At 40.3% G+C, this 72,089-nt stretch overlaps 3 pseudogenes; 2 read left to right on the plus strand and 1 right to left on the minus strand.

Annotated features, from left to right (window-relative positions):
* Nucleotides 1-20,801: 20,801 nt before the first annotated feature.
* Nucleotides 20,802-25,479, plus strand: LOC139702410 (semaphorin-4C-like; annotated as a pseudogene).
* An 82-nt stretch (nucleotides 25,480-25,561) lies between these two features.
* On the plus strand, nucleotides 25,562-34,190 carry LOC139702411 (cdc42-interacting protein 4-like; annotated as a pseudogene).
* A 14,726-nt stretch (nucleotides 34,191-48,916) lies between these two features.
* On the minus strand, nucleotides 48,917-53,664 carry LOC114081944 (AT-rich interactive domain-containing protein 1A pseudogene; annotated as a pseudogene).
* Nucleotides 53,665-72,089: the final 18,425 nt, after the last annotated feature.

Genomic DNA, 72,089 nt, shown 5'->3' on the forward strand with positions numbered 1-72,089 from the left:
CCCATCTGCAGCAGATGGTTATGTCCTGCAGCAGAATGAGTAGATGTTCTTTACACCTTGGCTCATGCCACATTCTGGCCCCTCGTAGTGCACAGCCATCTGGGGACTTGGTCAAAACTTTTGGTAACCACAGTGCTTTTCTCTACGTTGCTTTTTTGGGTTGGCTTCTCAGCTTTCCAGCTAAAATCACTGTCACTGTGGCTCTTGCTAAAAACCCCTGTATGTAAGTAGTTCACTAAACTAGTCAGAGGACACTTTGGATTTGTTGAAGGCACATTCCTTCAGATTCCCAGATGACTAGTGCTATTACATCAAAAGAATTTTATAGCAACAAGATTAAGCTTACTGGGGACATGTGTATGAACCAGAAAATTTCTGGGTCTGACACATGGAAAGTTCCTTCTGCAACAAATAAGAGCAAACTCCATCCAACAGGAAACTACAAAATACACAAATCTTCAAGGATTATAACTTGGAGTCCAGTTAAAGACATTCCTTCTATAGAAAATGAAGGAGTACATTTAAGGTAGAGTGATTCTGTTAACTTATGGGCCTGAAATACCTTAAAATATACACCAAAACCACTTCCACTGGAATTAAAATTAGAAATGAGTATTCATAGGTTCCCTTCACTCAAATCATCAACCATCAGGAAGAGTTCCAGAGCTGAGTGTCTAAAAAGTATGCTCCTCTAGCATAGAGAAAATAATGGTGTATAAAAGACACTAGAACACTGTTCTCAACAATACAGAGGGTTGATGGTAAGCCATGCTTCATTCACAGGCACCCTTGCCTGTGCTGTGTGGTGGCTTTAATTTTCTGTAGAATTTTCCTGTTATAAGCTTGAGCCGTTCAACTCTCCCATTTGCCCCAAACTCATCTTGCTACTGCTTACTAAGGGTTGTTTCCACTTACTTTTGTGCAGACTAGTCAGAAGCATTCCCAGTGTTCCCATGAAGTCCTATTGTCTGCTTTGGGGGCTTGAAGCAGACATGCAGGCCACACAGACTATAAGTTTTCTGGAAGCCTTGTGCCAAGAGTACCTTGAGTCTTTGCTTTTATTGAATTTCCATCTATGACAGTTGAGCAGTGCTCTTATTTGGTGTTTTCTAGAAGGAACCAGCTGCTTCTTTTCCTTTTCTTATTTTTATAGCATTTAAAAAGCAATGATTACCAAACTTCCACCACACAAAAAAAAACAATTAATGAATAGTTATTTTTTAATATTTATTGTTGGTTGTTCAAAACATTACATAGTTCTAGACAAATCATATTTCACTCTTTGATTCAAGTGGGTTATGAACTCCCATTTTTACCCCGTATACAGATTGCAGCATCACATCGGTTACACATCCACTGTTTTACATATTGCTATACTAGAGTCTGTTGTATTCTGCTGCCTTTCCTATCCTCTACTATCCCCCATCACCTCCCCTCCCATCTTCTCTCTCTACCCCATCTACTGCAATTCATTTCTCCCCCTTGTTTTTTATCCCCTATCCCCTCACTTCCTCTTGTATGTAATTTTGTATAATCATGAGGGTCTCCTTCCATTTCCATGCAATTTCCCTTCTCTTTCCTTTCCCCCTCCCACCTCGCACCCCTTTTTAATGTTAATCTTCTTCTCATGCTCTTCCTCCCAACTCTGTACTTAGTTACTCTCCTTATATCAAAGAAAACATTTGGCATTTGTTTTTTAGGGATTGGCTAGCTTCACTTAGCATAATCTCTTCTAATGCCATCCATTTCCCTGCAAATTCTATGATTTTGTCATTTTTTAATGCAGAGTAATACTCCATTGTGTATAACTGCCACATTTTTTTTTTATCCATTCGTCTATTGAAGTGCTTCTAGGTTGGTTCCACAGTCTTGCTACTGTGAATTGTGCTGCTATGAACATCGATGTAGCAGTGTCCCTGTAGCATGCTCTTTATAGGTCTTTAGGGAATAGACCGAGAAGGGAAATACCTGGGTCAAATGGTGGTTCCATTCCCAGCTTTCCAAGAAATCTCCATACTGCTTTCCAAATTGGCAGCACCAATTTGCAGTCCCACCAGCAATGTACAAGTGTACCCTTTTCCCCACATCCTCGCCAGGACTTGTTGTTGTTTGACTTCATAATGGCTGCCAATCTAACTGGAGTGAGATGGTATCTTAGGGTGGTTTTGATTTGCATTTCTCTGACTTCTAGAGATGGTGAGCATTTTTTCATGTGCTTACTGATTGATTGTATGTCCTCCTCTGAGAAGTGTCTGTTCAGGTCCTTGGCCCATATGTTGAATGGGTTATTCGTTTTCTTATTGTTTAATTTTTTGAGTTTTTTGTATACTCTGGATATTAGGGTTCTATCTGAAGTGTGAGGAGTAAAGATTTGTTCCCAGGATGTAGGCTCCCTATTTACCTCTCTTATTGTTTCTTTCACTGAGAAAAAAACTTTTTAGTTTGAGTAAGTCCCATTTGTTGATTCTAGTTATTAACTCTTGTGCTATGGGTGTCCTATTGAGGAATTTGGAGCCCGACCCCACAGTATGTAGATCATAGCCAACTTTTTCTTGTATCAGACGCAGAGTCTCTGATTTGATATCAAACTCCTTGATCCATTTTGAGTTAACTTTTGTGCATGGCGAGAGAAAGGGATTCAGTTTCATTTTGTTGCATATGGATTTCCAGTTTTCCCAGCACCATTTGTTGAAGATGCTATCCTTCCTCCATTGCATGCTTTTAGCCCCTTTATCAAATATAAGATAGTTGTAGTTTTGTGGATTGGTTTCTGTGTCCTCTATTCTGTACCATTGGACCACCTGCCTGTTTTGGTACCAGTACCATGCTGTTTTTGTTACTATTGCTCTGTTGTATAGTTTGAGGTCTGGTATCGCTATGCCTCCTGATTCACACTTCCTGCTTAGAGTTGTTTTGCTATTCTGGGTCTTTTATTTTTCCATATGAATTTTATAATTGCTTTCTCTATTTCTACCAGAAATGCCGTTGGGATTTTGATTGGCATTGCATTAAACCTATAGAGAACTTTTGGTAATATCGCCATTTTGATGATGTTAGTTCTGCATATCCATGAACAGGATATATTTTTCCATCTTCTAAGATCTTCTTCTATTTCTCTCTTTAGGGTTCTGTAGTTTTCATTGTATAAGTCTTTCACCTCTTTTGTTAGGTTGATTTCCAATATTTTTTTTTTGAGGATATTTTGAATGGAGTGGTTGTCCTCATTTCCATTTCAGAGGATTTGTCGCTGATATACAGGAATGCCTTTGATTTATGTGTGTTGATTTTATATCCTGCCACTTTGCTGAATACATTTATTAGCTCTAATAGTTTCTTTGTAGACCCTTTTGGGTCTGCTAGGTATAGAATCATATCATCTGCAAATAGTGATAATTTAAGTTCTTCTTTTCCTATTTTGATGCCTTTGATTTCTTTCGTCTAATTGCTCTGGCCAGTGTTTCGAGAACTATGTTGAACAGAAGTGGTGAGAGAGGGCATCCCTGTCTTGTTCCAGATTTTAGAGGGAATGCCTTCAATTTTTCTCCATTCAGAATGATGCTAGCCTGAGGCTTAGCATAGATTGCTTTTACAATATTTAGGTATGTTCCTGTTATCCCTGCCGCAGTCTGGCTGGGCACAATCAGGAGCCACTTGTCAAAAGAAACTAACTTTATTTTTTGAACAAAACACGCCAAACAAACAGCCTCTCAGGAAAAACCCCTCAGAGCCTCAACTGCCACCACCGGCTTTCCACACGCCTGTCTCTCCCCCCACAAGCTTCTCTCCACCTCCCACAATCCTCCTGCTCTTGAGGCCGATTGGCTGGGTCACGTGGGCAGAGCCAAAAAGTCCCCCAATGAGCAGCTCCGTGGTCTGAAAGGGCAGGGAAACAGTCCAATGAGCATCACCGCAGAGGAGCCAATCAGCTAGATGTTGCTGGGGCCGAGGAGCCAATCAGCTAGATGTTGCTGGGGCCGCTGTGAGCCAATCATCAGCCGGCAGCTGGATTGCTGGCAGCTGGAAGTTTGCTGGGGCCCCTTCGGCTGTGGCTCTCAACATCTCCCCCTCTCTGTTTAAACAACAAGCATGTGGCTTAGGGACCGTGCCTGTTAGGCAGTCCAATTCAACATATGGTCCTTACCCGTCATCGGATGAACTGACCTCTAGGCGTCAGCCTCCTGTCTTAGGTTGGTACCACTGCAATTGGATCATACCCGTCACTGACTACCGGTCCAGCATACAGCTATACTTGTGGATAGGCCTTTGCACCAGTGGGGGGGTGAGGTTCTTTGCCTCACCTCTGTTGGCCCCCAAATTTTAGACCATCACTAGTAGAGGAGGATGCAAAATGCCATGACATTAAGCCAATTGAGGGCTCCTTTGAAAAATTGTACCACCGGTGACATCATCAGCAAAAATACCCCAACACTACCACAAGTCGCTGCACCAACAGATAGTTCAAAATGCATACAGGTGAGCTCACAATGTGTCCAGGCAAGTTCTGCAAGCAGTTCAGTGATGGCTATTGTAGAAGGTGTAGATTGGTTTTATCTTTGACTTCACCAGCACTGGGATGAAGATAGGAATTCTGGCAATAATGGCTAAAGAAAAAATTATGTAACATTACAGAAGGCACTAAAAGAAAACAATTTTCTTAACAATTTACATTGTCTTCACCGGCACTGGGATGAAGATAGGAATTCTGGCAATAATGGCTAAAGAAAAAATTATGTAACATTACAGAAGGCACTAAAAGAAAACAATTTTCTTAACAATTTACATTGTCTTTAAGAGAATTATTAAATATAATGAAAAGGAAAGGTGAAAGTAAACAAACAGATCTGTTAACCTTCTTTTTTGTTTACATATTAAAACAATCCTCAACAGTTGTTTACCCAATTTAAATTAAACCATATAAATCACGTGAAAAAAAAATATTTGGATCCATTTTATCATGAGCGCTCATCATATATGATATATGGACATTCAAACATATAACACAAAACACAAGTGTGCACACATAACATAATACATACAACACATAACATTATAGTAAAGGCCTTATAACTTTTTACAGGTGAAATCTCCATTGCAATGTTTAAAAACTCTATAGTCAAAAAATAGAACTGATCAGCAAAACATTAACCTAGGTCTGTATGAGCTCAAAAAACAAAATAGAACTTCATGATATGGCAAAGGGCAATAATAAAATAGATATTGAAAAAAGCATCCTGGTTCTGTTGCAGATGTAAGAATAGCCAAACTGGAGTTTTGGATATCAGTTGTTATGGATTTGAGCCAAATCATCTTCTTTTTGGTCTGTAGAAATCGCTTTAGTTAATCTTTCTGGAATCCAAATCGGCTGCTGTTCTCCCTGTGGAAACACATAAACAGACCCCCGACTCCAGACAATCACTGGGTCAGGACCTTGGTTAATCTCTCTGGAATCCAAATCGGCTGCTGTTCTCCCTGTGGAAACACACAAACAGACCCCCGACTCCAGACAATTACTGGGTCAGGACCTTTCCATTGTCCTGTTAGAATATCCTTCCAAAGTACCTTGGGCTTAAGTACATTTTTTGGACACATATGCCTTTCCGCAGCACTAAGTCCTGATGAATCCAAATTTAAAAAGTTTAGAGTAAAAAGGGTTATTTTAAGTTTATCTTTGGGGAATATATACCCCTTCCCAATTCCTTCTTTTTGCTTTAATAAGTACATTTTAATAGTTTGATGAGCTCTTTCAACTATGCCTTGTCCCTGTGGATTGTATGGGATTCCTGTTATATGAGTAATGCCAAATGTTGAGCAAAATTGTTTAAAAGAGGTAGAAGTATAACCAGGGGCATTATCTGTTTTTAACTGTTTTGGAACACCCACAGTGGCAAAATTTTGTAAGCAATGAGCTATAACATCTTTAGTTTTTTCTCCAGCATGAAGCGAGCCCATCAAAAATCCAGAAGAAGTATCAACTGTAACATGCAAATATTTTAATTTTCCAAATTCTGGCAAGTGTGTGACGTCCATCTGCCAAATATGGTTAGGTATCAATCCTCTAGGATTGACTCCAAGATTAACTTGTGGTAAAAAGGTCACACAATTTTGACATTGTTTTATTATTTGTCTAGCTTGTTCCTTAGTTATTTTAAAACGCTTTTGTAAAGTATTAGCATTGACATGGAACTTTTCATGAAAATTTATAGCTTCTTCTAGTGTAGAGAAAATATGTATGTCATGTGTAGTTTTATCTGCTAAATCATTGCCCAAACTAAGGGCTCCAGGCAATCCTGTATGTGCCCTGATATGTCCTATAAAGAATGGATCTTTTCTATCCCAGATTAGACTTTGTATAGTGGAAAGCAAAGAGAAAACAGTAGAAGAAGGGGAAATCCTACCAGCATCTTCAAGAGATACTATAGCATTAACTACATACTGACTATCAGAAAATAAATTAAATACAGAATCTTTAAACATCACAAAAGCTTGTAAAACTGCATTAAGCTCTACCTTTTGAGCTGATTGTTTGGGTACTAAAAATGTAAAAGTTTGATCAGGGGTAACTACTGCTGCTGTACCATTATTTGACCCATCAGTGAATATATTTGGAGCATTCATGATAGGTGTTTTTCTTGTCATTTTTGGAAAAATTACAGGATGCAATGACCAAAAAGACAATAAAGGATTAGATGGTAAGTGGTTATCAAATGAAACATTAGATTTGCACATGATTATTGCCCAAGTATTTAACTCATTAGCTAACTCATCAATTTGATTCATAGTATATGGAGTAATAATTTTATTGGGAGAAATTCCAAACACTCCCTTTGCTGCTTTTATTCCTTTGAGTATTAATTGTCCTACAGCCTCAGGATACCTAGTAAGAATAGTGTTAGGAGAATAAGATAAATGTATCCATAATAATGGACCTTCTTGCCAAAATACTCCTGTAGGAATATTTTTTGTTGGTAGTACAATAAATAATAAAGGCAAACTTATATCAATTCTATCCAAATGCATATTTTCCATATATGTTTCAATGATTTTTAATGCCTTTCTTGCTTCAGGCGTTAACATTCGGGGTGAATTTGGATCTGATGGACCTTTTAGGATATCAAATAAAGGTCCCAACTCTCCTGTTGGTATACCTAAATAAGGCCTTATCCAATTTATGTCTCCTAATAACTTTTGAAAGTCATTAAGTGATTTGAGTTGATCTACTCGTATTTGAATTTTTGGTGGACGGACCATGGTTGAGGATAATAGAACTCCTAAATAATTAATTGGAAAATTTAATTGTACTTTATCTATTGCTATCTCTAGATTATAATTTTTTAATAAGTTTGTAAGTGTGGCATAACATTCTAGCAATGTGTTTTTATCTTTGTGTGCTAATAATACATCATCCATATAGTGAAATATTTGTAGTTCAGAATTTTGATTTCTAAGTGGCTGGATTGCTTTGTTAACATAAATTTGACACATAGTTGGGCTGTTAGCCATCCCTTGAGGGAGTACTTTCCATTCATATCTCTGATCAGGACCTTCATGATTCAGTGCAGGGATAGTAAATGCAAAACGTGGACTATCCTCAGGATGAATTGGAATTGAAAAAAAACAATCTTTAATATCTATAACTAAAACATACCAGGTTTTTGGCAAAGCAGACAACTGAGGAATCCCTGATTGAGCAGGTCCCATAATAACCATCTCATTATTAATGGCTCTTAAATCTTGCAATAATCTCCATTTACCAGATTTCTTTTTGATGACAAAAATGGGAGTATTATGGGGAGATACAGAAGGTTGTATATGTCCTTCCGCTAATTGTTGTTTGACCACGTCATGGGCTGCTTGTATCTTTTCTTTAGTCAGGGGCCACTGAGGAACCCACACTGGTCTTTCTGATTTCCAAGTAATTTTTATTGTCTCAGTGGCCCTTTCTGAAAATCCAACCCATGTCTGTCTGTTCCTTGATCTATTTGTATTGGTGCTGCTATACCTTGTTCTTGTTTTTCTAATCTTTTTCCTTTCCTAAAACCTTGTCTAGTCATAATAGTGGGTGCATTTTGGTTGATGTTATTTGTTAATGTCAAACCTAATTGATCTAGGACATCTCGTCCCCATAAATTTACGGGAAGATGATCCAATACATATGGCTGTATAGTTCCATCACATCCTTCAGGATCCTTCCAATCTAATACCATTGCACTTCTATGGGGATTAGTCGCCACTCCTAGGCCTCGAAGCGTTTGAGTGGCTTGTTGTAATGGCCAATGTTTTGGCCATTCTTGACGAGAGATGATGCTAAGGTCTGCACCTGTATCCAGTAGCCCATTAAATTCATGTCCTTGAATATTTAGTTTTAGCATGGGGCGAGAATCTAAATTTAAAGAAAGCATAGCCCAATCTACACCTGTGGAACCTAATCCCTTGGAACCTCTTTCTACAGTACGACTGGAAAATTTATCATGTAGGCTGGGTATTATTAGTAACTGTGCTATTCTATCTCCTGGTGAAATTACTGATATACCCTTTGGAGAACTGGCTATAATTTTTATTTCACCTTCATAATCGGGATCAATTACCCCAGGACTTATCATAAGTCCTTTTAGAGTAGAAGAGCTGCGTCCCAATAATAAGCCTACTGTTCCTTTGGGAAGAGGTCCTTTCACCCCTGTGGGAATGATTTGAACTCCCATCTCTGGAGTTAGTACTGCTCTGGCGGAGGCGCAGATGTCCAACCCTGCGCTCCCTCTGGTTTGTCTGATGAGGGATCTGATGGACAATGTGTCCTGGGCACTACCCTGATGGGGTTGCTGGGTTCCTCCAGTGCTCCGTATATTTGTGGTTTTGGGCCCCGGAGCATTGGGCCCCCTTGTCCATTTTTTGGCAATGGAGCCTGATGCCTTTCTCCACGATATCGTGGATAAACACCTGGTCCTTGTTCATTTTTTGATAATGGAGTACCCTCTATGGTGGTTTGAGAACGGCATTCATTAGCCCAATGTCTCCCTCTACGGCATCATGGGCAAATACCTGGTATTCTACTCCTTGGATACCTAGTTTTGTTAAACCCTCCTCCAATGGGGCAATTCCTTTTAAAATGTCCCGTTTGTTCACAATTGTAGCATGTTCTTGGCCTGGCATCTAAAGCCTGTTTTACTGCAGCTGCCACAATTTGCCCTTGTTCATTAATGTCTCTGGCATCTAAAGCCTGTTTTACTGCAGCTGCCACGACTTGCTCTTGTTCATTAATGTCTCTACATAATTTAATATATGTGTTTAAATCTTCATGTTTCCATGGTCTAATGATATCTCTGCACCAACGATTCGCTTGCTCATAAGCCAGGTGTTTTAGTAATGGCATTGCTTGTTCTGTATTCCCAAAAACTCTGGTAGCTGTTTGAATAAGCCTATCTACAAATTCAGCATAAGGTTCATTAGCTCCTTGTATTACCTTAGATAATTGACCTTGTAAACCTCCATGTCCTTGTAAAGTCTTCCATGCCTTAATTGCATCTGCAGCAATTTGTGCGTATACGCCAGGATCATATGCAATTTGTTGCTGCTGATCCTCATAAGGTCCCTTTCCTAACAACATATCTAGATTTCTCTGAGGATAACCAGCTGCTGCATTTCGCCTAGCCGTCTCCTTGCAAAATTCCTCATTGGCAACCTTCCATAACAGGTATTGTCCTCCATTTAGCACAGCTTTACACATATTAGCCCAATCTGCTGGCGTCATGTTCAAGTTGTTAATGGATTCGACCAAGCTTACAGTGAAGGGTGCTTGAGGACCATAGGTTGTTACAGCCTCTTTTAGCTGCTTCACTGTTTTGAAATTTAAAACTTGGTAAAATCGCTGCCCTCCTGCCTCAAATACAGGGCATGTTAATATTTGAGATCTTGTCTCAGGATCCCAACTATCAACTGCGGGGGTTGGGGACCTCCCAGCATATGGAGGTGGCCTTGTTAGTTGGACACTTACGTCCTCTGGTGATAGAAAGGTGTTAGTAGCAGTCTCCTGTAGAGGTGGTGCTGTTGGTTGGACACTTACACCCTCTGGTGATAGAAAGGTGTTAGTAGCAATCTCCTGTTGTAACTTTCCCCCTGATGGCTTTTTCTGTTTTACACTTTCTTTCTCTGTCTGACTAACTTGAGAGGCCTTCTCTTTTACTTGAATCTTTTCCTCTGTCTGACTAACTTGAGAGACCTTCTTTTTTACTTGAATCTTTTCCTCTGTCTGACTAACTTGAGAGACCTTCTCTTTTACTTGAATCATTATGTCTTCTCCTTCCTCTACCATTGTCTGAACTGAAGGCTTTGGACTAAGCAAACAAGATACGAACGTCCACAATGGCAATGTGCCAACTGGCAGAGTCCCTGGGCTTTTCTTTTCTATTCTTTTTAAATCTTCACCATGATGGTTCCATTGTGATATATTTAACAACTCCTCCTTAAAAAGCCATGGGCTACATTTTTGTATTGTATCAACGTATGCCCTGACTGCTATTGATTTTACTGGGATGCCTCCTTCCTCTAACAATTTACTTAACACTCTTTCAGTTTGTTTTTTACTAATTTCTGATCCCGTATTTCTACTATAATACAACCCAACAAGATGACGCCAAACAAAACCGAGACAGAATGAAATAAAAAGGGAACAACAAAAAGTCATTATAGCCTTTCTATCCTCCTGACATGTGCATCCGTCCTTTCTCCCTATCTGTTCCTCAGACGTAAATAGTTTTTCCTCAGATGTGAGCGGTTTTTCTTCCGTCTCACTCATCTCCAGGGACAGGCAACTTAAAACAAAAGTGAAACAAAATAACAAAAGAAGAATCTTAAAATGGCTACCCATCCTCTCGCCCTGCCCTCAGGGGCGAGCAGTTCACTTACCCTCAGTCGCTCCCCGTACGGGCCACCAGATGCCGCAGTCTGGCTGGGCACAATCAGGAGCCACTTGTCAAAAGAAACTAACTTTATTTTTTGAACAAAACACGCCAAACAAACAGCCTCTCAGGAAAAACCCCTCAGAGCCTCAACTGCCACCACCGGCTTTCCACACGCCTGTCTCTCCCCCCACAAGCTTCTCTCCACCTCCCACAATCCTCCTGCTCTTGAGGCCGATTGGCTGGGTCACGTGGGCAGAGCCAAAAAGTCCCCCAATGAGCAGCTCCGTGGTCTGAAAGGGCAGGGAAACAGTCCAATGAGCATCACCGCAGAGGAGCCAATCAGCTAGATGTTGCTGGGGCCGAGGAGCCAATCAGCTAGATGTTGAAAGATCAGCTGTTATCCTGATTGGTTTACCTCTAAATGTAATCTTCTTCCTTTCTGCCTTTGATTTCTTTTGTCTAATTGCTCTGGCCAGTGTTTCGAGAACTATGTTGAACAGAAGTGGTGAGAGAGGGCATCCCTGTCTTGTTCCAGATTTTAGAGGGAATGCCTTCAATTTTTCTCCATTCAGAATGATGCTAGCCTGAGGCTTAGCATAGATTGCTTTTACAATATTTAGGTATGTTCCTGTTATCCCTAGTATTTCTAGAGTTTTGAACAAAAAGGGATGCTGTACTTTGTCAAATGCTTTTTCTGCATCTATCGAGATGATCATATGATTCTTATTTTTAAGTCTATCGATGTGGTGAATAACATTTATTGATTTCCGTATATTGAAACAGCCTTGCATCCCAGGGATGAATCCTACATGATCATGGTGCACAATTTTTTTGATATGTTTTTGTATCCGATTCGCCAGAATTTTATTGAGGATTTTTGCATCTAGGTTCATTAGAGATATTGGTCTGTAGTTTTCTTTCTTTGAAGTGTCTTTGTCTGGTTTAGGAATCAGGGTGATGTTGGCCTCCTAGAATGAATTTGGAAGTTCTCCCTCTTTTTCTATTTCCTGAAATAGCTTGAAAAGTATTGGTATTAGTTCCTCTTTAAAGGTTTTGTAAAACGCTGCTGTATACCCATCCGGTCCTGGGCTTTTCTTAGTTGGTAGTCTTTTGATGGTTTCTTCTATTTCCTCCATTGATGTTGGTCTGTTTAGGTTGTCTATATCCTCCTGACTCAATCTGGACAGATCATATGACTTAAGAAATTTATTGATGCCTTCACTATCTTCTATTTTATTGGAGTATAAGGATTCAAAATCATTTCTGATTATCTTCTGTATTTCTGAAGTGTCTGTTGTGATATTGCCTTTTTCATCCTGTATGCTAGTAATTGGAGTTCTCTCTCTTCTTCTCTTCACTAGCATGTCTATGGATCTGTTGATCTTATTTATTTTTTCAAAGAACCAACTTTTAGTTTTATCAATTTTTTCAAATGTTTCTTTTGTTTCGATTTCATTAATTTCAGCTCTGATTTTAATTATTTCTTGCCTTCTACTTCTTTTGCTGTTGTTTTGCTCTTCTTTTTCTAGGATTTTGAGATGAAGTATGAGATCATTTATTTGTTGATTTTTTCTTTTTTTTAAGGAATGAACTCCAAGCAATGAATTTTCCTCTTAGAACTGCTTTCAATGTGTCCCATAGATTCCGATATGTTGTGTCTGTGTTTTCATTTATCTCTAAGAATTTTTTAATTTCCTCCTTGATGTCTTCTATAACCCATTGATCATTCAGTAACCTATTGTTCATTCTCCAAGTGATGCATGATTTTTCCTTCCTTCTTTTATCGTTGATTTTCAGTTTCATTCCATTATGATCAGATAAGATGCATGGTATTATCTCTACTCCTTTGTATTGTCTAAGAGTTGCCCTGTGACATAATATATGATCTATTTTTGAGAAGGATCCATGTGCTGCTGAGAAAAAAGTGTAACTGCTTGATGTTGGGTGGTATATTCTGTATATGTCGATTAAGTCTAGGTTATTAATTGTGTTATTGAGTTCTATAGTTTCCTTATTCAACTTTTATTTGGAAGATCTGTCCAGTGGTGAGAGATGTGTGTTGAAGTCTCCCATGATTATTGTATGGTGGTCTATTAGACTCTTGAACTTGAGAAGAGTTTGTTTGATGAACATAGCTACACCATTGTTTGGGGCATATATATTTATGATTGTTATGTCTTGTTGCTGTATGGTTCCCTTGAGCAGTATGTAGTGTCCCTCTTTATCCCTTTTCATTAACTTTGGCTTGAAATCTATTTTATTTGATATGAGTATGGACACTCCTGCTTGTTTCTGAAGTCCATATGAGTGATATGATTTTTCCCAACCTTTCACCTTCAGTCTATATATGTCTTTTCCTATCAAATGCGTCTCCTGTAGGCAGCATATTGTTGGGTCATGTTTTGTGATCCATTCTACTAGCCTGTGTCTCTTAATTGGTGAGTTTAAGCCATTAACATTTAGGGTTATTATTGAGATATATGTTGTTCTTCCAGCCATATTTGTTTATTTATGTTACTAAACATGGTTTGTTTTCCTCTTTTATTATTTTCCCCCCTTTACTGTCCTACCTCCCACTGTTGGTTTTCATTGTTATTTTCCATTTCCTCTTCCTGTAATGTTTTGCTGAGGATTTTTTGGAGAGATGGTTTTCTAGCTGCAAATTCTTTTAACTTTTGTTTATTGTGGAAGGTTTGAATTTCATCTTCCATCTTGAAGCTTAATTCTGCTGGATACACAATTCTTGGTTGGAACCCATTTTCTTTCAGTGTTTGAAATATGTTATTCCAAGATCTTCTAGCTTTCAGAGTCTGTGTTGAAAGATCAGCTGTTATCCTGATTGGTTTACCTCTAAATGTAATCTGCTTCCTTTCTCTTGTAGCTTTTAAAATTCTCTCCTTATTCTGTATGTTGGGCATCTTCATTATAATGTGTCTAGGTGTGGATCTCTTATGATTTTGCACATTCGGCGTCCTGTAGGCTTCTAGGATTTGGGATTCTGTCTCATTCTTCAAGTCTGGGAAGTTTTCTCGTATTATGTCATTGAATAGATTGCTCATTCCTTTGGTTTGGAGCTCTATACCTTCCTGTATCCCAATGACTCTTAAGTTTGATCTCTTTATGTTATCCCATATTTCTTGGATGTTCTGCTTATGGTTTCTTAACAGTCTTGCTGAGCTATGTTCTTTTCAAGTTGAAATACTTTGTCTTCATTGTCTGATGTTCTATCTTCTAAGTGTTCTACTCTGCTGGTAGTATTCTCAATTGAGTTTTTAAGTTGGTTTATTGCTTCCTGCATTTCTAGGATTTCTGTTTTTTTTTTTTTTTTTTTTTTATAACCTCTATCTCCCTGTATAGTTGATCTTTTGCTTCCTGGATTTGTTTATGTAATTCATTGTTGAAGTGATCTTTCATTGTCTGATTTTGCTGTCTAATGTCTTCCTTGAGACTCCAGATCATCTGAAGCATGTATATCCTGAATTCTTTATCTGACATTCCATCTGCTGCAGATATTACCTCTTCTAACGTTGAGTTGACCTGCATTGCTTGTGGTCCTTTCTTTCCTTGTCTCTTCATACTGTTCGCATTTCTTTCTGCTTGGTGCAACTGTTGTGTTATTGAATTTTCCCCCTATATATTTATATTGCTCTTGTATAGTTGCAAAGTCTCACACGCAGGTGTGGGCGGTGGCTCTGCCCCTCCTCCAATTGGGGCAATGTGCCTACCATGCCGGCAGGCCGCTGGGCCTGTTCTGCCGGTTGGTAGCTGGTCTGCCTACCTTGCAGGCGCGGGCAGTGGCTCTGCCCCTCTGCGGGCCGCTGGGCCTGTTCTGTCGGTGGTCAAAGTTCTGCCTACTTTGCAGGTACAGGCGGTGGCTCTGCCCCTCCGTGGGCCACCGGGCCTGTTCTGTCTGTCGGTTGCAGGTCTGGCCTGTTTTGTTGGTGGTCGCAGTTCCGCCTACCTTGCAGGTGCGGGGGGGCAGCTCTGCCCCTCCACAGGCCGCTGGGCCTGTTCTGCTGGTGGGTCATAGGTCCGCCTACCTTGCAGGCGTGGTTGGCAGCTCTGCCCCTCCGCGGGCCACTGGGCCTGTTCTGTTGGTGGTCACAGTTCCGCCTACCTTGCAGGTGTGGGGGGAGGAGGCGGCTCTGCCCCTCAGCAGGCCACTGGGCCTGACCTGCCGGTGAGTCGCAGGTCCGCCTACCTTGCAGGCGCGTGGGGTGGCTCTACTCCTCCGGGGGTTGCTGGGCCTGATCTGCTGGTGGGTTGCAGGTCTGCCTACCTTGCAGGCATGGTTGGCAGCTCTGCCCCTCCACGGGCCACTGAGCCTGTTCTGTCAGTGGTCACAGTTCTGCCTACCTTGCAGGCGCGGGGGAAGGGGGCAGCTCTGCCCCTCAGCAGGCCTCTGGGCCTGTGCTGCCTGTGGGTCGCAGGTCTGTCTACCTTGCAGGCGTGGTTGGCATCTCTGCCCCTCTGCGGGCCACTGGGCCTGTTCTGTCAGTGGTCACAGTTCCGCCTACCTTTCAGGCGCGGGGGGAGGGGACGGCTCTGCCCCTCCGCAGGTTGCTGGGCCTGACCTGCCGGTGGGTCGCAGGTCCGCCTACGTTGTAGGTGCGGGGCGGCTCTGCCCTTCTGCAGGCCACTGGGCCTGTTCTAATGAATAGTTCTTGTCAACTAAAATGTTCTAGTGAAGCTCACTTCTCTTCCATTTCTCCTTAATTTAAATGAACAATGTCTGTATGTGCAATTACTATGGGGTGTGTTTAAAACATGGGACAATTTGCCCATACTCTGAAGGAAATTACCTCCTTATCACATGGAAGAACTGTCAGAGAAGAGTAATGCAGTATTATATTAATAATTTGCAGAATTTTATCTAATCTGCATTCATGTACAGATTATTAGTTTTAAAAAATAAATGGTTAATCAGTCTTTGATCGTTGTTTTGATTTTTTGTTGCTGTTGTTTAAATGTTTATTATCATACTTTTAAAGCTGACAGGACTGAATGAATGTTGATTTTCTTGAAAGTATTTTGAAGATAACTTTACAATGGCTTGTAAACTTTGCATATATATGTAGATTTATACATATTCTTGATTTGAAAATATGGTACATTATTACTGGTTTTATACAAAATACCGAATAGTAAAATTGTATAATTAGATAATTAAAAGTATTACCCCCAAAAATGGGAGTGGCATAAGTTGAGGTGTCTTCTGAAATTTTATTCAAAACATAACCTGATTTTATTTTAAATGATAATCATTCATTTGTTATATTTATTAAGACAAATTTTTTACCTCCTTTTCTCTCTCCAAAAAAATTTCATTCCTTCTTAAAATGTAAATTTTCCTTCTTATAGTTTTTATACCTTTCCTCTTTATTGGGTAGTGATAAATAATTTATTCCCTGCTCCACTGAATATTCTAGGATTTGGTGAGAATACATTCTTGAAAGAAATGAAAATATCAAGTTATTCCATTTACTACACTGTGGTGAATATGCTCCACAAATATATAAAATTTTATCAAGCAGGGGAAAACAGCCATAAGCAGTATGAAACAATTTCTGATAAATTAGAAAAGTGAGGAGAAAAACATATCAAATGTTAGAACAGTAATTAAAATAATCAAGATAAACATTTATATTCAAAATTTTAAAATTCCTCAAGAAAAAATTTGATAGAACCAAGAAAAATAAATGAGCCATTTGTATAGATACTTCTATTTGGTTAATAGTTAAATTCTTATCAGATGTCTTTCAGAAAGGAATTGAAGGCAAACACACAAAATACTACCAAGACCCTGAAACTTGGCTCATCACCTATCAGCAAAATTCATTGTAGTCTAATATTTTTGGAATACTTAAAGCAATTTGCCTACAGTGAAAATTTTTCTGAAATGCAAAATTTGTTTAATGCAACTACAGACTTGTTATTCCCATGTTGCTAGTGTTCTCTTTGATTCACATGCTTACACTAACAAGAAAAAATGAAGTTTTAAAACTCATTTTAAACAGTATATTCTGTCTGGGCATGGTGGTGCATACTTGTAATCCCAACAGCTTGGGAGGCTGAGATAGGAGGATCGCAAATTCAAAGCCAGCCTCAGCAAAAGCAAGTCATTAAGAAACTCAGTGAGACCCTCTCTCTAAAAAAAATGCAAAACCAATATATTCCATATTACTCATTTTTTTCCTAATTATTGAGAAAGTGGATATAGCATTTTAATATAACTCAGGATCTTTATGAAAATTACTAGATATTTTACTTGTGTTGTTTCACCCAGTACATTTGTGAAAACTATGATTTAAGAATAAACATTGATGTTCCATTTTCTAAAGCTATCTTAAAACAAAGTGTATTGTGCTGATAGAAGTATGAGAATTTTCTCAGGGGTCATGGAGAGACTTACTAGGCAAGATATATTAGCTTTCTGATCTCCAAAAGACCCAAGGATTCATCAAAATTAATTTCAGTCAGCCACAATTGTTCATGTCTGCAATTGCAATAACTCTGGGGTGAGGCAGGACTATTGCAAGTTCAAAGCCATGTTCAGCAACTTATTGATGCTCTGAGAAACTTAGAAAGACTGTGTCTCCAAATAAAAAGTAAAAAAATGGGCTGAATATGTGGTTCAGTGCCTAAATGCCCCTGGGTTCAATGCCTGTTACAAAAAAAAAAAAAAAAATCAATTTAAAACTACACTGAGTAAGAATGTATCAGTACTCCAGAGTAAGAATGTATGAGGACTCCAGAGTAAAAATGTATCAGGACTCCAGAATGTGTCAAAGTGCTTTTTCTACCACTTTCTACCACTGGGGGATATTCATTTCACCCTTTTTAGCTGTGTATTATGATGTAAGCTACTTGAAATTGTGCATGATACATTATTCACAACATCTAAGGATTATAGAGAATATATTCTTCTAAGCACTTTTTCTAACTCCTCTTTGCAACCCTGTGAAGTATGTTGGTAATACTGCACTTGACAGGAGGAAAAGCTGAGCTTTAACAAATTAATTTGTGGGCTGGAGTTGTGGCTCAGTGGTAGAGTGCTTGCCTAGCACAAGTGAGGCACTGGGGTTCAATCCTCAGCACCACATAAAAATACATAAACCATAAAATGATATTGAGTTCATATACAACTTAAAAATTATTTTTAAAAATGTCTCTAATAAGACCCTAACTCACACAAATATGCGGATCAAATGTCTCTGTGACTTAAAACTGCTCCCTGGTTGGGCATGCCTATAATCCCAGCAGCTCAGGAGGCTGAGGCAGGAAGTTAGCAAGTTCAAAGCCAGTCTCAACAACTTAGCAAGGCCCTAAGCAAGTCAGGGAAAATCTGTCTCTAAATAGAATACAAAAGGGATGGGGCTGGGATGTGGTTCAGTAGTTGAGTGCCACTGAGTTCAATCCCAGGTACAAAAAAAAAAGGAAAAGAAAAAGTATTTTTTCCAACTCCCTTCCTCTTAGGTAGTGAAAAATTTCACATGTATTAGAGATGACTATTTTTCCCACTTGAAAAGTGGCTGCAGAGCAAAATATTTCACCTCCCCAAAAAAGTGCAGCCATAAACTAGATTCACTAGGAATCTGTGTCTCAGTGAAACCTGAGGGGGAATGTGATCATACTATCCAATTCACAAAATGTTTTTATGTCATCTGCACAGTCAAATGCAAAAGAAAAAAAACTGGGAATTATCCACACAGCAGACAGCAGACTTTAGTGTGAAAATCCCAGCCCCTATCCCTGCCCCCCCCAATAAAAATTCATGGCAAGAAATTACATCAGAAACTGCAAGATTCTTGCTGAAATTGTATATGATAACCAAGGAAAAACTGTGAAAAGTGATGGCCTGTCTAACCATTTGCTTAAATAGACACCAATCTTGGTTTTTTTTTTTTTACCATTCTGTGGCTAATCTGCAGGTTACATCAGTTGAGATCACATTGACTTTATACACCCATGTGTAGAAGTGGAATTAAAAAGTTACGTTTAGCTGGGTGCAGTGGTGCACACCTGTAATCCTGGCAGCTCTGAAGGCTGAGGTAAGTGGATTGCAAGTTCAAAGTCAGCCTCAGAAACTTAGTGAGACCCTGTCTCTAAATAAAATAGAAAAAGGGCTGGGGATATAGCTCAGTGGTTAAGTGCCCTTGGGTTCAATTTCAGGTATAAAACAAAACAGAAAAAAAAAACTTGTTTAAAATATGTGGATTGATAAAATAAAAACAACAATAATTCTTCAACTTTGAAGAGGGGAGAATCCTTGTAAAAATGCTAAACAGAGTGTTTGTGAGGGGTGAATAAGAGGGTATTTTCTGGCTTATCAGACCACAGTACAATTCTGCTCAGAAATTCATTTTACCAATTAATTAAGAGATGCTCAGATAGTGTGAAAACAATTTACTAGAAATGGATATCAGAGAAAACAGGTTTGTAGCTGTAACTCCACTCCACTCCTTTGAGGCACAATCTTCTGGTACATTTTCTCCAGGGTAAGCACTACCTAGCATTCTAGCTTTTAACAAAATGATTCCAATTTTCTTCATGACTATGGAATTATAGAAGAAGGGAATTAATAGATCTTAAGTAATATGCCAACAGGTCATGATCAAGTATAATAAGTTCCTGTCTTCTATTTCAGTCTCAATTTATGTGTTAGGTTCTGAAAAGGTGTTAAGAAATATTTTTTTCCAAACCAAAGGGACATGAAATAAGCCCCCCACCCCCAGCTCCATCTGTTGGTGGTAGACAGAGTCTTAGTTCTGTGGCAGGCTTGAAAGTTTCTTTCTTTATAGGATTCATGATAGTCTGATTAATATATTTCATTCAGGGTACCCTCCCCTTGCACCCCTTCATCTCTCCCTCTGACCCCTTTGTCTATGCTACAGTTATGGTATATGCACTTTCAAATATACCACAACAAAACCCACTATTCTATATAATTAGCATATACAAAAATTCCCCCCTTTACAGGGGATTGAACCCAGGGACACTTAACCACTGACCCACATTCCCAGCCCTTTTTCATATTTTATTTAGAAACAGGGTCTCACTGAGTTGCTTAGGGCCTTGCTTTTGCTGAGGCTAGCTTTGAACTTGCAATCCTCCTGCCTCAGCCTTTAGAGCCACTAGGATTACAGGTATGCACAACCCCCCCTGACTGGAAACAATATTTTTTAGGAGAGGAGTCAAGGTACTAGAGTGCATGTTACAAGAGAAGCCCCTTGTTTTTCTTTTGCTGACATACTTCAGTGTGCTCTCATTTCTAGCAGCCCTTACTTGCAAGGCTTTATGGAATCAGCCAGGTTTTGACGCAGCCATTACCTAAAGTCACCACCAAAAGGGAAAGGAAAAAAAAAATTCCAGTGTGCTCTTTGCATTCCCAGGATTAGCCCTTGCTCTGTTCCACGTGTTCTGTGGCTGAAAGGCTGCACACAGAGCAACCTGCTTTATAATCCAGAGACTGGGGAGGCTTCAAGTTGCAAGTCACATATTAACAAAGAGGATTCATCTCATCACTGCAGCCCAACAGATGCACACAAACTTCAGACCTACTGCAGATGCTATAAATGTGCTCCCAATTTGCTTTTTTGCTATTGGTGCCTAATGGAGAGGAGAAATAATGCCACTGATATTCTAGGGTCACACTACCTAAGGATTCAAGCAGGCTGCTTGGACCCATCTCCAATGATAACAGGATCGGAAATGAGGAGGAGAGAAACATTCTGAGCCTGTGCTGTCTGATCTCTGCCACAAAACTTCAACCCTGCCATCAGCTGCAAACACATATGGGCAGTGGAGATCCAGTGAGATACTGTGATATTCGTTTACTTGTGTGTGGGAAGGGTGGATGAAAAGCTACACATATTTGGAATTTCAACAATAATTTTAAACAGCGGCATGACATCCTTGGAAACAGAACCCCATGTCTGTAAACTTAAAGGACATGGGAAGACACTTGCTTAGAATAATCAATTTGGATGGGTACAGCCCCTCTGGAAAGCAGTATGGAGAGTCCTCAGCTTGGAATGCAACCACAGTTTGACCCAGTTAAACCACATGGTATCTCATCAAATAGCGTGCCCCTAGGCCTTCCCAACCCCCATCAGGATCAACAAGCTCTCTCTTCCCTTCTATGGCACTTACTGGATTATGCCATGATGAGGTACTAGGGGACTCCCCCCAAACATACCCATGTACTTGAGCTTAAACACAGGGACACTCTATGAGCTGCATTCCCAGTCTCTTTTCAAACTTTATTTAGATACAAGTTCTTACTACATTGCAAGGGCTGGCCTTGAATTTGAAATACTTCTGCCTCAGCCTCCTGAGTGACTTGGAAGACAACTGCCAGGGCTCCTTGCTGGTGGCTAGGGGCTTCTGTCCTCTACTGAAAGAAGCTTCCGGAGGATGAGGATCAATATTTCCCACAGGGTATCATCCTTCTCTGCATGTACATATGACATTACCATTCCTTGTCCACTAGATCTTCTGGGAGGCACCAGCTGAGAAGAAGATCGAGTGTACTGAGAAAGGGAAGAGCAACCAGGTGGATGCTCAGGCACTGCTGGCCTCCTGGGCCTTACAGGGCACTGTTCCCTGGAGTACTGTCATATGAGGGCAGACCTCTCTTTAGCCTTGGCACTAGTGGCCCTCACCTAGGGGTCTCACTGACTGACCCCTTTATCCCCAAGATGGAGTGTTTCAACTTCATCTGCTTCCTGCAGCCTTACAACACCTCCCACCTGTATGTCTGTGGTACCTATGCCTTTCAGCCCAAGTGCACCTACATTCTGAGTGCTGCCCCACCCTGGCTGCCTGCCACCCTGGCCTCAAGTATGGGGTCCTGCCCTCATGCTCATCTGCCTGACTGGCTCCCTCTGCCCCTAGAACATGCTCAACTTCACTTTGGAGCATGAAGATTTTGATGATGGGAAGGGAAAGTGTCCCTATGACCCAGCTAAGGGCCACACTGGCCTCCTTGTAGGTGAGTGGCTGTGCCTGTTTTGGGTGAGTCCCTTGGAACTTGACACACTCTGGGGTGTCTACACATTGTTTATGGCCTGACTATCCTTCCATTTCCCACAGATGGTGAGTTGTACTCAGCCACCCTCAATAACTTCCTGGGCACCCAGCCTGTCATCCTCCGGAACATGGGGCCCTATCACCCCATGAAGGCAGAGTATGAGGCCTTATGGCTCAACAGTGAGCAGGGAGAAGGACTGGGGAAGCCCAGGGTGGGAAACCTGTGAGGTCCTTTTCACCTCGTGACTGACCCTCCTTGCCTTGCCGCAGGGCCCCACTTCATTGCCTCTGCCTATGTCCCTGAGAGTGTGGGGAGCATCACAGGGGATGACAACAAGGTGTACTTCTTCAGTGAGAGGGTGGTGGAATACGACTGCTGTACCAAGCAGCTGGTGGCCCGAGTTGCCCGTGTCTGCAAGGTATTGAGCCCCCAGCATGAGCCCTGGGAACCCTGTGGGCTGGGCAGTGGCTGACCCACTGCATCCCCTTGATATCTGCCAGGGTGACATAGTGGGTGCATGCACACTGCAGAAGAAGTGGACCACATTCCGGAAGTCATGGCTGGGGTGCTCGGTGCCCGACCAGCAGCTCTATTTCAACCAGCTGCTGGCTGTGCACACCCTGCAGGGTGCCTCCTGGCACAAGACCACCTTCTTTGGTGTATTTCATATGTGATGGTGAGTTGGCCAGGAATGCTGGGGTGGGGATGAGCAGGTGTTCAGGTCAAGGGCAGTATGTGGGTGGGAGGGCCTGAACCATGCTGTCCTATAGGGACATCCAGGTGGTCAGTGACTGGAACACTGAGTACTTGCCCCTTTTAAAGGCCCCTGGGGAAAGAAGGCAAGGCCCTGCCTGGTGGCACCTTAGATCTGGTTGCTGGTATATTCTTCTGCCCATGAGCATTTTCTGCTGATCCCTGCCTTCCTGCAATCTCTGGAGCTGGGGTGAGATGTTAAGGTGGGCATCGGACCTGACCCTTGAGATCCCTCTCTCATTGCAAGAGGGGTAATGTGGACCTTTCTGCAGTCTGTGAGTACCAGTTGGAAGAGATCCAGTGGGTGTTCCAAGGTCCCTACAAGGAGTACTTTGAGGAAGTGCAGAAGTGGGGTCGATACACTGACCCAGTACCCAGCCCCCAGCCTGGTTCAGTGAGTCCTTTGGGCAGGAAGTGTTTCCTGTCAGTTCCAGTAGCCTCCCACCAGCTGATAGCTCCCCTGCCCATACCCCTACCCCCACCAGTGCATCATCAAATGGCACCATCACCATGGTCACACCAGTTCTCTGGAGCTGGCTGACAGAACCCTCATCTTCATCAAGAAGCACCCACTGATGGACGAGCAGGTAGAGCCTTCATGGGGCCAGCCCATGCTCATGAAGAACACCAACTTCACCCACCTGGTGGCTGACCAATTTACAGGATTTGACAAAACCACCTATACAGTGTTGTTCATTGGCACAGGTAGGTAAGCTCTTGGGTGTGTCTGGGGCTGGGAGACACCCAAGAGCCTCATTCCCTGTCATTGACACTCCCTTCTCCAGACTTCTCCAGGAGATGGCTGGCTGCTCAAGGCTGTGATCCTGAGGCCTTGGGTCCACCTGATCAAGGAACTGCAAGTGTTTGATAAGGAAACTGTGGAAAGCCTTGTGCTGTCACCAAGCAAGGTAGCTAATTAGACTCCATGCACTGCCATTGCACCCACTCCACCATCCCCAAATCAGGCTGGCATGGTTGGCCAGTTCAGCACACCTAAGTCAGCTCAGGGCAAGCCTGGGAAGTCAAGGTGGGTGCTGACAGGATTGGCACTCCACAGAAGCATTATGTATACCCTGGTCCCTGCAGGGCTGCATTCCTAGAATTAGTCCTGGAGAAAACTCATGTTTTCTTTAGACACCTCTATGTGGGGCCAGGACTCTGCTTACAGCCTCCTCTCTGATCCTCTCCATGCTTGCCAGACCTCCCCAACTTTGACATGTTTATGGTGCCCTCCCAGGGTTGGTTTCTGCCTAGTCCCCAGTGGTGCTCTGGGCCTGACCCGCTAATTCCCCACCATGTCCCCTGAAGTGTTGTCTTTTTCCTTAACCCTCATACACATTTGCAGCATCCTCTGGATGATGATTTGTTTGCCTTTTGCAGCTATTATCACTTAAAATTGTTTCCCAGCACATGGAGTTATGGCAGAAAGAATATGGGGTTGTGTAAACACTCAGTTTGGCAGTTACCATTCAAACGGAGAACAACTTATGCTATGCTGGTGCTATTGTGAGAGCCAAGGGCACTGGAGGAAAATGTTTCATGCCTTCTGTGTGCATAGCCTCCCTGTTTCCTTGAGACTTGCACCTTCCTTTGCAGTGCTGTCTTCTGCCTCATCCTCATGTGGGCACCTCTCATGCTTGTGCTCCTTGGAGTCTGAGCAGCCCTGGGATGCATGTGGCCCTACCAACCCTCTCACTCCTCTTCTCCCACAGAAGCTGCTCTTTGCTGGCTCCTGCTCTCAGCTGGTCCAGCTGCCCCTGGCAGACTCTGTGAAGTACCACATCTGTGCAGACTGTGTCCTTGTGTAGGACTCCTACTGTGCCTGGAGCATCAACACTAGTCACTGTTTGTCTATGGCCAGCCACTCTGGGTGAGCCGGGTTCTGCAAGGGCTGGGACCAGGAAGGTGTGTGGATACGGTGGTTGGAACCAAGCTTCTGATACGCCTTTCCTCTGCCAGATCTCTACTTGTTCAGAACATGGGAATCTCAGACACCATAGGCTTTTGTGACCTTCATGGCACTAAGAAAGGTGAGCTTTTTTGTGGCCCCCTCCCCTCCAGATGGGCTGTGGTCCTTAGGTGGATTTTCCACATCACACCTCCCTGGCCCTTGGTCTCTTGCACTGACTCTGCTACCTTCTCTCTCTGTTGCTACAGTCAGGTGAATGCTGAAAAACATCACAATGGTAGTGGGCACAGACTTGGTATTTCCCTGTCGCCTCTCCTCCAAGTTGGCCTATGCCCGCTGGATCTTTGAGGGCCAGGACCTACCTGCAGACGAGCCAGGCTCCATCCACTATGATGCCCGTCTCCAAACCCTGGTGGTGATGGCTGCCCAATATCACCATGCTGGTGCCTACAACTGCTTTTCAGAGGAGCAGGGGACATGGCTGGCTGTTGAGGGGTACCTTGTGGCTGTGATAGTGGGCCCCTCAGTGACCTGGAGGTTCAGGCCCCCATGGAATACCTGTGGCTGATGTGGCTGGCTGTGGTTGCCTTGGGAGCTCTGTGACTGGTGTTACTGGTTCTTCTGGTTTGGTTGCTTTGCCAGCGGCTTCAGGAAAATCTGGAAAAAGATATCAAGGCAGCAGAGAGGACCCTGTTGTACCCGCTGGAGCTGCTCAAAAAACATATCAGTCCCCTTTCCAGCTCAGAAACAGATGAGTAATTTTGAGATCCTGTTGGATACTAGTAATTGGATGGTCCCCTCAAGATTGTGCCTGGACACACTGGGGCCAGCTTGGAGTTGGGTCCCTATCTGCACCTCCTGGCATCCCAGGCCAGCCCCTGCCTTCTTGAACACCTCTTTCTAGGGCCCTCAGGAGCAGGCCTAAGGGCCTGTGATATTGTTTAGAGACACTTTTGGTTGTTAAAATGGCGGATGTTGTCTACGTCCTTTCATGCCCAGGTCAGCTCCCACCCTAAGGACTGTTCTGGCTCAGAAGTTCAGTTGTGATGATGTTGAGAAAGAAAACTTGCCCTGTCCAAAGCAGGGCCCTTCCCCTCCAGGTTGCTCTGACACACCTGTCACCTTGCTCTCCTCAGAACACTGTTGTCACCTGACTCCATTTTGTTTCTTTGTTTATGTATTTTCTAATACCACAATGATAAATATCTTTTTCAATTGTATTGTGTGAATTATTCCTCCTTCAAATCATACCTTTTCTCTGGGGTCATTTTGCTTTATTCAGATGTATTATTTTCTGTACTGGGTACTGAATCCAGGGTTGCCACATCCCAAGTCCTTTTTTTATATTTTACTTACAGACAGCATCTCCCTGAATTCCTTAAAGCCTCACTAAGTTGCTGAGATTGTCCTTGAACTTGCGATCCTCTGCTATCAGCCTCCAGAGCTGCTTCGATTACTGGTGTGCACCAAAATATGTGGCTTAATTGTTTAATAACTGCTTAATAGTTTTTTTTTTTTTTTTTTTTTTTTTCAGGGAGAAAGCTGTCCTTTCCTGCCCCTACTCTAGTTATAGTTTAACTAGTCATAAATCTCTAGGATAACAGGTTGTTGTTGTTGTTGTTGTTGTTCAGTCCTTTGGAAATCTTTTTTATTTGCTTGTGTCTGCAGCAGTTGTTAAATCTTCTGTTAATCTGATTATTGATCTTTGATGCATAATGTTCTTTTGGGTTTCTTTTAGATGTTCTCTTTTTTATTTATATTTTAATTATTGTTATTTTATTTTTGGTTTTTGGTACTGGGGATTGAACCCAGGGACACTCTAACCCTGAGCTACATTTCCAGAATTTTTATTTTTATATGGAGTCAGGTTCTCACTAGGTTGGTTAGGGCCTTACTAAGCTGCTGAAGCAGGCTTTGATCTCCAGATCTTCCTGCCTCACTCTGAGTCATTGGGATTACAGGCATTCGCCACCACACTCAACTTAGATTATAACTTCTAAAAATTGGTATATTGAAAATATACATAATCATAGGATTCATTATGCCACATCTGTGCATGCCCATAATTTGGTCAATCTTGTATATAATATTCTTAACTTTGGATTTTTTTCTCCCTGGGTTTAATGTAGATTTCAGTCCTATAACTCCAAGTTGATAAGTCAGGGTGTCTGATTTTCTGAGGGAGTTTCTGCTGCTTTTATTGTCTTTGTACATCTATTCAAATGGTCCCTTTTCTCACTTTTATGTTTTCTTCATTTGTTACTTTATCAGGGAGGCCATCCCTGTCCACTGCATTATAGCCCTTCACTGACTTCAGAGCACCTAGCACCACCATAATATATACATACACACACACAGTTTATGCACACAGATATATTTCAGACTAAGCATATATTTATGTATAAGATACACACATATGCATTATTCTTACCTTTCCATAAGCTCCATGTAAGCTCCATATAGTATCATGCTGGCCTGTAATCTCAGTGACTCCAGAGTCTCAGGTAGGAAGATTGTATGCTCCAGGACAACTTGGACAATTTAGTGAGGCCCTGTCTTACAAAACAAAAAGGGCTGAGGTGTAGTTCAGTAGAAGCACACCCCTGAGTTTATTACATTAAACAAGTTTCTTTAATTTTTCAAATTATTATTTGCCCAAATCTAATAATAAATATTGATATTTGGTATTTTATACTCATTTAGGAAGATAATTCTTGACTCTTATTTTATAAGTCAGAAGAAAGAAACCAAGCTTAGCTTTTCAAAAATTGGTTACCCTGACAAAAAAAAATATTCTAAACTTGCACTTGCTTCTATGCCCTGAATAATATAAAAGAATTGATTTTACAAGCACTACAAGAAACCTGAAATTCCTTGAAGCACCAGTTTAACAAATTTATCCCCACAATAATTCTGAAAATATTAATTTAATTAAGGCAAATAATTTTTTCTTGTCAAATGGGAATATTGGACCTCTGTTTGTTTATTGTTTTATATTCCAGGGGGCTTCCCAGAAATGCACCAATTTAAAATCTTGTTAATTAGCCATTATTTAATGAGATTAACTATCATTATTTTGGGATACTAAGTATAGTGAAAATAATAGCTGAAGAATATAACTATGCTAAGCAATCATTAACTTGGTTTATTTATCCTAACAACAATGCAAATTTTATAAAGAAAGACAAGAATTTAAAAACAAAAACAATGTTTGTCTGTTTGTTTTCCACAGATACATCACCATGTATCTGTGGAACACAATGCTGGTTAGTGTTCAAAACATTTATTGAATGATTGATTGATGGATATAAAACCAATCTAATCATATGGAGGACCTATTTCCTCAACATTATTGTTAATTTCCTCCAGGTTCCATTGGGAACATAGGTGCTGCTCCTTATTCCTAAAGAAATTGAGATAGAGAACTGGTTAGAAGAGGATATTCATATCTTCTGAATTTACTGCAAAATAATTTCACTGATTTACAATAGCTATATAGTGAATGAATAAAAGTATGGGAAGAAATGTTACTTGCTGAGAATGAATAACTCAAGGTGCCTTTCTTTGTTTGGGGCCAAGCTCCAGGTAAGACATTTGCTTTCCTCAACTAACAGTACCATGAGGTTTTTTCCAAAAATATAATTTATGAAGTGAATAACTTAAAATTTATCAGAGTTCATATTTATCTCAAATATATATACAATAAGGAGTTTGGTCAAGGTCAATTTGGACAACCAAGGAAAGAAGTACCACCATTGACAAGATGTGAACATAAACTTTTATCCAAACCCATTAGAGTTGTCAGCAACACTGTACTTTTTTATCATTTTTGATATATTTCTTCCACCTTATGCCCAAAATATGGCTTTACTTAGATATGAGGAAAAAGCTATGTCTTTGGATGCTATCTGGGTTAGTGAAAGTTGAATCTTCCCTCTGATAAAATGACGTAAGCCTGAACATTGGTTGATTCACATTAATCTGTAACCATGGGCCAATAACATCAAGAGAGTCTCCCTATCACATGTTTCTATGCTTTTGGTTACTCATCAGCATCTAATAGGATATCATTACAGGGAGAGAAGTCCTGTTAGTTTGAACATATTTTGATCACTATACCTGAAAAAAAGATATGATCACTGTTTCTTCTACATCACAGGACATGATTTTTCTTCCAAGCTACCTAAACATGTCCACATTTGCTTATGGTTTCCTTGTTCCTGAAATGTGTGATTCTAGAATTTAGCTGTGCCTAGTAATGGGACACACTACCAATGGAAAGAAAACATAGCAAAGCCCACTCAGTGAAATAAATCAAGGTGCCTTTCTTTGTTTGGGGCCAAGCTCCAGATAAGACATTTACTTTCCTCAACTAAAAGTACCATGAGGTTTTTTCCAAAAATATAATTTATGAAGTGAATAACTTAAAATTTATCAGAGTTTGTATTTATCTCAAATATATATTCAAATTTACTTCAATCCAATCAGTATGAAACAACTAAAACTTCCACTAATTATGTGCAGATAAAATAGCCAACTAGTTGATATTTTTAATCACTAAACTCCTTGGGGATAGTTACCTATTCTTTGTAAATTTTTATTTCAATGAAAAATTTATTATTTCATATAATAATTTCAATAAAATAATTTACCAAAAATAGTACATACAGATCCAAAATCACTTATACTAAATAAACATTGGAAACAAGATATACTCCATAACTTTGTGTCAAAACACAAGTGATACCAAATTGACCTGAAGCAATTTACAGTTCTTATATAACCCATTTTCAACCCCCAGCCCTATGTTGCAGCTCCGCCTACAGGAGTGTGTCTTCCCCACCACACTGGGCAGGAGCTAGTGCTGACAGTTAGGGCACCATCATATTTGCAGAATGCTTCATACCTGATCTGCCTCCACCCATGTGTTTCATGCCTTTTCCCTATCCCCACAGAAACTGCAGAACAAGGATGAGTGTAGAGCCACCTTCAGTGAGATCAGTAAATCAGGGTACTGACTGCTGTCAGAGATGGAACTGCAGGTGTTACTCATCATTACCAAGTGCTTTGAGGACATGAAGGTGGCTGCTTAAGCTGTGGATGCCAAGAATGTGGGTGCCTGAGTAGGCCAATGAGTGGGCACTGTGGGGATCTCCCAAACTAGGTACTGGGCCTTGCCCCTGACTGCCCACCCACTGTTCCTTCCCCCAGGACACCCAGATTCTCATAGAGCTGCACAAGTCAGGTTATGCCTGCCCTGGTGATGTGGAATTTGAGGACTTCAGCCAGCCTGTGATCTGTGCACACTCAGAAAATGGCCTGGACACCCGCTCATGGAGAGCCTAAGTTCCAGGGCCCTGGCCATAGTTGTGCCAAGCACTGGCCTTTTTTGAAGAAGAGCAAGGTGGGGGCCCAGAATGTTGTGTGAGAAGACAGTGAGTGGGGACAGCTGAGGCCCTAATGAGTTGAGCCCAGCCACAGGAATGCTGAGTCCTGGGCTATACATAATTTTCCTCTTTGCTACATGCCTGGACTGGAAGGAAGGAAGGCAAGTCAGCAGCACATTGGCCTGGGAGTCCCTTGAGGCTGAGGAGGGCAGGATGTTGTCCTGTGGCATCTGTCTGCTGATGCTCGGGATGCTGGGAGAAGATCTGCTGGTGGAATTCGTGCTGGACTGACAGTTTGTGTTCCTGTCTTTTAGGAGTGCCCCTAACCCCAGATCTCTATCCAGCTGATGGATCCTTATGCCCTATAGTTTTGGTATTTTTTGTTTGTTTGTTTGTGTGTTTTCAGCATCAGACGTAAACCCTAACACCACCGGTTTATATCTTGGACAGCCCCTGACTCCCTAGTATGCCTTAAATACCTCCCACTGACACCAGCCATCCTGGTCTTCAGCCCTCTCCTCCTAAGCTGTAACCCCTGACCTTTCCTGCCTTCCACAGCCCTCTATGAGTGGCATGCCACTTTGGCCTGTGTCTGAAGCCTTTCTTCATGCAAATGCCTCCTGTACCTCCTTCTAAACTGAGTCCAGAAAGCCCAGTGGACTATAGAATCCCTGTTCCAGCCCCTAGACCAAATAGTCAAGGGATGTAGGAGATGGGGTAGAGAGAGGTGTGACCTCTTTCTCTGAGTCTAATGACGTCCTTGTTACCTATCAGATTTTGTGTTGCCCTTACACGTATTTTCTGTGTGATTATGCATCTTGAGTTGGGATATTGTTACTATTTTTTTATTTATTTTTTGCTTTTGCTTCTCTGCATCCATACTTATGTTCATCCTTCTGTCCATCTTCATTTTCTGCCCTTGCCTCCTCCTTGCCTGCCCCCTCCTGGACCCAGCTGGTAGTCACGCCCCCCACCCTCTTCCCCTAGAGGGTGTCATGTCATTGGCCTTGCCTAATGGGTTCCCTTACCAGCTGTCTATGACCCCTTGGTCTTATTGAGTGAGATCAGTAAGTCAGTCAATCTGTGGCTATCATCCTTCCAGATCCTTCCAGGAGGCCATGGGGTAAGTAAGGACTGTGGGAGGAGGGGTGGCCCTGGCCCTCCCATCAGCAAGGTGGTGGGCCATAGGCTTGCTTCCTGAAGCCAGCTGGGCCCCACTCCTTCTTCACTCTGTCTATGACCTTGCTCCCAAGATATTTGGAAGGGGAGGAAGGTGGACTTGAATCCTCAGGAGTGTGCAGCACCTGGAAGCTTCAGCTTCAGAATCCCAGACTCAACCCTCTCTTTCCTTTGCAGACTGTGGCTTCAGAGGATTTTAGCCACTTGCCCCCATAGCAGCAGAGAAAGTGGCTCCAGTATCAGTTAGAAGAACACAACCAGGAGCTGCAGAAGAGGTGAATCAGAGGTAGGGCCTGGCAGAGGGGCCAGGCAGGGGACTGAAGAGTGCCATTGGGTTATATTTAAAATAACGGTATGTGCAGCAGTAGAGTGCTTGCCTAGCACAGACAAAAAGTAACCACAAAATATTTACACTCAAATGCACCCAAAAATGTCACAGAGACACCAGCAGGGAGGTTTTATAGGTGATTCTTCATGCGTCTGGAGGAAACTGTTGCTTTCACTCCCATGCAAGGATTCTTAGCAAATAGAGTGAAAGCTGCCAGTTTATTTAGAAGGATGGGGAACCTGGGTTCCCAAATCATTGAGCAAGAATTCAAGTCAATGAAATTAGGGGCTCATTTTACCTCACTTCTGGTTTTAGATACAAAATCCTGACAAGAAAATTTAATGATGTACTACAAAACAATATATGACATGGTGGTGTTAGTTGGGTGCAGGTATCTAATGCCAAAGAACTGTATGCTTCATAGTAATCACAAGAGGAAATTTTATGTTATGTCTCCTTCACTAGAATAGGAAAAAGGTTATTTTTTAAAGAAAAAATACATAATCAATTGGGCATTATCCCAACAATGCAAACATGGTTCAATATCAAGAAGCCTTACAGTCTAATCCATCACATTAGAGAGCTAAAAGGAAATAAAAGCATATGGCTAAGTATTTAATAATTCAAATATTTAAATATTAAAAATAAAAATCTGCCAGATTAAAAAGAAAATCTTTACTTACTTTCTCCCAAGCAGCAAATTCCTCTTCCCAGTCCTGCACAAAATAGGAATGATGTTCGCCACTTGCCAGGAGGTGGTCAAGTTCTAGTTTGCTGTCTGCGAGTTACCTCTTGGACAGATGGGGGTGAAGTTGCATACTCCACTGGGTGGTTTCTGGGTTTCTATGATGGAGCAGCAGGTACAGGGTATATGCCTAGAGTCAAGGCAGCCTGCTCATGAATTCCAGCTCCTGGAGGTAATGGGCAGCTTGATATAACATTTAGTGTCTCAGTTTCTTCATCTGTGACATTTCTCAGGTAATAACCGAATGGAAGCTGAGCTGAGGTCTGTCATATTCCACTAGTGCTCTACAGCTCCCACTACCCAGATGTGTAGAGGATATGGGAATGGGAGACTAATGACAGGAAATGCAGCTAGAATCATGGACATCCACTGTACTCCAGGCTCTATTCTACTCACTTCACATGGACTTCCTGGATATCTTAGGTTTTTCTAAGAGATGATAAGCACAGATAGGATTCTGACTCTCTTACAAAGTTTCCTTTCTTTCCTGTCCATTTCAAGTGCTGGCAATGAAACCTAGTGCCTTGCACTTGCCAGTGGAGTGCTCTGACATTGAGCTACTTCTTAGCCCCCTAGAGCAATATATATATATATATATATATATATATATATATATATATATATATATATATATATATATATATATGACTGTTAGGACTGTGTACAAGTACTGTACCAGTCCTCACAACAGCCCACATGGCACACACATGCATTTATTCCCATTTTCAAGGTTAAGGTCTGCAGATAGTGCTCTATAGCCTAAGGTCACACCACCAGGAAATGCCAACTGAAGATGCCAACCCAGGCAGTTAGCCCTACTAGAATTGGAGCTCTTTTTTGTGGGTTTGGCCACATTGCCCAGGCTGGCCTCTAACTCTTGGGCTCAAACAATCCTAATACTTCAGCCTCCCCGGTAGCTGACACCACAATTGCAGGCCACCATGTCTGGCCCCCACATTTGAGTTGTAATCAGTGTGTGGCCTTGCTCCTTGCTGTGAGCGCCTTCACCCACTACTCTTTTCTTCCCCGTCTTGCCCCAGGGAATCTCTGAAGAAAATAAAGTGCGTGTATGAGAAGACACTCCAGATGGGTGACCCTGCCAGCTTGGAGCCCCAGATCACAGAAACACTAAGCCATATCAAACGGCTGAAATTGGAAGTACAGAAGTACAAGGTAAGGGGAAGGCCCTGCATAGGGGTGGAGTCATCACCAGACTGGCTAAGTTACTTCTGGCTGGGGTACAGGGATCCAGTTGTTTCTCATCAACATCTTGGGTGTGCATGGATGATCTCAGGAAGAATCCAGGTGCAGGGTGGGCCAACCTCTGAACCCTGGCCTGGAGATGATGTGATCTCATCCTCCAAGGCTTGGCTGGCAGAAGCTGAGAGGCAGGTCCTAAGAAACCTAGGGGACAGCCTGTGCCAGCACACCTGTCCTCACAACCCCCCATCCAGTGTCCCCAGGGACAGTAGCAGAAACGCTTCACAGGTCAACAAGGAGAGGTGAGCCGGGAGGCCAGAGCACATATGGCCAGAGATACACAGAAGACCTGCCTCCATCTGCCTTCTTACCCCACACAGCTCTGAAGAGCACACCTCAGAAGAGGGCCAGGAAACCCCTATGTACATGGCATGTGATGAGGATTTTGAGGAGCCTGCATCACCCATAGGCCAGTGTGTGTCCATTTACCACTTTGAAGGTGAGAACACATGGGGGTGGAGGGGTGGGGGCACATCAGTTGCTCTGGTGTGTCTGGCTAGTTTGTTCAAGTTTTTCTAATGCAGAGAACTGGGCCCACCCCACAATAGGGTTCAGCGAAGGCAGCATCTCTGTGACCAAGGTGAGGACCTCAGTCTGATGGAAGAGGACAAAGGCAATGGCTGGATATGGGTCTGGCAGACACAGGGAGGTGAAGGCTATGTGCCCACCTCCTACCTCCGAGTGCCACTCAACTGAACCTGCCAGAAGCAGGAAGAGAGGGCCTATAAGCTGCTGTTCCTGGGCCATGGGTAGCCCCAGGACCTATGCACTTCATTTATGCCCCATAGCTTTGGCTGTGACCTGTGTAACCTGCTGCCCACCCCCATCCCACCTGTCATCCCAATAGACCCGCTGTGCCTTTCAAAATCAATGTATATACTCATGTTCAAGTCTTTTCTTCCTGCCACTTGGCTTGGGCCATTTTGTTACATATCGTTCTTGTTGATCTGCAATAAAGCAACCATAGCAGGGTTTCAAATATAAAACTTCAGAATATGAACAAGCCCCTGAGCACTTTGGTGTAACTCATTCAAAATGACCAGTTAAATTCTACTACACTTGTTTGATATTGTTCTGCTCTTTCTATGGAGGAAGAAGGAACCCATATTGACACCTTTGGTTAGCCCAGTCATATTCACTTCTACATTCACTCATTGTACTATGGTAAATAAAATGTATCTAAGTCACAGAATTTATGTTAATTTATTACATTAGCAGTAGGAAGCTTTGAATGGGAAAGGGACTTGCATTCATGTTTAGGGTTAAATTATGAATTGTTAGTTTAAATCTGAGAATATGGTAAAAACAAGAATTTAACTAGTAATGTTTTCTATGAACATGAGTAGAGCTCAGAAAGGATTCAGAAATTAAGAATGACTATAGAAAATTTAAATCTATCCTATAGGCTTGGGGTTGTGGTTCAGAGGTAGAGAGCTCACCTAACACATGCAAGGCCCTGAGTTCTATCCTCAGCACCACATAAAAATAAAAACATAAAATAAAAATATCGTGTCGAACTACAACTAAAAAATAAATACTAAAATAAATCTATCTCATATCTCAATATTCAATTTGCAAGCTTATCTCATATCTTTGTGTGTTTCAAAAACTGTCTTCTATTAAATGTTACTGAATCTAAACCATCATCGTCAAGGTAACTATATATGTCTAAATACACTTGTTCTGCTTTCCAGTGAAGCATTAGTCAAAATTACTTCTATGGGATGAAAACAAGAGTGACCCTCCAGAAAGTTGTAGAAAAGCAAAGGCAAAATGTTATAGTGTTTGAATATCAGATTATAGAGACTATGAGGAATAAGAAGACACTTAATCCATACACATTATCATGTTACATTATTCAATTTCCCTGAACTGCAATGGAGCAGCCAACATGGGGCAACTTATCAATAACAGGTCCTCCAGTTTAATTTTATATTAAAAATAAAAGGAGGTATTCCTTTAAATACTGCTTGTTCTTATTTTAGTTGTAGGAAAAACTTACCTTTTTGACAAGTTTCCATGATAACAAGATGTAAACTGTTTCATTTGCTTTGAAATGCAGAAATAAGTAAGCATATCACTGGGATTTCATTGATTTTTTAAAAATTTATTTATATTGAAGTTAGGAAATATGTAACTATTTTTAGATTATATAAGATTTTTTGATTTACCATATCTTCTTGATTCACAATGTTATATTCAACATTGAAATCACAATACCAACATTCATATGAACACTAAATGGAAAATAATTAGAAATATTTTAAGTACTATTAGCTCAGAATGCTACACAAAGTTTTATGTGAATTTTAGCAAGCGCATAATACATTACTGGGAGTAATCATAATATACTCTACTAATTTTTTAGAAAAAGGAAATAAAAGAGTCAAATGTTCTCTATTAGTTCATGAGAACAATGACTTAGTTTCAGGTTGTTTTTCTTATTGTTTTGTTTTTTTTCACTGCCTTTCCTCTGGTTTGTTTCAAAAGCCTGGAACAGATTTGATATTCTGGAAAGCAATTTTAATAAAAAATTAAACTGCATTTGATTAATTTTCATGAGCTATACATTTTTCATATTTATTATTTTTCAATCACTGAGATGTAATAATACAGCCAGGTGCCATGTTTTCTGCATGCAGAATGGATGTCAGCAACTGGAAACTTCATAATGAAGAGTATAGTGCTGCACTCTTGGAAAATCCTACACCATCAATAATCTGAAGAATACTGACAATATTTTTTCTAAGGATAAACCCTAACCACTCTGAATAGATAGGTATTTTGAGAAACCAGGGCTCTAACTTTTAAAAGTCTGAGGTATGTTCACCACAGTATGTTTTACTTATGTGGTCATTTGTATGTAATGATGCATATAATTTAGCAATCTATGAAGTATTTCTGAAAGTTCTCCTTCAATAAAAATGTAAATTAAAATTCTAAACAGATTCTTAAATTCTATAATAGATCAGAAATTTCATTCTCAAAAAGAAAAAAAAAGTCTTTTAAAGATTGATTACATACTGATAAATAATTAAACTACCTCTAAATTGTAACAAAGAGATGACAACTGCAGCAGAATTAAAACCAAAAAGCAAAAGATGATGCCAGCAGTCACAGGAATTGAACCTTCTTCGTCAATTTGACATTTTGCTACCAGGTCTAACATTATCACTGCATGTAACTAAGCATAGATATATACAAGTCATAGTTACATAACATATTTACATTAATGAAAATGAACTCATAAATGAGAACGTTCTTTTGTGCTTCCTATTTCCTCTTTCGTCATCTTAAAAATTTAAGTCAGTATTCAGATAATTTTATTGATTGTTTAAATTACAGACCAAGAATTTCCCAGCTAAACGTTGCTCAAGTAGATCCTTTCTTCAAATGGAAATGAGATATATTAACCTTAAGATTTGTATCAAAGCTGAGAATTTTTTTAACAAATTGTACTGACTAGGATAAAATTACTCTGAAACTAAATCAAAGGCAACAATATAATTGGAATTGATAATTTGATAATTGATGCATATTCATTTAAAATACGATCATATCTGTAAACCAAAATGGAGAAACATAATAACTGGACAATCAAATTTATTATGAGACAGAGAAATTATTATATTCTATAGTGAACAATGAATATGGTAAACAACAGTTTATTCTGTGTTTCAAAAGATCTAGAAAAGAGGTTTTTGAATGTTTCCAACAAAGAAATGCCAAATATTTGATGTCATTGATATGCTGATTTGATTACTGTACATTGCACAATGTATCAAAATGTGGCAATGTGCCCCAGGAATATGTACAATAATTCTATGTCAACATTTTCAAAAGTTTATTTTGTATGATGAACTCTTGTAAGTAATGAGTATTAACAACATAACTGTAAATAACAGATTTTTATGAAAAATGTTAAAAAGTCACTACACGTCTAAATATTCACAGACTGACATGGGTCAGAGCTACCAAATTCCCTTTCCCAGAGGAAAACATACCCTGTTAATCGCTCATATGCTTATTGAAGGTGAACATTCCTCTTCTATGCATGTAAAACCTTTAAAAACAACACTGGGAAATTTAAACCTCAACTAACAAGCTGCTCTAGCCTTTTCCACGGCCAGCAGTGAAGATTCATCCAGCCGCCATCATAGGAAAAGCAGAATCCAACCTGCACTTTCGGCAAAGCTCCCCACATCACCAAGGTTCCTTGCTCAATCTTTACATCACGGGGGACATTTTATCCAAAATTAACGAAAAGAAGGGTAAAAGCCCAAGGAAAAACAACAAAGCCCCAAGAACTGCAACAAATGTCTGTGTCCTCATAGGCCAGCCGCTGCTGCTGCTGCCGGCGACCAAGCAGCTCCTCTGCCCTTTGTGGGGAGGGCCGCCCAAGCAAGCAATAGGAGCAGCCAAAAGGACCCTCAGCTCCCGGACACCTGTGGCGCGGATGCCGAGCGTGAACTTAGCTGCCGCTGCCGCCCTAACTGCCCACCCCCCAGGACCCCAGCCCCGCCGCCCCTACTGAAGGAAGCTGCCGCCGCCCCTACTGCCCCCCACACGGACCCCAGCCCCACCGCCTTACCTCGCGGCGGGAATGAAGCTGCCACCGCCACCGCCCCGGCTGAAGCCCACGCGGACACCATCCCCGCTGCCCTACTTCCTGGCGGGAACGAAGCTACCGCCGCCGCTACCACAGCCCTAGCTTCCCCCAAAGCCGACCTCACTCCCGGAAGGAACAAGGCCAAGGCAGGAACGAGGCCGCGGCAGGAACCAGAAGTCGCCGCCGCCGCCACCCTGGCTGCCACCCCCACGCCCCCCCTCCCCCCCGCAGCCTTACGTCGCGGGAACAACGAAGCGGCTGCGGCCGGGAGCGAGGCCGCCAACGAAGTCGCCACCGCCGCCACCCTGGCTGCCTCCCCCACGCCGACCCCCACGCCGACGCTGGGTCAAATTATTTATTTACCTAGAAATACATTTTGCAATGAATTTACACTGGAGCCTTTTAAAGTGAGTTGTGGTGCAGAAAATTAGATGTCTCCTGGGTAAAACATTGTGATTTTTCAATAAATCCAATGGTAGATTGGTAACATCAGTTTTTAACATTTTTGAAGGAAAATTATTCATGCTATTTCTCTGCAGTGCTGAACTTTGAGGATTCCTATATTCATTTGACCTTATGTTACATGAAGCTGACCCATATTTGCATGTGGAGAAAAAAAACATTTTGGCTCAGACAGCAATCACTAAACTCATTTAACTGAATAATTTGGTTGTTCAGTAAAAAGTCTTCGTTAAATTCCTGTATATTGAGAGATTGGGGTTTTGATGCTATGTTCAGCTTGTTTGAATATAAAGATATATAAACTTAGTATTACTACATAAACAAAAGCACTATTTTACTCAGGTATTAATTGCCTGAAACTTTTGTTCAATTGATTGGTTTCTATAGATAGTTACAATTAGATACCTAACCAAGCCATTAACTATAGATAATACCTGAATTTACAAGTGTTATCTTTCTGACAAAATCATGGCTTTCTTCTTATACTGTATTCAATGAGTGTCTTGCTTTAGGCTAAACAGTCATAGTAGATGATTTATACTTTAGAATTTTTGATTGAAAAAATCTGGGTCAAATCACCATTTCACCCAGCTATTGCCCTTCTCGGACTATTCCCTGAAGAACTTAAAAGAGCATACTACAGGGATACTGCCACATTATGTTCATAGCAGCACAATTCACAATACCTAGACTGTGGAAACAACCCAGATGCCCTTCAATAGATGAATGGATAAAAAAATGTAATGGTAAGATTGCCAGATTGCATTTATACACAATGGAGTATTATGCAGCACTAAAAAATGACAAAATCATGGAATTTGCAGGGAAATGGATGGCATTAGAGCAGATTATGCTAAGTGAAGCTAGCCAAGCCTAAAAAACAAATGCCAAATGTCTTCTTTGATATAATGAGAGCTACTAAGAACAGAGCAGGGAGGAAGACAAGGAGGAAAACATTAACATTAAACAGAGACATGAGGTGGGAGGGAAAGGGAGAGAAAAGGGAAATTGCATGCAAATGGAAGGAGACACTCATTGTTATACAAAATTACATATAAGAGGTTGCGAGGGGAATGGGAAAAAAAACAAGGAGAGAAATGAATTACAGTAGATGGGGTACAGAGAGAAGATGGGGGGAGGGGAGGAGTGATAGTAGAGGATAGGAAACGTAGCAGAATACAACAGTTACTAATGGCATTATGTAAAAATGTGGATGTGTAACCGATGTGATTCTGCAATCTGTATTTGGGGTAAAAATGGGAGTTCATAACCCACTTGAATCTAATGTATGAAATATGATATGTCAAGAGCTTTGTAATGTTTTGAACAACCAATACAAAAAAGAAAAAAAAAAGAAACACCATAATGTGGTAAAAATAAACCAACAAACATTATTGAAATAATAATACTGAATGGAGAAAGAATTTTAAGTACTACTAGCTTCATAATAATTGTAAGTTCAAACTATGGTGATGTTTTTTCATTAAAGGAAAAGAATGATTGTTCTTTATAGGTACAGTATCTCTGAGGTTCTTATTAACTACTATATAATAAAATTACAAATTATTGTTAGTTATGGAATATTTTATACATGTCCAAAATCATTATACATGTCCAAAATAGATTTTTCACATTTAAAGTACTTTATACATAATAATGATTTTTAATCACTTCCCACTGAAGAAAACAATCACTATCCCCTTATTTTAGTGATTAGACACAGAGAAGTTTACCTTCTTGCTTATTGACACATGAATATAGAGATGGAGGTCAGAGTATTCCTCTAGATTTGGTTCTCATTCATTCTTGGCAACATCATAGAAATTGTCATTCCTGTCAAATGATTTTAGAATTCTCTATGTACAGTTATATTTTTCTTTTTAGCAAGCATTTAATATGACAAAGATGGACATTTTCTTAATCATTGAATCATGATTTCAAAAAGAGCAATTTGTGGGGCTGGGGATGTGGCTCAAGCGGTAATGCGCTCACCTGGTATGCACGGGGCGCTGGGTTCGATCCTCAGCACCACATAAAAATAAAATAAAATAAAGATGTTGTGTCCACCAAAAACTGAAAAATAAATATTTAAAAAAAAATAAAAAAAATTAAAAAAAAAAAAAAAAAAAGAGCAATTTGTAAAGGCAACCTCATGGTGTGATATAAACTCTGAAATAGCAATCAAAAATAAATATTATATAATATATTCAACTATTTTGAATCTCTACAACCCAAAATTTGTCTGAATTTATACTCCAAGAAGAATGTATAATTAAGTTACTGAATCGTAAACTTCCATGCTAAACTATCAATGTTTATCTTTTACTTTATTAGGTAATACATATAAAAACTAAATTAAAGGCATTATCTCAATAAACAAGTCTAACATAGCTGTGCTATTAAGTTTTTATTTTTGTACTACAGTTGCAGAGCATTGCCTACTGTCAAAAAAATTAGGTTACCTGGGGATGAATATTCTCTAATGGTAAGATTGCCAGATTGCAATCATGGGTGAGCCCCAGTTTCTATTCTTGGAAGCACTGGATAATGCCAAGCCTAAGTTTCTGTACGTCTTTTAAACAGTGTTCACTTTTGTTTTCCTAATAATAAAAAAAGTTCAATTTAACACATATTTTGATAACTTAATAGCAAATTAATATATAAGGGACATGGGAGACCCAAAAACTAATAAGATGAACTAATCTCCCTTAAAGGACTCAGAGCTTAATGGAAAAGGCATTATAAAAATAATTGTTCTAATTAAATATATAGAATTTACAAAATTTAAATAGTAGCAACTACTTTCTGATGGTGAGCTCACAGATAATTTGCCTAAATATAGTGGTTAAGGCTGTATTTAGAAGACATGGAAAATGATAAGACAGTGACAGACATTCAGGAGAGGATCTAGGTAGAGGAAAGCGTGGGAACAAAGGATCAGAAATTGTCAAGTGCAGGAAAATTGTGATAGTATAGAAAGTAAAGAAACATATTCTGGAAGTAAACTTTGATTCTTTGAAGACTAAGTTAAGACTTTCAATTTTATTCTCTAACAATTTGTAGGCAGTGAATGTTTTAATGAACAGATCCAGATGATTATCAACTGCAGGTTTGTTGCTATTAAAAGATGTCAGAAGACAATCTCTACCAGTGGCTTTGTGTATGATGATATTAAAGATTAGTTGGTTTAGATTTACAGTTCTAAACTCAGACAATGGCAATGAGAGATTAAAGATAACATAGGATATAGTAAATATATCTCTGTCTATAAAGATGTATATAGAGTTGGTATATATAGGTATATAAGAGTTGCCAAAATCCAGGGAAAGAGAAAAGACAGTATTAATTTTTTCAATTTATGAAGAAGCTTTTTAATAAAATTTTGCAATCTATTTTGTAAATCCATCCAAAAACTCTTCAAAATAAAGGCTTTTGTGTCATCACAGATTATGAATATTACTGTTAACTCATTCAAGTTACAATATGGGATTTTTTAAAATATTTTCCCAGTCTAAGCATTATCAACTCATTTAATTCAACACTTCTGCAAAAGAGTCTCAGGCTTCATTTTGGCCAAATATAATATGCCGCTCTGACATTATTAGGAAACTTGAGTCATCATGTTTTTACTGGGTGAGTAACAATTTGATAAATTTCTGGGACTGTTGTTGAGAGCCACAGCCCAGTCAGAATGATGCCTGGCATTTGGCAGAGGGAATGGTTGAAAGGTGACACCAGCAAACCATTGAGATGATGATTTGAGTTAAGCTGTATATAATTGCTGTGATGCTGGATTGATTGTATTGTATATTTGACCTTTACTGTCAGGCAATAGAGCAGCTCTTGGTGCCTCCGGCAGCTGCTACTTTGTGACGTACAGTGACATACACATATCCATTTGGCTGCCCACAAGTAAAATAAAAATAGAAATACATTGTAAAGAGAGAAGAGTTTTATTTTATTTAAAGAAAATTCATTGAAATGTAAAAGAATAAGGCATTGATCCCTTCAGTAATATGAACAATTCTATTTTTAAGGCTGTAGCCATGGGAAAAGTCTGTTTTTTAAAAAAAAACAATTTCTTTCCTGATAATGCCTGATTCTTTGTATAGAGCACAAACCTGCAGTTGATAATCATCTGGATCTGTTCATTAAAACATTCACTGCCTACCCATTGCTTAGAGAATAAAATTTAAAGTCTTAACTTAGTCTTTAAAGAATCAAGGTTTACTTCCAGAATATGTTTCTTTACTTTCAATACTATCACAATTTTCCTGCACTTGACAATTTCTGATCCTTTGTTCCCACTCTTTACTCTACCTAGATCCTCTCCTGAACGTCTGTCACTGTCTTATCATTTTCCATGTCTTCTAAATACAGCCTTAACCACTATATTTAGGCAAATTATCTGTGAGCTCACCATCAGAAAGTAGTTGCTACTATTTAAATTTTGTAAATTCTATATATTTAATTAGAACAATTATTTTTATAATGCCTTTCTCATTAAGCACTGAGTCCTTTAAGGGAGATTAGTTCATCTTATTAGTTTTTGTGTCTCCCATTGTAAGGGACGAGCAAACAACTGAGGAAGAGACCACCAAGAGACCGACTCATGCAACAGCAAAAGGGGGTTTATTGAAGATCCAGAGAGCTGGGGCTCAGTGCTCACTCAAGGAGGGAGAGCAGCCCACAACCCCGAGCAGGGGTTAAGCAGTGCTTAAGTACACTTTTTGGGGAGGGTGGGGGCTTTGCATACATCAGAGCAAATCATCATGAGGCATGGGAAAATCAAACAACAACTCTCAGACATGATTAGCACATTCATTGGTGGGAACAGGTCAGGCGAGAGTGATAGGTCAGTCCTAAGGAGGGGGATACATTCAAACTGATTGGTTTGGGCCCTGAGGTGCCTACGTGCCGAGCTGCACAGGGTCCAGGTTGTTAAGCAACTAAGTGGTCAGGGGGGGATTTTGACACATATCTAATGGGCAGTTCCAGGAATTGTCTTAACTGCCACAGGAATTTAAGGTACTGAGTGCAGTTCAGAAACTTTACAAAACCTAGCCCTTTACATTTTAATTTCAATTTCTTTTATCCTTTCACCATGTCCCTCATATATTAATTTGCTATTAAGTGATCAAAATATGTGTTAAATTGAACTTTTTTTATAATTAGGAAAACAAAAGTGAAGACTGTTGGGTGCAGAGCAGGCTGAACTGTGTTGTCTACAGGGCAGGCTGAACAGACATTGGCTGCAAGATAGCCCACGCACTCAAACCCCTCTCTGTCTGGCCCTTTATCACCTGTTTGTGTCAAGTCCCACTCAAGGCTGAGCACTCAACGCCCCTTGGGCCAACAAGGCAGCTTGCAGACCCAGAGGCCCCATTAGATTGGGGCTATAAAAACTCCCTCCTGCCAGGCCCCTCTGTCTCTTGCTCTCGCTCTCTCTTGCTCTCTCTCTCTTGCTCTCTCTCTCTTGCTCTCTCTCTTGCTATCTCTCTTGCTTTCTCTGTCTCTCTTCTGCGTGCGCTTCCTCCCTCTCCCTCCCTCCCTCCCTCCCTCCCTCTCTCTCTCTCTCTCTCTCTCTCTCTCTCTCTCTCTCTCTCTCTCTCTCCTTCTTTCTTTTCTCTTTGTTGAACTGGTGCAATAAAGATATTTTGGTTGCTCTAAGTATTGTGGTCACTTTCCTTTCAAAGACTGTTAAAAAGACGTACAGAAACTTAGGCTTGGCATTATCCAGTGCTTCCAAGAATAGAAACTGGGGCTCACCCATGATTGCAATCTGGCAATCTTACCATTAGAGAATATTCATCCCCAGGTAACCTAATTTTTTTGACAGTAGGCAATGCTCTGCAACTGTAGTACAAAAATAAAAACTTAATAGCACAGCTATGTTAGACTTGTTTATTGAGATAATGCCTTTAATTTAGTTTTTATATGTATTACTTAATAAAGTAAAAGATAAACATTGATAGTTTAGCATGGAAGTTTACGATTCAGTAACTTAATTATACATTCTTCTTGGAGTATAAATTCAGACAAATTTTGGGTTGTAGAGATTCAAAATAGTTGAATATATTATATAATATTTATTTTTGATTGCTATTTCAGAGTTTATATCACACCATGAGGTTGCCTTTACAAATTGCTCTTTTTGAAATCATGATTCAATGATTAAGAAAATGTCCATCTTTGTCATATTAAATGCTTGCTAAAAAGAAAAATATAACTGTACATAGAGAATTTAAAATCATTTGACAAGAATGACAATTTCTATGAGGTTGCTAAGAATGAATGAGAACCAAATCTAGATGAATACTCTGACCTCCATCTCTATATTCATGTGTCAATAAGCAAGAAGGTAAACTTCTCTGTGTCTAATCACTAAAATAAGGGGATAGTGATTGTTTTCTTCAGTGGGAAGTGATTAAGAATCATTATTATGTATAAAGAACTTTAAATGTGAAAAATCTATTTTGGACATGTAAATGATTTTGGACATGTATAAAAATATTCCATAACAAACAATAATTTGTAACTTTCTTATATAGTAGTTAATAAGAACCTCAGAGATACTATCCCTACAAAGAACATTCTTTTCCTTTAATGAAAAAACATCACCATAGTTTAAACTTACAGTTATTATAAAGCTAGTCATACTTAAAACTCTTTCTCTGCTCAGTATTACTATTTCAATAACATTTTTTGGTTTATTTTTACCACATTATGGTGTTTCAATCAAAAATTCTAATGTATAAATCACCTATTATGATTGTTTAGCCTAAAGCAAGACACTCATTGAATACAGTATAAGAAGAAAGCCATAATTTTGTCAGAAAGATAACACTTGTAAATTCAGGTATTATCTATAGTTAATGGCTTGGTTAGGTATCTAATTGTAACTATCTATAAAAACCAATCAATTGAACAAAAGTTTCAGGCAATTAATACCTGAGTAAAATAGTGCTTTTGTTTATGTAGTAATACTAAGTTTATATATCTTTATATTCAAACAAGCTGAACATAGCATCAAAACCCCAATCTCTCAGTATACAGGAATTTAACCAAGACTTTTTACTGAACAGCCAAATTATTCAGTTAAATGAGTTTAGTGATTGCTGTCTGAGCCAAAATGTTTTTTTTTTCTCCACATGCAAATATGGGTCAGCTTCATGTAACATAAGGTCAAATGAATATAGGAATCCTCAAAGTTCAGCACTGCAGAGAAATAGCATGAATAATTTTCCTTCAAAAATGTTAAAAACTGATGTTACCAATCTACCATTGGATTTATTGAAAAATCACAATGTTTTACCCAGGAGACATCTAATTTTCTGCACCACAACTCACTTTAAAAGGCTCCAGTGTAAATTCATTGCAAAATGTATTTCTAGGTAAATAAATAATTTGACCCATGTATGGAATTTTTGAATAGATGCCAATTAAACAGGAGAGAAGAGCTGAAAAAAATAGTCATTTTAATTTTAAAGTAGTTGATGTTGAGCTATTATCTTTGACAGTAGTTAGAGAGTCGGGCCATTTCTCTATTGAGGGCTCTTAATTTGTGAAAATAGTATCATACTATCAGCACAGGAGAAAACACATCTTTTGAATACTCTAAGGCAAAAAATGTATTATTTTCTCAAGTTTCTGTGAGTGAATAATTGTGTCAAAAAAGTTTCTACTCTAAAATAGTGCTATTATATAGTTTGCTCAATCCACTGTTTTCTCAATAGACTGAAAACCATTGCACTTTGATAGCAGTCTTACTTCAAAATTCCTTTTGTGGTATTCCTGAAAAACATGAATACTGAGACATTTTACTTCCTACAGGGAAATCCTCTTCCATCATCTTATAATCCTGATGAAGAGTGAAAAGAAGTTGCTTGTTTTTCAAGTTATATATACCTATATATGTTTGTATAAAATTATATATAAAATTCTTTAAGATAATTTATATATTTTATATATATATATATATATATATATATATATATATATATATATATACACACACACACACACACACACACACACACACACACACACATTGCCTACATAAAAAATAATTTAAGGATAATATGTTTAATATACCTGGAGAATTTAACTGCAATGAGGTCTCTTGAACATGAAATCATGTAGCTGGTTGCAGTGGTACACACCTGTAATGCCAGAGCCTTGGGAGGCTGAGGCAGGATGATTGTGAGTTCAAAGCCAGCCTCAGCAATTTAGCGAGTCCCTCAGCAACTCAACTCAGTGAGATCCTGTTTCTAAATAAAATACAAAAAAAAGGGCTGGATATGTGGTTCAGGGGTTAAGCATCACTGGGTCAAATCCTTGGTACCAAAAAAAAAAAAAAAAAAAAAAAAGGAATGCAATCCTGCAATAATGTAGGCATGCATAAGTACATGGATTCAAGTTTAAAGAAAAATAAACACAATAAAATTTTACTAAAATCTAATATTTAAAAAAAATTAAAGAAACTAAGTGTTAAAATACTTACATATTTACTGGAATACCATGAACTATTATCAATAATATTGTAAACATTGACAACATGAACATTTAATGAACTATAATGTTATCAGAAAAAAAATAATTTTTTAAACATTACAGTTAACATTATCACTTGCTATATAATAACAGGGAGGCATCATTTAATCTCAATGCCTTTACTTTTTAGGGTCTAAGTTTTAGATGGAAGAAGACCATCACTAGTCTGTGGCTATCTGGGCCTACAGATACCTAACGTGAAAAAATCCACAGAATTTACAGTTATTGAATGAATTAATTTGGGAGTATTGCGACTATGGGTAATTATTTTTTTTCTTTGATTTAACTTTTATTGTTTTATAGACTTCACAGGATGTGCTACTTTTGTAATAAGAAAATTCCCTTTCAAAAAAATTAATACAATTAAATGTAAAATAAGATTTGGAATGTATTTAGTTTTTATTTTATTTTATTTTTACCAAGATTAAATGTACATTTATTCTTAACACGTGGAACATATAGTATAAAGATTTCATACTGAATAAATGATATTCATTAAGCCAAAAAAGGAAAAAAAGGAGGAATTTACATCAAGTTTTAGCTGCATTGTTGAAATACAAATATGCAGATTTTATCACTGAAAAAATCTCAATTGTGTTTCTTCATCAGGAATTTCAACTGAACCTAGAACTTTTTCACACCTCGATTAGAAAGAAAACAAAACAAAACAAAAACCCAGAAAAAAATAAACTATAAGTTGATTGGCTGCTGAGACAGCAAGGACTTTTTACAGAGACCTGTACAGCATCACACCAAGAGGGGCGATGTCTGGCAAGAGATTAAATAGCTGTGTCTCGCTTTGTGCAGGTCACCAACTTGTTAACTCGTCATACTATAAAGGGGTAGCTGGGAGAGGGACCAAACTGTGGGGATCCAAGGGTATGTGCAATGTACAACGTCATATATATACACACATGGCAGCGCAGTCGCTGCAGCTAAAGGTTAAAACCAGTTCTAAGAGGTGATCTCAGGGTTATTCATACAATCAAGGAGGAGAGAAAGAGGTCAGGGTGTTGTAGGTTAACACATGATACTTTGGGGGAAAAGCCTTTTTTTTTTTTTCTCCTCAACGTTTAACTAAAAACATTTTTTAAAAACTACAGCTTGCTGCTGACCCAGCGTCTTCTCTCGTTTCCATGTGAGACATTATTATTACAGTATGTTTACAGTATCAGGTGTACAGTACGGTACATGAAAGGGTCTACACTCTACTGCACAGGCCTCTCCAGTGAACAGGGTCTGCTCACAACTGCGAACTTCTCGGCTCCTGCGAGATTGTGAATGTACAACGATAAACCACACACAGTTCAGCAGTCACCTTTTTTTGTCCTTCAGAGGTTTTTTTTTTGTTGTTGTATTTTTTTCTTTCTTTTTTTTTTTTTTTTTTTTTTACCATTAAAAACAGTTATGAAATGTGGCATCCCGTTGATGCAAGGACCGGGGAAGCCATTTTTAGTTAGTTTTTTTTTTTCCCCAAACTCACTGTAAACAACAGTAACTTTGGTTAAAATAAAAAAGTCTTCTATGTAGGCAGAGCTTTGTCTTTTCAAATAGGGTGGGATCCTGAGGGGGAGTAAGGTAAGGACAGGAACAGAAGGGCGTGAGGAGTGGGGTGTGGGGGAGGAAAGAGAAAACAAGAGAGACTTTTTTCCCAAGGAAGAAGCTGGACAGCACAGGGTAAACTGGATTCTGAGGTGGTTTTGCATAAATAAAGGGCAACAGTCAGTTTCTAAGTTCTCCACACACGCACACACACAGGGGGGGGGGGGGGGGCGGGGGGGCGGGGGGAGGTGTCCCACAGCTGTCATGACTGGCCAATCAAAAACAGTACATCACAAATGACTTGTGAACCCAATGAGTTCATCAATGGTGACACTGAGATGTCCAACAGCCGCGACTCATACAGAGTGAACTCGGAGTGGTTCTCGTCCACCTTGGCCAGGGCAAGCAGCGCGCGAGCAGCCGGCCGCATCATGTCCATACTAGTTGGCTCAAAGGGTGGGTTCTGCATGTGGAGGAGGCTGGCCTGGCTCTGTTGGAATTGCGTGGCAGCAAGGCTGTCCTCGAGGAAGCCCAGGAGGTTGCCGATGCTGCCCTTCTGCACTGCAATGGCACGGGCTGCCAGGCTGTCCCCCTGCGCCAGGTTGGCCAGCAGTACCACGGCCAACTCCCGGCACACTGGGTTCTTTCGGTCACTGAGGAAGCGCACCATGGTGCTATACAACTTCTCCAGGCGGCTGAAGGGGGGTGTGGCCAGAATCAGGTCCACATTGTTGTCCTGGATGCTGAGTTTGCTGAGGGTTTCCAAGACCAGTCTCTGGGGGGAGAGGACGGCATTGGGGCCCAGGGTGGAGAAAGGGTCCTGGCCTTCAGCTGAAGGGCAAACTGCCCAGTGTAGGAGTCCATCCAGGACAGGCAAGCAAATGCTCTCAGGGTATGGGGAGAGGTCCAATTGCCCCGAGATGTTGGCGAGCGTGACCAAGGTATTTTCCCGGAGTATCTCCAAGCAGTCCCACCACCACTCCACTTTGTTGCAGCTCACCCCTTGGTCCTGTTCCTCCTCCTTCTCATAAGTTAATGGTGCCTGCTTTCGTTCTGGGTGCTTGTGGTGCAGCAGGATCAGCTTGCCCAGGATAAGCAGCAGCCCTGGGTGTTTAGACATCTCAAAATCATTGCCTGGCACAAATGACAGGCTTCGGATGGTATTGGATACACAGACACAGCTCTTGGCAAGGGAATCCTGCCAATCCAGAAGGGTACACAGTGGGGTCTCATCCTTACTGTGGGGTTCATCCTCTAGGATCTTGATGTTCCGGTGGCTCTGTGCTGGGTTAATGCCAAATGGAAATTTGCTGCTTTCCTTGGTGGCTTCTGCACTTTTAGCTCCCTCCTCTGTCAGCGTGCTAGATCGAGTAGACAACATGTCATCCATAGTGGCTGTGATCCGTTTTTCTGGAGGGCCATCAGGTGGGGGTCCCTCTTGTTCTGTCGTCCCTGGCACACCCTCTACTGTTATGACATGTTTCCGGGGGGCTGCAGGACAGGGCACAGGAGGCCGGGAAGGCAGCAGCTCTGTCTTGCTCTCAAAGTGGGTCTGGTTATGCTCAGTGGTGTCCCCCCCACCAATCCGCCAGTGCAGCAGGCCACTGTCAAACTCCTGTACACGCCCAAGCTTATCTGAGCAGTCCACCACAAACGGGTCATTCTTCTGTACGATCTTTACTGGAAGCTTGTCAAACTTACTGATTAGCTTCTCCTCACAATTCTCTGGAGCTGGCTTGTCCTTGCCTAAAAAGGCCATCTCCTCATCATTTTCAACTGTCTCCTCTTCTTCTTCTTCCTCTAGTTTAGGACCTAGAAGTTCTTCTTCTTCTTCCCCCTCCATGGGGGCTGGTCTAGACACCTTGCTGAATCTCCCAGGATCCAGAAGTGTTCTCTGTCCTGGGTCACCCACCTCATACTCCTTTAAAATGCCAAAGATCTCAATCAGGCATCGTCGGAAATATTCCACAAGGAGCTCCAGCAACCCTGGGAGCTGACTGAGGTTGAAGGTCATAATGCTGTTGTCATCATATAGCAGGATGTTAATGGTGTCTAATGCCCACGTGCTCTCTGCCAGAAGCCCAGACTTGAGGGACATCATTACCCGCCATGCCTCCGGGGTTCCAATGTCTTTCATTGTGAGCCACCTTCTCTGCTTCAACACAGGCTGTGTAGCTTCAACAGAGCCAGGTGGGAAGGTGATATCCCGCCGAATCATGGGGGGCTGCACAGGGGCAGGTGCTATGTGGGAGGAAGGTACTGGAGGGCCTGCCTTCTGCATTTTCATCCCAGAGTGCAGGAATGGAGACTTGCTAGGAGAGGTACGGTTCTCCATTGGCCGGGGCAGGGGAGCGGGGCTGGATACCTGAGGAATGTGATTCTGCATGCTTGGTGGGGGCTGGTAGTTAGATGGAGGGGGCCTTGTCATGGTGGGCACAGGGGCAGAGGGACCATACGGAGGCTGGCGTGTGCCATGGGAAGGCCAAGGGCCTTCATGGTTGGCCCTCTGATCCGTGTGCAGCATTTCATCTGTTCAGTTCACACCATGATAAGCAGGACCCTGGGGGGCAGAGCCTGTGCTCTGCCTGTTGGCATAATTATAGGTCATGTCATTACGCCCCTGCCACATGGTGCCTTGCTGAGCAACTTCAGCTGATGCCTGTATGGGGCCGCCCATCATTTGCGGTGGCATGTTCTGCTGGGCATTGGAGTCAGGGGGTGCAGAGACTCAGTCTCGGCCAAACTGGAATGGAAATTGGTTCTGGGGGCCGCCTGCTGGTCGGCGCTCAGTAGCAGCAGTGGCAGTAGCAGGATAGGCATTGCCGTACTGGTTGTACACATCTTGCTGAGGGGAAGGCTGGGCAGCTTGTTGCTGGCTGGCAGACTGAGACTGGGCGGGGGGCAACTGCTGCTGTTGAGGCTGCCCCTGTCCAGTGTTGTATGGCACGCTGTACATCTCTCCTTCATGTCGTTTGGCAGGAGGGCCGTATGTGCCATCCATTGGCCGCTTATAATTCTGCTGTTGCTGCTGATACATTGTGGTCTGCTGGCTGGGAAAGGGGCTACCGGAAGGGGTGCCTTGGGTGGAGAACTGATTGCCATAGGAATCATGTCGTTGCTGCTGCTGCTGCTGCTGCTGCAGGGGGTAGCGGCTAGGAGAATACATCCCCGAGTCTGGGGTAGAAGGCATGAGATTGGGCTGGGGGGCCCCAGTGCCCACATTTCCCTCGGGCCCTATTCCAGGCTCCGTCCTCACTCTGTCATAAGGACCTCCATAGGGGTAATGCTGCCGTGGTCCCATAGCCACATTTCGGAGCCCAGGGCCTGCAGCTCGGCTGTAGGGGTCACCCATACCGCCATTGGGGCCCTGCCCTGAGGACATGAAGGGATCACTCCCTGGAGCTTTCCTCATGCTGCCATAAGGATCCTTATTTGGCTCATAGGACATGCGCCCCATCATGTCAGAGGTATTCATACTGGGCTGATACCCAGGGTTTGGAGTCATGGAATTCCGTTTCTGGGATGTGGGGTCACTTCCATCAGGAAAGGTATCCTGGATCTCGACTGAATTGCTCCTCATGCCTGGCAAGGGGGGGATCTGACTGTGTGGTGTGGATGCTGGAGTTGGTGGCTTCAGGTCTCCTCCTTCTGCCATGGAACTGCTGGTTGACTGAGGAGTCTGTGGCCCCTGCATAGACCCTGATCCCGCAGGAGAGGGGGGTTGAATCTTGGGCTGGGACTTCTTGGAATCAGCAGCTGCAAAGATGTCTGGGGGAGGATCTTCTCCCCGCTCAATCTTGCATTCAAAGGCATAGAGACACTGGATATACTGCTTTTTCAAGGAGCTAGCAGCACTGCTTGATGTGCCCACATTGAGGTTGGTTGCAAGTTCCCGCCATTTTTTGTTCTTGTTGACCTGAGTCAATCCACCAATCTCCTTCACAGACACATAGAGGCGATAGAGGTCCAGCGGTTTCCTACCCACAGCTGGCAGATTTGTCATGCCCATGGCCTTCTCCTCTGTGAAGGCCAGATAACGGTCCACCCACATCTTCCTCTCAGGCTCACCACCAAGCTCATACAACTTGGTGATCTTCTCATTAGTTGTAGTAGAAGAACTGGACTTCTTGGATTTAGATTCTGTCTTGGGTGTCCCATCTGCCTTATTGTTCATTTTGGTAGCTGGAATTAACTTGACGTCCCCAAGACCCATCATCTCTGGGCTGGCTGCCATCCCTGCTGAATTGTTGGCCATGGTTCCACCCATGGGATATGGGGGTCCCTGAGGGTTGATCATGCCAGCCATACTATTAATTCCTTGTCCATAGGGAGGTCCAGTTCCCATCATGCCCCCTTGACTCATATTGGGATAGCCTGGTGGCCTGTTTTGGATAGAGTTGGCAGCAACATGCATGGCGACAGCAGATTCTTGAGTTTTCCGGTTCATGCCCCCTGGTGGGGGACACATCCCTGACCCAACCTGAGGTGGCATATTGGCCATATTTGGGCCATAAGGCCTGTTGCCCATGGAGGCATGACTCATTCTCCCTGGAGGAAGTGTGCCATAAGGTGGGATGCCTGGTTGCCCATGCATCTGACCTCCAGCACCCATGGGGTTCATGCTTCCAGCCATGCCTGCACTGGGATAGTTGGCATTGGGCAAGGCATTGTAGTTTGGCTGCCTGGGGTAGCCTCCTTGTGGGCCATACTGACCCCCTTGGGGACCATAGCTCCCCATGGAATTTTGCTGGTAGGAACCCATGCCTGTGTGCATCTGTCCTCCAGAAGGCTGACGCGGAGATAAGGCCGAGCCGGGCTGGGGGGAACTGTACTGGGGCATCTGGGGGTTCCTCTGCATATAACCTCGATCTTGGGCAATGCTTGATTGGTTCATGGAAGGATGTATGATGCTGTCTGCCTGGCCACTGGGTGGCCGAGGTGGCATCTGGTTGCCTGGCACTGCAGCAGGCGAGAGTGGTCCTGAGCGAGACTGAGCAACACTGGCAGGAGAGCCAATTATTCCCTAACGCTTTTGTCCATATGTTTGTGAGTGTAAAATAACTTGTATTTCAAATGAAAGGTTGTGTTTCTTATTTAAAGGAATGAGTACTTTCAAGTTTCCAATATCAAAGATGACTTTTAGGTAGACATGTTTGTAATTGCCATGAGACCTGGTTGCCTTTTTCACTACCCTAGAATAATATGTTAAGTGGAAAATACAACATAAATTTGAGTAAGTATTTGCCCAGGTCCAAGTATGAGTTAAAGGTTTAGAAATATTTTATTGTCAAAAAGAGTACAAAGTGTGAAATGTCTAATAGTTTGTAGGTTGTTCATTTTATTAAAATTAGATTTTATGGCAATAATAAAAGCAACTATCCTTTGAAATTAACTATGAGTGCCAAGTACCTTGCAAGCACTATTGTATTTGAGGTTTACAACACCATTGTCTAGAGAGCTGTGTTCCTTGTTAAGTAGGAGAGGCAGAGATAGAATTCAGACTCAGAAAAGCATAACTCTAAAATGCAAACCTTCAACCCGTGTGCTATATTCCCTTCTTAGCCCTATAGTTTTTTTTTTTTTTTTTTTTACTAAAAACTAAATACAATGAGCCGGGAGAGCAGGGTCCCGAGCCTACAGAGCCGGGAGCAGCTGAGCCGCTGGCGCCTCCTCCGCCGCCGCCTCCTCCTCCTCCTCCTCCGCCGCCGCCAGCCCTGAGCCTAGGCCGGCGGGGCGGGGGGGAGAGGAGCGAGCGCAGCGCAGCAGCGAAGCCCCGCGAGGCCCGCCCGTGCGGGTGGGGAGGGCAGCCCGGGGGACTCGGCCCCGGGGTAGGAGGGGGGGGGAGAAGATGAAGACAGGGCCGGGTCTCTCCGCGGACTAGACAGCGGGGATCATGGCCGCGCAGGTCGCCCCCGCCGCCGCCAGCAGCCTGGGCAACCCGCCGCCGCCGCCCTCGGAGCTGAAGAAAGCCGAGCAGCAGCAGCGGGAGGAGGCGGGGGCGAGGCGGCAGCGGCCGAGCGCGGGGAAATGAAGGCAGCCGCCGGGCAGGAAAGCGAGGGCCCCGCCGTGGGGCAGCCGCAGCCGCTGGGAAAGGAGCTGAAGGACGGGGCCGAGAGCAATGGGGGTGGCGGCGGCGGCGGCGGGCCCGGCGCGGAGCCGGACCTGAAGAACTGGAACGGGAACGCGGGCCCTAGGCCCGCCCTGAACAATAACCTCACGGAGCCGCATGGCGGCGGCGGCGGCGGCAGCAGCGACGGGGTGGGGGCGCCTCCTCACTCAGCCGCGGCCGCCTTGCCCCCCCAGCCTACGGCTTCGGGCAACCCTACGGCCGGAGCCCGTCTGCCGTCGCCGCGGCGGCGGCCGCCGTCTTCCACCAACAACATGGCGGACAACAAAGCCCTGGCCTGGCAGCGCTGCAGAGCGGCGGCGGCGGGGGCCTGGAGCCCTACGCGGGGCCCCAGCAGAACTCGCACGACCACGGCTTCCCCAACCACCAGTACAACTCCTACTACCCCAACCGCAGCGCCTACCCCCCGCCCCCCCAGGCCTACGCGCTGAGCTCCCCGAGAGGTGGCACTCCGGGCTCCGGCGCGGCGGCCGCCGGCTCCAAGCCGCCTCCCTCCTCCAGCGCCTCCGCCTCTTCGTCGTCTTCGTCCTTCGCTCAGCAGCGCTTCGGGGCCCCTCAGCGGCCGGCGGGGGAACTCCCCAGCCCACCGCCACCCCCACTCTCAACCAACTGCTCACGTCGCCCAGCTCGGCCTGGGGCTACCAGGGCTACCCCGGGGGCGACTACGGCGGCGGGCCCCAGGATGGGGGCGCGGGCAAGGGCCCGGGGGACATGGCCTCGCAGTGCTGGGGGGCTGCTGCTGCTGCTGAGGTGGCGGCCGCCGCCTCGGGAGGGGCCCAACAAAGAAGCCACCACGCGCCCCTGAGCCCCTATATATATATATATATATATATATATATATATATATATATATATATATATACACAATCTCTTTAAAAAATCTGTTATGTGTGTCATTAGTAACAAACTATGCTTATTACAGGATGAATTTTTTCTTAGTTCAATATTTATTTCCAGATAATTATATGTATAAAAAATCTATGCTAATTTTATGATATACAATGTAAATAAATTGAATCAACTTCCAGAAAAAAAAAGATAAAATCCCTTTGCATAATAGCAATTTTTTACCATCCAAATATCTAAAAAAATGGCTTTCTTCATTTTCATACCTCTTAGTTTATAAGTAAGCTCATGTGTTTTAAAATAATACTTAACCTTACTGATTGAATATAAGTCAAGGAAAAGTAGGATCTTTTGATTTGGCAATAGTAAGGAAACATTTGAAATTTAAAGGAAATTAAGCTTTTTAAAGTATTTCTTCAAAATTTCCCAAAATCAATATTATATAAGATAAAATTTTTATCTTTCCATTTTCCAAAAAAATACTAGTTCATCCTTAGTTACATTATGCCCTAAAACAAAAACCTGATTCAATGAAATATGTATTTTTAATCTTTAAGAGTTCTAAAATGATATTTCTTACTGTTCATATAACTGGAAATATAATAATTATGCTTAAACATTTTTACTTTAGATTCTAGATTATAATATCTTATGTTTTCTAAACTCTCCTAGTAATTGAATTTCTACATTTATCTCAATTTTAAAATACACACGTTAATTAGTAATTCATACTTTAATATGTAGCATGTTATAATGAATTAAATGCTTAAAATTACAAGACAATGATAGCAAGGGTATTTTAAATGTTCTAAAGATTAGTATCTCCCATTTATATTGCTTTGCTACATAATTTAGAAAATGGAATTGCAGGCTCAATATGGCAGAGTGAATCTGTGCTGTATCATCATGCACAGATATTTCTAGCTTCATAAATGACATTATGATCTTAGATTTGGATTTCAAACTTTCTGTGCTCTAAAGAGCTACATCTTGGGTTAACTGAATCTACTTCACAAGACTACTGGAAAGAAAAAATTTCAAAGTGGCTCTATAGAAATATACTAGACAATTTAAGATATAATCTATGAGAACTTAATTTTCTTTATTTCACAATCTAGCTACATTACTGGAACTCATATGCCCAAATGCCCCAAGGCAATTGATACAAATCCACTGAGAATATTACATTCAGAGAACTGTAATTACTGGTTAGTAATTCAATTTTCCTAAGAGGCAAATACTGGATCACTTCCTCTCCCAGAAAATGAGAAAGGAATAAAAAAGTTTTATATGAAACTTGGACATTTTACAAAGTAGTTCATATTTTTTTAGTTGTAATTTCTTCATGGATATGAACTTGATCTTCAGAGATAATATCCCTTATAAGCTCATCACATTTATTTCTTTCCTAATACATACCAAAACAGAATCACTAAAGTATTTAAATTTTTAAAAATTTTTTACTGTTAGAAATATGTCACCTCAAAGAAACACATATTAAGCTGCATAACCTTAAGTACATATTATATCAATATGAAAAAGCATTTATTTTTCTCTTGCAAATTTATTATGTAAAGCCTAAAGCAAAACAGCATTAAAATAAATTTTTAAAATAACTCAGGACCTTTTTCTTAAGTGTATTCTTAAGTTCTTAAAAATTTCTTAAATCTCTATTTATCTTTAAAGATTTGTGAATATACTTAGCTATAATTAGAGAAGAATTTAATTTTGCTTTATAAAGTTTGTGGAAATAATATCATCTCATGAGAAGGCTGGAATATTTTAATATCTGTCTGGATTTTTTTGTGTGTGTTTTCTGCATCTGCAAAGGTAAATGTAATTCAATAGTTCTTGTTTTATAAGCTAGCAATAAATTTGTAAAATTGGAGAGACCATTAAGTGTATTTCATACAAAAAATAGTTTAATATTTCTACGTATTCTGGACCCTTTATCATGTAGTTTTTGTACTTTGGACTTTTCAGATATTTTCTATTCCATATGATGGTTCAGTTGAATGTGAAACTTGTTTGAAATTCAAGGTATTACATGATTTCTTCTATATAAAATATTTTCTTGAGAAAATTTTACATACCCTTATCAAGTCTGAAACCAAGGTTGTAATTTTAAAATGGAAATGAATACTTTATGTTGAATTTATTATCCCACAAAAATAATAATGCATAAATATCATGTTTAAACAAGTGATGGATAAACCTTCTATAAAGGCAAATCTTAATGTGTCTATTCATTGGGAGCACATTCTCTCATATGAAATGATAGAGCAAATGCAGAGATTTGCCTATACAAATCGAGCCATGCCTGATTGCACTGTGAGCAAGTCTCAGGAGATGTCTTCCTAAAATATCGTCTGTCAAGAAACTTTAGATTTAAAGACTGGAATGAAAGATCTCAGGCCCACCAGTGAGGAACTGATGTTTACATAGATCTATGTGGGACAGGTGGCTGTGGGTAAGAGCCAGAATTCAAGATAGGCCAAAAGAAGAGCAGATTCATATTTCTGAAATCTCCTCTCTCCTTGACAGAAAAATATTTAATTGTAGCTTGATATTGTCTATAATGTCATTTCCATATACCTTTTGAAAAAGACACCACCAGGAAACAACTAAACATTCTATAAATACCATTTCTCTGGTTTTTTTTTTTTTTTTTGCAAAAAGGTGAATTCACATTTCCTTGGCTTTCTCAAGATCATAAATAAAAAGCACTGCATGAGAATACAAAAAGAAAGCAAAGTAAACTAAGGACAAGATGAATCTCCTGTCTATTTTCTTCATGGTGGTAATTTCTTAAAATATAATAATGGAATTATTTAGTTTCAACTTTAAGTATTGAAATTGATGAAAAGATTTTGACAACACATAAAAATATGTAAGCTAGTATGTGACTAGAAATTGCCATGAAAACTAAATGAAATGATTAAATGAAAAAAGGAAAATGTAACAGGCCTTTCATAGTCTTTGTGTTTTAACAAATTGCAATTTTCATTTTGGGTATATGTGGATAATATTGTACATGTACCTTAAAAACACATTAATTTTCTGAGGGCAGACCATTAATAGGGTCCAATTCACTCTGAACATGAATTGTAAACTCTCTGTTATTCAATCTGCCCTCAGCCTGATATCTGTGAACCCCCAGGTTATCATTAGTATGGCTACGATGCACTGTGCAGTGCTCATTTGTCGCGACCCCTTGCCCGCAAGGAAGACGCAACTCCGAAATCTTCTCTCAGTAGTTTATTCGGGCCCTTGATATTTATTATTCTTTCTTCTTCTCCTTCTCCCGGATGCCCTCCCAGCCTTAATAAAGCATCCCAAGCCCCAATGCAAAGCTGCCGCGTGGAACTTTCTCACAGGGTGGTGAAAAATCATGTGCCAACTCTCTCAGATAAGGAGTTGTTTGTCACATACCACAGTGGAAGCCGGCGCCATCTTCTAATGGCGGCCACGGTCTATAGGAACGGCTCACCACAGTTCCCCCTTCTGTTTTATAAAACAATACAGGCGAGAGTAGAGGTCCTATCCCACTGTGCAGAAGTGGCTGCATAGTATGACTCAGTCCTAAGGAGGGCCCTTCCCCAGATCTGAGGCCATATCAGCCGACGCCTTTTTTCGTGGGGCGGGGCGTGGACGCGTCTAACCCGCATGCAATAGGACATGCTCTCCTTGAGGTCCACGTCAAGGATCACTCAAGTGCAGTGCCTTGCCTCGCATCCTGTATCGTGACGATGGTGGACGAAGGGGGATAGCTGAGGCTGAACTGTGGCTGTATTAATGACAAACAAGTTGACAGCACCCTGAAAGAAAGGCACGGACTTTAAAGCGATAGTAAAGCACTAGTGTGGAAACCCATCTGCGTGCAATGGCAGCAAGACCAGCAGAGTGCAAGGGCTTTCCAACACTAAGAGAATAACAAGGAAAGTCATGTCGATCCCAGTGCAATGTTATAATAACTTGGGGTGCAACGACCATGACAAAGGTTTACTGTTTAAGATGCGCAAGCCAGACTTGAGGTGAGTTGCCATTTTCTAAAGCTGCAAGAGCTTGTATGATCATAGCCTTTTCTTGTGCATGGCGAGTTTTAAGGCGACAGAGAAACCACAAACAAAGTATAACACTGAAGCAACACATTGCACCAAAAATGCCTACTCCCACCCACTCTTTGAAGAAGGAAAAAGCAGAAGATATCCAATCGGTGAATTGACCCAAAGTCACTGGTTCGACACGGGTACTGTTCAAGACAGCAATCTGAGTTAGTTGAGACTGGATCATGTCTTCCGCTGCCATGGACCAATTTCCGGCCAAATATTCGCCAATGATGCGGGAGGCATTCCTGGAATCATTAAATCTGACAGAGGTTATACATAAATGTGCACGTTGGTCAACACAACCCAAAAGCACTAAGTCAGCCAATTCTTCTACCTGAGCTTGGAGTAAATCTATCCTTTGGTTGGCAGCTAAAATCCCTGACAAAATATGTTGATTAATTGAATTTTGGGATTCAAGTATAGTGGAAGTTTGTTGAACAACTTGATTAATAGTGGCAGCAGTTTGTACTTGACTGGCCATGGCTACTCCAGCTGTAACTGCTGCAGCAGCAGACACTGCCACAGCTGTCACTATAGCTGCCGTAATTCCAAAATCTCTACGGGCTCTAATCAATTCAACAATAGGAAAGGATTCTGGATCTGCAGTAACTGGGATCGGGACAAAGGTTGGAATTTTCATAATCACTGCCATAGTCCAGGAGCCATTCCAACACTCAGACAAGTAGCAAGTAACATTAGAACAATTAAGCATCCCCTGTAATGTAACATTAGCCAAAAGAAACAGGAACGGAGATTGGAGACAGACTGCTGCGGAGGGCAAAGTAGCATTTGATAAAAAGCATATCCTTATCCCAGGCAGGGTGTCCTGCTGCATGATTTTGTGCAGCCTGCTCTACCGCGCCCTCTAGCATAAATGCTCTCCAGTCCAAGTATTTGCCTGGGGAGACACAAGCGCGCACCAGACTAGCCCAATCTGAGGGAGTCATGCAAAATCTAGTAAGTCCCTCCACTTGAGTGAGAGTGAAAGCGGCATCTATGCCATAAGTGCGGACAGATTCTGCTAAGGTTTTAATTATCTTAAAGTCTAAAGGCTCATGATATCTTCCTCTATTATTGTCCTGAAACACCGGGTACGCAAGTCCCATATCTGTATTAACTGTCCTCCAAACTTGTGCATGAAAAGATCTCCCGGAACCTTGGCTCCCCCCCACATACGGGGGTGGGGCAACAGGCATCATATCTTCTTCTAAATTTTCAACCTCCTCCTCCTCAGAATTCTGTTGACCAATATTAGATCCCTCCCCCTTCTTACAGTAGGCATGCGCGCCTTGTGTCTCCTTTTTCTTCTTTTTTACTTTTATCTTATGTAGTTGTTGCAACAATATATCAAGGTCCTCAGAACACTCTGAGCCGCTTGTGTCCTCAGATGTTTTGAATTCGGTCAAGTCTGGATAGAGCCTTCTCCTATTTTTATCTTCAGGCTCTTTTGCCTTCTCACTACTGTTACTTTTGATACTCTCTGCCACTTCACTATGTGATCCTTCAGATTTTTCCTCATGTAGTTGTTCAAGAACGGCCTGACCCTCACTCACAGCTTCTTGGCATTTACCATCTGTAAGGCAACTACGGACCATGTTCCAAAGGGGTATCACCCCACCCTCTAATATGCCCTGCTCAGAAGCAAAGTCAAGATCTTTGCCTAATTTATCCCAACTAGGCACAGTAAGGCTGCCCGAAAATGCAAACCATAGTGCAGCGATATCTATCTCCTGTAAAAATCTCTGTAAAGTACTATGTTTCACTTCCAGGCCCTTGGAACGTAACAGGCCATCTAGGGCCAGGAGAAGCGGACTTGAAGATGTGGCACCCATGACACAACAACAAAAGAAGCACAAAAAACAAAAGCGAAAGTAGAAGCGAAAGTACACAGTGCAGCTGCAATAAAATGTAAGGCTCTCTCTGTGTTTACAGAGGAGCTGCCCCGCTTTGGTCGCGGATCCCATTTACTAGGGACTAACCCCGCTTTGGTCGCGGATCCCACTTACCTGGGATTAACCCCGCTTTGGTCGCGGATCCCACTTACCTGGGACTAACCGGTGCACCACCCCTGACTACTGAGAGTTCTGATTTCCCGGGTCTCGGCACCACTTGTCGCGACCCCTTGCCCGCAAGGAAGACGCAACTCCGAAATCTTCTCTCAGTAGTTTATTCGGGCCCTTGATATTTATTATTCTTTCTTCTTCTCCTTCTCCCGGATGCCCTCCCAGCCTTAATAAAGCATCCCAAGCCCCAATGCAAAGCTGCCGCGTGGAACTTTCTCACAGGGTGGTGAAAAATCATGTGCCAACTCTCTCAGATAAGGAGTTGTTTGTCACATACCACAGTGGAAGCCGGCGCCATCTTCTAATGGCGGCCACGGTCTATAGGAACGGCTCACCACACTCATTCAACAATTTGCTGCTTTGGTGCTTGAGTTCTGGTGGTTCTTGATGCCTGAGGTAGTTTTTATTCTTTTGCCCAGCTTGCATTCCACACTTTAATCAAAGTTTTAGAGATGTTTCTCAATGCCATCTAGAAAATATCTATTTTCTTAGTAATGGACCCCAAAAACACATTGCAGTAACATGTTCAAATTATAAAACCCTTCAAAGCCTTTAGTAACTGGAGATTTGTACACTCACAGAAATGCAATAATGTATTATTTATTTTTGTTAATGATATGCTCATACTAATTACAAACTTCGTAGTGTTATAATTGAATATGACATGTAATAACATGACTATGTTTCATAGAAAATGACAATTAAATCAGTATTATGTATAACTATTTCTAATTTACATGGCAAGTTTGAGGCTAATTTTATTTGAATTTCCATTTGTCTATCCAATAGATAACTAAATTATTTTTTCAAGCCTTGAATATATGTTATTCAAAATATTTCTATATTCTTTCACACTCTAAATAATATTACATAATATTATTGTGGTAATATTTGCTTACTAATGAATAATTAACAAGACATATGATTTATATCAGAATATATTCTTGGTAATGTTCTGTAAAATATTTTAGCTGGATAATTTAAGTGTATAGGAAGAGCTGAAATTTAAAATTTAAATTCCAGGTAAGATTATGATACAGTAATTTTAAAAAATATACTATGTTAATAAAATATATAAAATGGCCCAGGAATTCTTAATGATTTGTATGCAGACCTTTCTAGTTAACGTCAGAAACACAAATCTGAGCTAGATGTTTTTAAATAGCAGATGATTATTAACCAACTTAAAAGGCTAATGGAAATTTGTTCATAATTGTCTATTATTGAAAAGCAATGCTCTTTATAGTTTGAATCTGGTGCTACCAGAATCATTACACTAGGAAAAATACTAAGCATAAGATTATTCTAACCTATAGATATTTTATGACATGTTACTAGTATAAACATGGCCATTACTTATTGCATGAAGATCAGAAAAAATTGGCAAGCACTTTACATTAACTCTTATTATTATTTGCAGAAAGTCAAATACAAATGTCAATACACACATATTCTGTGATAAAATTTCTTTGATCTTACATTTATTTTTCTCTTCTTTATAATGACATTTATTTTAACATCTTCTATAAATCAGGCAACTGTAAGAACCACTTACACCCTCGCATGTATGAAAAAAACTTGCTTGTTAAGTGCTAAATACCTGGCACTTAGAATGTACCTCATTCATTTAATGAGCTCAAAATTAACTTTTGCAAGAAATAACTGGTGGGGCTGAGGTTTTCAGTGATAGGGTTTTAATCCTCAGCACCACATTAAAATAAATAAATAAAAGAAAGGTATTGTGCACATCTATAACTAAAAATATTTTTATTAAATAATTGATGATTATAACACTACTTTTCAGTTTTATTCTGTTCAACAACCTGAGTTAGCATGCCCTTATCAACTTTCCTAACTATATCAATATAGTGTTTCACAGATAAACTTTCACTTATAGCATGAAGATCCCTTTCAGAAGGAAAGTGCATCCTATTCCCTGGTTCCTACACTCATTGACTTTTTTTTTTCTTCACTAAATCTAAAATTACTGCCAATATAAGTTTTAGAAAGCCACATGAACCCTGAGAACTGAAATTGTAGCAGCCCTGGACTCAGACAGTTAGCATGAAAACCAAAGAAGGTACTGACCTCTTTGTGGACTCTCCAGAAGCACTCAGTCAGGAAAAATGAGCTCTGCTTGACATCACTGCCCATCCAATGTTCCTAGCTAAGTTCTTGAAATCTTCTATTCAATGCCTTTTCCTTCAGTTCTAAAGCAAACATTCAAAACTTGAATAAACTAAAATTTACCTCAGCAAAATGATTCAATAACTTCCATGGTATAAAATGTTTTCTTGTTTAACTAAAGTGATCAATATTAGAAAATGGGAGGGAGAGTATAGTGTGCATAACAGAATGAAGACAAATAGAATGGATATGTTCTATCTATATTATATTTGATGGATATAAGATTTTTTCAAAAAATGGTTTTATCAAGACACAAATCTGTCCTGAAGCTTTACAAGCTCACTTTGCCACTGAGATTGCCCTAGTCCACAGAGAAGGAAAACTGTCTAATAATTTAAGGTGCATGTGACAGATGTGGTATAAATTATTCCATCATTTTCACTTTAAATTCAGGACAAAAGTAATATTTATTTTCTCTGTGTCACATAGATGCAATACTCTTGCAATTATTAAGTTCCTTAGCTAATTATATAATTCCTCAGAGTCTTATTCCTACATGGGAAGACTAATTATTGCATAAATGCCAATTATTTGAGAATTAATTTATAAGAGTTGTGCAAGATTGGAGAAAATAACAATTGAGATTTTTTTAGGTTTTATTTTATTTCTGATTGATATAATAGGATGTTTAAACATTTGTATACATTGTATAATCATAGATTCAGGGTAATCAACAAATCATTCTTAAATATTTATCATTTCTTAAAGTTAGAACCTTCAGAATTCTCCCTTCAATTCTTTGTACATTATTGCTTAGTCACTCTACTTTACAATAAAACTCCAGAAATTATTACTTCTAACTATAAAACTATTCCCATTGACAACTTCCCTACCCCTTCTAAACCTTGCCTAACCACTATTCTACTCTCAACTTTGATGAGATCAACATGTTTAGAGTTTATTGTTTTTCACCGAGTCTTTTTACTGAAAGTAATGCTTTTACATTTCATTTGAAATACAGAAAATAGATAATAAATCTTGAGGGCTTCTGAATTAGATCATTTAATTAAACAACTCATTTTAAAAACCTAAAAAAATGGGCAACAAACAAATGATCTTAGAGAAGATATTAATGTAGATGTGGATACAAATGTGAATGTCCAAGTGTGGACACATGTTCATGTACACAGTAAAAAATAGAATTGCAGGGGCTGGGTTTGTGGCTCAGTGGTAGAGTGCTCGCCTAGCACATATGAGGCACTGGGATCAAACCTCAGCACCACATAAAAATACATAAAACAAAGGCATTTTGTCCAACTACAACTAAAAAATATTTAAAATAAATACATGAATAAATACATAAATAAATAAAGAGAATTGCAATTCAATACAAAGAAGAGGATTTTTCAATGAACAAATTTGCTTCATTTGAAAATCAAATTGGACCTTTATAACATACCATAATTTATCCCAGATGGATTCAACTTTTTTGGGGGATCACCCCACCAGCTGTGATTACAGGTGTGAGTCACTGCATGCGGCAGACTTAACACTTAGATAAGAAAATTAGAATCAAAGAAGTGAAATCAAAGAAAAAGATGTGGATAACTAACTTTGGAATAACTAATTTTGCAATTGAGAAGAAGGTTGTAAGACTAGGAGTAGAGGAGAAATGCACAAGTTTATTATATTTGGCAATATAAATATTAAAACATTTGAATCACTGAACATACTCATTTGGAATAAAAAATAAAAATTATAATGACATATATATATATATATATATATATATATATATATTATCTATAATTTATATATATATATAACCTATAAATAAATAAGTAAATATTTCATATGAATAAATAGATATATGTATGTGTGTGAGTGTATATATATATACCTTGCTAAGTTTCTTAGGGCCTTACTAAGTCGCTGAGCCTGGCTTTGAACTTGTGATCATTCTGCCTCAGCCTCCTGAGCCACTGAGTAAATCAAGATTTTGATGCCATTTTCAGCTATCAACTTTCTGTTCTTTATATATGCATATAAATATATGTGTATATGCATACCTATTTAACCATCATTAAAGAAAATGAAAATAAAGTTAAACTGATATAAAAATTTTCACTTACTAAACTCTCTGAAGAAAAATTTGCCAAAATTTTGAAGTATGTGTGTGCTTTTCTTAAAGTGTATACTTTTGATCTAGTAATTCCAATTTCAATCATTCTTGATATTCAGGTTAAATATTTATATAAAAATGTGTTCTATAATTTAATTTGTATGAATTATAAATAATAATCTATTGGTTAATATCTTATACCTTATTACTATGATAGTATATGGCAAAATAGTTTCAAATTATTTTTGAAGATTATTGATCTGGAGAGACATTAGATTACAAATGCTCAAGTTAAAAAAGCATAAAATATGTTCATTGGGTGTTTGGTCATATATAGACACATAAGCATATAAGTTTAAATTTACACTATTTTTGTATTAAAAAAGAAGTCTTCATAAACACACCTTACATACAGATGTATGATAAAACACTAAAATACAAGCAGTGTTAAACTTAAAATACAGGTGATTATATTATCATATTTATGGTTTTTGTTTTTCAAAATGCTAATTGAAGGATATTTAAAAACTTCTCCACTTTTTAATACAAGTATTGTTGGAAGACTGTATGACAGAGGTTGTCTAAGTAATTCTTTCATGATGAATTGAATACATGGGAGGCTATGTATGAAAATGGGTTGTCTCTCTGAACTCATGAAGGAATTTAATCACAAAAATCTTATGTCAATGATATTAAAGAAGGTAGAAACTAATTGAACTTTGGTGTTTAGTGGTAGGGACCTTGAAAAATGATTAGGTTTGATTACTTCATTAGGATGGAGCCACTTTGATGGAGTCCTGGTGGTTTTATAAGGAGAAGGAGATAGGATATAGATTTGAGAGATACACAACATGCCGCCTGCCATGTTGTGATGCGTCCAAGAGGGACTGCTCTCAGAGCCTTAAACCTGTAAAGATCTGAAATATCTCAAAGATGGGATAAATGGCCATGACCAGAATGCTGATAGAAATATGGACAGTGAGGACCATGCTGATGAGAACTCAGATGCAAATGAAGACTATTCTACTGGAAACTGGAATCAACAATTGTCACACCTCTGCTGTGAATGTGGCTGAATTGTGTCTATGCTCTGAAGCTTATGGAGGGCCAAATCTAGAAGTGATGGACTATAATATCTAATGGAGAAAATATGTAGTGAAAACAGCATTCAGGCTCCTTCCTGGTTATTTTCAATTGTATTCTATAGAAGTTGGAACCAATGGGATAATGTAAAGCTGAAATGTATAATTTAAAAGAAAGATATGGAGAATTCACAGCCTGGTTAGGGAAGGAGTGAGAAAAAGCACATTTATGACAGAAGGGTATAGTGGAAAAACCACTTTCTAAATGACATGTGCTCATTAGTAAGACAATTGGGAAAAAAAGCCTAATTTCAGAAATCTTTATGGCTACCACTACATCACAGGCTCAGAATCCTGAAAGAGCAGAAATGTTTCACAGAAACTAAGGTGCTCTCTGCAGGTTCATGCATGACTGTTTGGGGATTAGTTTCCCTGCATTTAGCCAGCAAAGCACCTCAAGAGCTGCAGCCACTGTTTATGTGGACTCAAATATACCACATGAAGGTGGCACACCTTTATGTCATACATATTAGGTTGGTTTTGCAGGGACACAGAATGCAAAACAAGGGGGTCATGGAAATTTCATAGAGACTTCACAAGAAGCCTTGGAAGAGCAGGCAGAAGTGCAGTTCAGGGTTGGGATTCTTGCATGGAGCCTCTGATGGCAGCAATGCCTTGTGGAACTGTCAGAAAGAAACTACAGAGGAGACCCCAGAGAGGAGACTGAAACAGCCCTGCGATACACCCCTCAAGGAAAGCTGCAGGCAGCATGCAGAACAAGCCCCAAAGAGTGGCCAAGTGGCTTGTAACGACAAAGCCAGCAGGCCCAGACTGTCCACCCTCTAAGGACTGCTGGGTTTCAGTCTTATTTTGGCTCAATTACTCTTTTCTAATTACTCATTCCTTCCTTTTAAAATAGAAATGTATACCCAATGCCTGTCCTACCGCTGGGTTTTTTTTCTATTAGAGCATTAAATTTATACATAGTATTTGTGTTCCTTTTGACAGAATTATACATTTAAGGAATTTGATTTCAATACCCTCCCACTCCCCTCCTCTACTGATCTTCCTTTCATTCCTTTATTTAATCTTAATTGGTACTTTCTACATATACATCAAGGAGATAGATCATCAAAGTTTGTAACTTGTGTTTGGTTTCAGAAGGACTTATAGCTAAAAGTCTATGGTCTCACATAAGAGTCTGCCCTTTAGGATTAGTGCTGAGATGAATTAAGCATCTAGACTTATTGAGCATGGAATAATTCTATGTTGTATGAGAAGCCATGGATTTCAGGGTCTAAATGAAAAACAAAATCTTGAATATGGTTTGTTTTCCAGAAGTCAGGAAGCATTTTAATCAATAAAGTCTTGGTAATGGTATTAAGAGGTAGAAAACTTTAATTTGACTAAGGAATTTAGAGATGGAGCCTTCAGTAAGTAAATAAATTTAATTAGATCATTAGGTGAATATTCACTTAGATTATTAGAGTATTGCTCTAATTCAATCCACATTGAATTACTGATGGCTTTTTAAGGACAGGTAGAAATACCAGGGGACCCAGAACGATACATCTTTGATGTGATGAAGCCAAGGGTGGGGACAGAAACTAAGCCATACTCTTTGGACTTGCTTCAAAAATGATTAGCTAAATAAATACTTTTCTTTGTCAATTAATCTGCCTTAGTTATTTAGCTATAGTTGTAAAAAGCTGACTAATACAAAGGATATAAGAAGGAATTTTGTGGCTTAGGGGAAGATATGACCTAAAAACTGCACAGTCTGTAAGAAATTACAGAAAAACTTGCTCTGAGGAACAAGATGAAACATTTCAAGCAAATGTAGCATAGGAAAATGAAATTGCCTCAGTCCCCACAGATACAATCCAAAGCAGAGTGATGGAGTAGGATGATGAGCCCACATGGAGGTTACTATAACTACAGTCCCTTTTGGCCAGAAATCCTTGCATATGCATATATCCACTGGCCTGGCACACTCATACTTAAGCACTGGCACAGTCAACTGTCAAAAGTAATTAAGAATATGGAAAATAGGTATGAAAGTAGACTAGCATTAAATAATACAAAATAGGAGTAGCCTAGACTGGTATTAAAAACTTGACAGGTGAAATATTATACAGATAACAGTCACTATGTGATCTGTCCTTAGGGGAAGACAGAAAATAAGAAATAGGACAGACATAAATTAAATTTTGAAGTATATAAAACTTTAGATATTAAAAAAATTGTTAAATATTAAAATTATCACTAACAGACATTTGAAAATAAAAATTTCAAAACATAATATTTAATAATCTAAAAACTCTTTATACACTATACTCATTTTTCTTAGGGTTGATGGTGTTGCATAAGCCAAATTTTAAGTACTGGAATAATTGGCTTCAATTGATGTGTTCTAACTTATAAACCTGCAACAAGTAAGCCAGTCTGCTTTCTTGAATTCATTTAAAGGATATTAGACTGTAGTACACCTTATGTAGAAAATGAAGAGAAAACATTTGTTAAGTTTATAGGAAAAAAATTAATTAGAATTAAAATTGGTTACTTTCCCAATATTTCCTTTTATATTACTATGCAAAACAAGAAATAGATTCTTCTATAGGAAAAATATTTGCTTCTTTCTAAGCTATCCTTACCAAATCCTATGCTTCCATTAAAAAATACCAACATCCTAATATTATTACTGATACCAAAGAACACTACTTCAAGCAGTTGAATTCTGTAAGTTAATAATGCATGACATAAAATATTAAACATTTCCCAGAAACTATAGGATGACCCATAATATCTAAAAATTAGTGTTGATGTCCGAGAGAGATTTTTATTTATTTTGTCTAAAGGTTTAAATTACAATTTTGTATGTACAAAGTTATAAGTACTTTTAGATATTTCAAGGTAATTCTGATTCCAGGATGGCTGAAACCCTCTAGGCTATGGAATCTGTAAGCATTTTCTAGTACCTTAGGCTAGTTCTTAAACTCTCTCAGATATTTTGTGATACGAAACAGGGATTTATAAAAAACTGATAAAATTATTATTTGGGAGAAATGAAATCCTGTTTGTGAAGAAATTATCCAGATTCTGGTATAGAAAGCAAGTTTTCTATAGTAGGTATGTGTTTTTATGCCTTATGACACATAACTAAATAATAATATAGAACTACCTGATGTCTAAACTTATTACTTCTATGCAAAAATCTCTTCTGAATTTCTATTACCAACCGTTACAGCTATTGAACTCAGAAACAGCAAGGAGAAGACCTGAGTATTCCTCCTAAATTCCCTAAAAGAAAACTTTACTAGGAATACCTAACATAGGGAGGTTCCAAGATGAATAAAGAGTTTTGATAAGTTTTAGGGAGTCAGTATTTATATTCCACTCAAAAATTCATATTTCAAAAACTTACCCAGTGAGATGGTTTTAAAATAGGGCCATTTGGAGTTGATTAGGTCATGAGGATAGAGTCCTCATCAATGGAATTAGTACCCATAATAAAGGCCCTGAAGAGTTCTTTACCTCCTTAAGTCTTGAGGATGTAGGAAAAAAGAGGCTTTTGTGTTGTGGTTTATATACATATGGTATCCCTCAAAAGCTCATGTATGAAACAGTGCAAGAAAATTTAGAGGTGAAATGATTGGGTTATGAGAGCTTTAGTCTAATAGGTGCATTAATCCACTGATATAGATTAACTGGTGGTAATCCTAGGCAGGTAGTATGTGACCAGAAGAGCTAGGTCACCCATGTCTTTGTATATATTTTGTCCCTCGTGACCTGTTGACTGTTGACCTCTCTCCCCCACCACCTTCCTCATTGCCATATCCTGAGCTGCTTTCTTCCACCAAGGCTTTCTGCCATGATATTCTGCCTCACCTGGAATCTAGAGCAATGGAATCAGCAGTCTATAGATTGAGAGCTCTGAAAATAAAATTTTTCTCCTCTACATTGTTCTTATCAGCTATTTTGGTCACAGTGTCAACTAAGTTGATTAAAGCACAATGAATTAGGAAGCTGTCGCTCAACAGAAAGCAAATGCTCTGGTGATTTAATCTTAGAATTTTCAACCTCCAAAATGGGGAGAAATAAATTTCTGTTCATTATAAGTCACCCTATTGCATTTTGTTATAGTAGTTAAAACTTTTTAAAAGAGTAATGCAGATGTAAGGTATGCATCATGGCTTGGGTTTGGGGATGAAGCAAAGTGGTCGACTTTGGGGAGCTTTCCAATGATCAGCTGCTGCTAGGCAATGCATTGAGAAGATAATGTCTGTTTTCAGCATAACCCATAATGTTGTTAGCATCTGAGAGAGAATAAATCCATTTTCTGTTCTGGATAAAATAACAAAGCCCTCTTCACCATATGCAATCTCTAAGTTTCCAGTAATTATGACACTAACAACAAGAAACGGGGCACATTTTAGTAGTAAGAGCAGGAGTGAAAACAAAAAATTAATGATCGTTCACAAGGAAATTTTCCAAGGTAAGTGCTTCTTGGAAGAGAGCAGGGTGACAGATATACTGATGTACAATTTAAGGAAAGCCCAGAATTATAGAAGTATCGAGAATCTGTGTGTCATCGGCTTAAGAATCTCTGTTGCATTCTTGAAATCAGATCAACTTTGATCCTACAAATTGGGGAGAGGAAAGTTTGCAAATTCGTACTCAGAACTTTTCATTCTTTATGAACATCCTTGTGTCCAAGGCTACCAATGCCCAGCTCATTGATCTTAGGAGCAAAGTCCAAAATACAAGCTCCAATGAACAAATGAAATTTGTCCTTTCATGTAATTAGATGGGCCGACTACCTTACATTCCATGAAGTTTCTTTGCCATCTGATTGACTTTCTTTAACGGATTTAATTTCAGCAAAAATAATTAAAAATTCTAGCTCAGGATGCAGTAGAGACAATTTATTGCTCCTGTATGTTATTTTATAACTTGATA

The sequence above is a fragment of the Marmota flaviventris genome, chromosome 17, assembly GCF_047511675.1.
Source record: "Marmota flaviventris isolate mMarFla1 chromosome 17, mMarFla1.hap1, whole genome shotgun sequence".
NCBI classification, from domain to species: Eukaryota; Metazoa; Chordata; class Mammalia; order Rodentia; family Sciuridae; genus Marmota; species Marmota flaviventris.